The 72,089-nt window shown below is 36.4% G+C and overlaps 1 protein-coding gene and 4 long non-coding RNA genes across 6 annotated transcripts in view; 4 read left to right on the top strand and 1 right to left on the bottom strand.

Annotated features, from left to right (window-relative positions):
* LOC112567483 overlaps positions 1-7,099 on the bottom strand; it is a 7,861-nt gene extending 762 nt beyond the window's left edge. The window contains exons 1-14 of the mRNA XM_025244177.1: positions 6,889-7,099; positions 6,241-6,506; positions 5,793-5,895; positions 4,939-4,998; positions 4,457-4,554; positions 3,910-4,089; positions 3,653-3,789; positions 3,412-3,526; positions 2,802-2,891; positions 2,376-2,553; positions 2,073-2,156; positions 1,769-1,837; positions 1,246-1,335; positions 1-876 (exon numbers count right to left, since the gene is read on the bottom strand). The exon at positions 1-876 is cut by the window's left edge and continues 762 nt beyond it. Of these exons, the coding sequence (XP_025099962.1) occupies positions 275-876; positions 1,246-1,335; positions 1,769-1,837; positions 2,073-2,156; positions 2,376-2,553; positions 2,802-2,891; positions 3,412-3,526; positions 3,653-3,789; positions 3,910-4,089; positions 4,457-4,554; positions 4,939-4,998; positions 5,793-5,895; positions 6,241-6,506; positions 6,889-7,099 (2,283 nt within the window). The 3' untranslated portion in view covers positions 1-274. The remainder of the gene's footprint in view (positions 877-1,245; positions 1,336-1,768; positions 1,838-2,072; positions 2,157-2,375; positions 2,554-2,801; positions 2,892-3,411; positions 3,527-3,652; positions 3,790-3,909; positions 4,090-4,456; positions 4,555-4,938; positions 4,999-5,792; positions 5,896-6,240; positions 6,507-6,888) is intronic.
* A 6,148-nt stretch (positions 7,100-13,247) lies between these two features.
* Positions 13,248-15,373, top strand: LOC112568506. Its single transcript, XR_003100113.1, has 3 exons — positions 13,248-13,263; positions 14,166-14,299; positions 15,100-15,373. It is a non-coding gene; the product is annotated as an uncharacterized LOC112568506 (long non-coding RNA).
* Positions 15,374-25,355: 9,982 nt separating this feature from the next.
* LOC112568505 lies at positions 25,356-26,885 on the top strand. Of its 2 annotated transcripts, none has more exons than XR_003100111.1 (3): positions 25,356-25,405; positions 25,552-25,660; positions 26,609-26,885. It is a non-coding gene; the product is annotated as an uncharacterized LOC112568505 (long non-coding RNA). The 2 variants fall into 2 exon arrangements; XR_003100112.1 differs by having other exon boundaries at positions 25,392-25,413.
* Positions 26,886-33,281: 6,396 nt separating this feature from the next.
* Positions 33,282-34,289, top strand: LOC112569273. Its single transcript, XR_003100358.1, has 2 exons — positions 33,282-33,413; positions 34,196-34,289. It is a non-coding gene; the product is annotated as an uncharacterized LOC112569273 (long non-coding RNA).
* A 6,068-nt stretch (positions 34,290-40,357) lies between these two features.
* On the top strand, positions 40,358-55,740 carry LOC112569171. Its single transcript, XR_003100322.1, has 3 exons — positions 40,358-40,379; positions 55,169-55,280; positions 55,488-55,740. It is a non-coding gene; the product is annotated as an uncharacterized LOC112569171 (long non-coding RNA).
* Positions 55,741-72,089: the final 16,349 nt, after the last annotated feature.

The following is a 72,089-nucleotide window of genomic DNA, read 5'->3' as shown; positions in this document are numbered from 1 at the left end:
CTGGCTTGCTTCTGTGGGTTAAAGTAACTGGATGCAAGGTGTGAATGTGGCTTGTATGTATGCTACAAAAAAAAGAGTACATTGCTAAAAAAAGAATTACATTACACCATTATTGGTTCAAAAATGTAGCAATGAATTCATAAAGACATCATGGAGGTTGGTTGTAGCAATGCTTTGAAACAAAATAAACATGGTATCATCCCTTAAATACCTCTATGCTATCAATAAATATATCAATTGTCCACTTTAGTAAACTAAGTAAAAGGTCAAACACTTATGGCAAAAAGTGTTCTTCCTCCTCCTCCTCCTCCTCCTCCTCGTCTTCATCAGATTCTGATTCGATATCTGAGTTAAATTCCCTAATCACATCTATTAATTCCTCGTTGTCATCAGAATCTGGCTGGCAAGTGAAGGCTGAAGATGACAGTCGGTTGGAGACTGAGTAGTCAATGCTGACTTTCGAAAATCCTGGCTGCTCGTTAAATTTCGCATGCAGATCCCTTAGCTGGCATTCCACTTTATGTTTACTTACAGACTTAACATGGTTTAGGGCACATTCATATCGACTGACTAAGTCTGATGGCTGACATAATAACACATTTTGCTCCAGCAGCCACTGCTGTAAAAGGCAAATGTCATAAATTATTCGCTGTTCCTCTTCTTTCCCACGATCGTAGTCTGCTGCACAATTGGCTGCCCTCACTTGCTCTGAGTTCAGTTCTGGTGCTATATGAGTGTACAGAGCTGACTCTGGGTCTCTAAATTCAGCTGGTGAAATGTTTGGAAATGCATTTTTTAAAGACCCAATGACAGACTGCAGCTGAGTGTTTGTTGTCCGCAGCTTCTTCGCAATTTTCTGGGCAATTTTTTGTCCATCTGTAACATGAAAGATATTGGATTTTTAATTTCAAATGTGACAATTACCATTAAATATTAATGGAACCAAATTGTGAATCCACAGGCACTGCTTGAAAAGCAGAAAAGTATTTTGCAAAATGACACTTGTATTCCAACCTAATATTCACTTGGGATTTTGATAATGTTAGAGATGAAACAAATGCCTTTTCATAGTAATCCAGTGAAAAGTGGCATACACAGAGGACAGGCATCAGTCAGACATGAGATATTAACCTCTCATACCTAATCCTCTCAAAGTGAAGGCAAGCACTGTACCATGGGACTGTCTTTTCCCAAAATACTAACCCAACACAGTAACCATTTCAAGGAAAGGAATAAATTACACACCAGCATAGCGTCTCTTTAGTCCCAGCAGTTGCTGCCGCTCAGCTGACAGCTTCCTCGCTTTCTCAAGCAGAGAATCAGAGGTAGAGCTTTCTGCAAAAATGACAAATAATGTCGACTTATATTCAGCTTTTAACTTATCATATTTTACTTAACACAAAAACAACTAAGAAGTGTTATTGTACAATACTCGTAGGAATGCTGGTTATAATCTTGCTAATAAAACTTCAGCACTGCACATGGTAGGCTCTAACTACAAATCAACAGGTGCATCCATCTATTTACAAACCTTACGACAAAAGCACCCACCTTTAATTATATGAAGACAAGCTTTATATATTTTTAAACTACTAAAAACATTCATCTATTATAAGTCAACAATGCATTAGCTGCCTGTAACACCTTTCCATACTATGACTGTGTTGCACATGAACATATAGGGCTCATTTTGCTAAGATTTACCGTGCAACATAACACAGTATTATACTTTTTTAAAGTTTCTTCACAGTGAGTGGTGATATAATACCTCTATGACCACTGGTTGTTGATATAGTATCCTTCAGCTTGTGCAGCCATTCTGCAGCAGTTCCTCTATCTGAAAACAAATGTCTGATGCATTACCACCACTCTTGGAAAGACTACTACAAATATTACTTCTGAGTGTTGATTAACTTTGTCCAGAGATTATATCCAACAAACTCATCTTTACAAGAAGTGGGCTTGGAACCAACATGAAATGAATAAAACAGCACAGGCATATAGACATGGAGAGGGTTTTGCATATTCTCTTTGATGCTTTGTGGAACTAGAAATATAAACTACACCCTTACACTTGCTTTCAACCTCATGGATAATCTCTTTGGCTTTTGCCTGCGTGTCCCTTGCCTTTTTGAGTCTTACAGACAGTGTGTCAGCTACAGAAGACACAAAAGTAAAAAGGTTCTCATTACGGTAATTTGGACAACATGTCAAAAACTTCCCCAAAAGCACTCAAAATACATGGTAAATATATACGATTCAAAAAATTAAAAGGAGATCTAGCAAAAGGAAAATTTATTGCATGCGCTTATTTTCTGTACTTCAAGTTTTCGCATTAGTTTCTTTTGAGATACTTAGCAGTTATACAGAATTACCTAATGACACAAAAATCCTCCTGGCATAGTGTAGCAGAGCACTGCTTAGTAGATCTTGCCTGTTGGGCAAAGTCATTTCTTTACTCCACGCAAATCTGCGGAGGAAAGACCATAAGCGTTCCATAGCTTCACCATCTATTAATCCTGTGCCCTCGCAAAAGCGCTGTCCTTTTGTCATCTACAACAGCAAGAAACATATGACATTCATCATACAAAGCACTGCAAGTGATACTGCAAGCTACATGTATCAGTAATATTCTAAAAAAATATATAAGATTAACCAAAAAAAGTCTTCAGTCTTTTCGTCTGGAAAGAAACTTGCAATGTAGTTACTTTAAAGCAAGACAAGATTATGCACAAGCCTTGTCTTAACGTGAAAAGGAAGAGTCTAACACAGCTTGATAATGTTAACTTCATAAGGCTTACCTGACACTGTGTTATATGTGCAAAGCTGTGAAACACAGGAACAACAAATCTAAATTTTTCAGACAGCTGTCCAAATAGTTGAGAATGCTTCTGTTGAAGACAAATGAAACAGAGAAAATTACCTTTGAGAGTTAGTTTTATGTAGAGTCACAAATCAGACTGATTCCACTGTCACAATCATACTCTTTTAACTATAAAGAAATACGGCATATCCAATAAAGTACTGATTGAAATTTCACTCAGAGATTAATGCAGAGTATGTCATTCTTCAATTGTCTAGACTCATAGGCACTCATCTAATGTAATCCTTGTTTTGACAGTTGACAATAAAACTTTTGCCAAAAAATATAAGCCCATCACACCTATCCACTGCACAACCACAGCTACATGAACATAAAAAGAAAAGAACAATGTATGTACTCTTAACTTACATATGGCACAATGTTTTGTCGCTTAATTATTGGATAACCTTCACTCTAGTACTTATAGGAGCCACCCAGCTACTGTAGTACCTAGATTATTTCACACAATAAGTAGCCTGTTTACATTAGAATGCATGCAAAAATTAGACATTTAGTGCAGTCTCACATCATACAGGTGGATCACTTACTGTTATATGAGCCTGCAGTGAGCAGGCAACATCATACATCACAATTTGCTTTGTACTAGCTGTGCAAAGCTGCTCTGCAGCAATTTGTTGTAAAATATATACAGGATACCCAAATCTGGAATGATTAAAAAAAAAACACTTTTCATCAAATTGATTTCTTGTCTCACATTTAGTAGCAACTCCACATTCGGAGACTAATCAGACTATGATATCTACTAAATTTATTTATTAAGTTTATTACCTCTCTCCATGCTGCATATTCACAAAATGCAGAGGGAAACCATGTTGACACACAGCACCAAACACTCCTCTGATGTCCAGTTTTGCATTTTTGTTTTTTGACCTGACAAGATCACCTGCTTGAAAATTTGAACATTCCTGCAATGAAAGTAGTCACTCATAGTCAATAACTTCCATTTGCATAAAAGCACATATACAAATATATTGCACTAAAGAGTAATTTAAGAAATACAAAGAATATAAGATTATAGTGCACACCGAAGATTTGCTACTTGATTTCGATGTTGCCTCATGATGAGTGTTGACAAAGTTTCTGACATCATCATCTGGACAAAACACACTAAATCTAGCATGTTCAAGTCCAGGTCCAAATCCAGAATTCATCTTGTGCACAAGCCCAAAATTAGCGTCCATCGAGATAACACATCTCTCTGGCTTCTGTGAAAAAACAGACCATAATCTTATTGTTACTGTTAGTATTACACATGTGTACCACATTTTACACGTTTTTTAATGATGTAAACAAAAGTGTATTTGCATCATGAAATAGAAGATATGTTTTTGAAAAATCTTCTCATTATCAGTAGGCATTAGACAATGTTAATAAATTTTCTTTATATCAAAACATCAAGAAACTGATGTGCATAGATTAGGCATATCTTAAACAGCTTAAATTGCCACCATGTGAAAATATTATGTACAAATAAAGTGTAAATATACTTTTGTGGGTGTTTTTGTTTGCAGAATACAGCAACTGTGTTTAAATATTTCTTAAAATGCCAAATCATTAACCCTTACAACATACCAGGCTACATATTGGGCACTTCTTGCCCAGTAATTCGTGGGCATGAGCTGTTTCAAGGCACAACACCTGATGATGGTGAAATTCTATAATTGTGTTACCTGCAATAAACCATTAAACAAACATATAAAATATCATTTTCACAATCCACTTATTCTGTCCATACTTTCCAAATAATGTAAACTGAAATTATTGGCTTATAACTCTTATAATTAAACTATATTTACATCCATAAAATGAAACTGTCGCACTTCTTGACTACAGGTCTAGTGGCACTGATACAGTTCTCTATGGAGTCAGTAAGCAATATGCCATGAGTAGTTTCTTGCAAGTTAGACTTGTTGGACAACGTATGATGATATGTTTACCAAATGTCTTGTGCATGTTTCTGTAATCCCTGCTGTGACAACATATGATGATGTGTTTACCAAGTCTTGTACATGTTGCTGTTGTCATGCTGTGACAAAATATGATAGCATGTTTACCCAGTGCCTTATACAGGTTTCTGTAGTCCTGCTGTGACTGTGCAGAAATGTTGTCCTCCGCTGCAATGCATTACAAAATTTCTGCAGAGACATTTGCCCTTCTAGTTGTAGCATTCTGCATAGCTCCATTAGTTTCATGCAGAATGCTGTCTCTGGCTTCTTCGGAGTTGATGGCCATAACCCATTTCTAACTAACGTTACAGCTTCCGGCTCACACTCACAAAACTGCATTTTGATTGTGTGATCTCTGCCTATAATAATAAAGGGAAAAACATAAAAAAGTGCTTTTCGTATTTGATACTGTTCTACCCTTACAGAAATATTATGCAACATATTCTCATTGTTCAAAAATACTGCCTACTTCCTCACTACATGTTAAACTACAGCATAAGGTAATTCAGTAAAGTAAATATTCTTACCTTTCAGAATTGTAAGTTAAAGCTGGTTAGAGCTTTCATTTATAAAATAAAAATAAAAGTAAACATAGGAAAAAAAATTTATAAATCTTTACACCAAAAAGTGACAATAGGTTATACATAATAATATAAAGTCTGGCAAAGCAGACAGCCCTGTAAGCAGATGTCACATGCGAAGAAAAAGAATTGCATGCTCAAGATGAAAGCAAAACCCAGGGCAGCTAGCCGTCACTGGTGACAGTGTTGAAGTGTGAACATTTATTCACATTTAACATCTATTAAGTAACATTTATTCACAATCTTGTTTGTTTTGGTGAAGCAAGGTTCGTCCATAATGTGATATTTTGAATGCATGACAATAAAATGTGAAAAAAATTTAAGAGAAATGCATGGGTAAACTCTGTTTTTCTAGAAAACATAATAATCTTGCATATGTACCTTGTGCATCAAAAACTGTAATCTGACGGTAGTAGAGCTTGTCACACTGGTGCTCAGACAAAATGGTTGTTTCTCTTAACACAGGTGCAAACAATGATGCATCCTGACAATACAATAGCAAATTTTAATGTAAGCTTGCAGCATTTAAGTCTATAAATATGCCATAATCAAATTATGGAATTCATTTCAGTTTCAAACCTCATCAAAAGTGCATTCCATGAGACTGTAATGCATAATGGTGTATCAGTTATTACATTAACTAAGTCTTACCACATTTCAGATTCCTTTCAGTTGATTTTCTGAACCACGTGCTTATATAAATAGAGAATATATATTGAGAGAGAATATATTTTCAAATTGCCAGTCCCATGGTGTATATTTACATTTACATAACAATCTAAAACATTATAAAAAATATCTATCCACAAATGTTGTGAACTGTACTTACTTCTTTCCAACTGTATGTCTGATGATACAGCACCAAACAATGGATCTTCTCATCACAAGCCTTGCAATAAAGGCTTCTAGGTCCACAGTCAGGACACCAGATAATCTCTGGGACCTGTGTACAGCCACAGAAGCTGCACTTTTTTGTGGCAGGACTGAATCCTTCAATGTGGACACGAACAAGACCTGCTCGCAGATCTTTCCAGCCCTCAGCCTCAGACACTTTTTTCTTCTTGTGATTGCTGACTCCAGCTACATCTGATGAATCTATCCATGGTACATGTAATGCTTAAGAGTCTGACTTTCAATCAATATTAGAAACTAAGATAGTTAACTACATCTGATAACAAAGTTTATCATTCTAATGTTCCATGCACTTTAATCTCCTTTTCTATATTAAAAAGCATGTATTTTTACAGAAACGTTCATGTAGGTTATCCAGCATCTCTCTTTCTATATATAAATACATATGTCTTTATATTTTAACACACAAAAAAAACAAGGGGTATAAATAAAAACATACATCATCATACTTTTCAAACATGAAATGCATATATTTACACTGTGTCCAGTTGAAAACTAATTTCACATTTTCTGTAGTCATGTCAAAAGGTCTTGTAAGAATTGGATAGAATTTTCCAATACATACTGCTATCTAGAAGAATATCCTGGAAGGTGGCACATTCCTCCCGTTGATGGGTGCTTAAACGTCCACTTTGCCCCTGTTGAAGAGTTCTATTTTCCTCCGTACAAGCCCTAACAGCCTGCGATGAAAATCGTACCCTACGCTGACGAACATGCCCGCGTTTATCCATATAGGAAATATATCCACCTGGATACCACTTTCTTGGCCGTGGCATAGTTGATTCACTGCAAGCGTCTTCATAAAATAGTAAAAGAGAGAAAAACGAGATCAATACCACAAAGTAAACAATTTGAGTGGCAAGACACGGCCTAATACAAATCACATTTGCTTATTTATGAAATGTATTGTAGCATGACCACCACATTAATTTCAGTTATAATGTATAGCTATCAACTCTTTATAAACGCTTACTATTCCTATTTCATGTACGATACTCAATACAGACGTTATGAACGCTTCTATGTACATGTGGGAGATATACAATCTTAATGACAACAGTTCTAAGAACGAAGTGCATTTCCATCAAGCTGATGTAACATTGCTGGAATCGAAACTGCTCTCTGACAATACATAAGCATTAAAAAAAAAAATACCTACAAAGTAAGAAAGCAACTGCTTATGACGAAGTTAATAATCGAGTACACACACGTGGACGCACCGAGACTAATGGAAGAGCTCCCAACAGGGAGACACGTATTAGTGGGGTTCTCGTTTTCATTAGCTTTGACATTAATTCTTCTTGGTGATATTATACATGTTTTATCTATTTGTATGATTTTATTTCTTAATTTTACTTTTCTAAATAACCAGTTTTTGGTTTTGTTTCTTTTTCTTTTGTTTTAAGGAGAGAACATCGAAATGACTCCTCCCTTACAGAAAAAATACTTCCTAACTTTGTACCAGAAGAAAATCGAACCTTAAAAGACTAAGGATAACAATATAATATTATAGTGCATACAATATATAATTTCCCCACGTTTCCTTCTGCTTTTGTGATCCGCCTCTATACTTTTTAGAAAGCATTCTGGACGTGTTTTGGAACTCTTTGGAAAAGGAAATCAAATGACACTGACTGACGTCCCCCCACCTCTACTCCTCATCAAAATAAAAACAACACAGACTTTCACATATTAAAAAACTCCACAAAGCTCTTTAGACATTTTTTTTCTCTTTATTATAAATATAAGCACTTCTCCCAGTGCTATAGCCTGTGTTGTTGACCCTTCGTTACACGATGCAAGCACGTATAGGAATTCTGTCAATTTCGTGTTTGCCGATGTGTTTAATCCTTTTGCTGATTAATTCTGCTTTTGTAAAACGTCTGCTGCATTTTTAAAAAGAATTAAAAATCAAATATTCTGTCGTTCGATCCTTGATTCGACCTTTACTAGTCGGGTTTTCGAAAAGGAAAACAAATCGACAGGGAATGACGCCCTGGCATTAATTCGCTATACGGTACATCGTCACCGAAGCAACCTTTCCATACCAACAAATCCACAAAGCTTTGTGTGCACATTTTCCTATTTCATTATTTACAAAAATAATTGACAAAAATAAAAGATTTTCTCAATGCTATAGGCTGTGAGTTGACCCTTCAGTAATCGACAGTAAGCAAATATACGTATGGTCGATTCGATCGATCGTGTTTCCCTAATTTTCTTCCCTGTTCCTTCTGCTTTCATACTACATCTGTTAACTTTATAAAAGGCATTTTAAAATCGTATTTACTGTCGTTCTATCTTGAATTCGGCGTTTTTCATCGTACTCTAAATGACTAAATATTGTAGTCATTCGTGAGACGATGCGGCTGAGTAGGTGGGTTGCCGGCATCCGTTGCCCATTGCGCGCAATGGAGTTCGGCTCAGCCGAGGTCGCGAGAACGAAAACTGTTTGGACTGAGTCAGGGTCGCATCGGGTGCATCATCATCATCATCATCATCATCATCATCATCATCATTCATCATCATCATCATCATCATCATCATCATCATACATGTTTGTAGTTCATTATTTACGACACTGTTCTTGCATGAAGTCATTAAAAAAGCCCAGTAAAGATATAGGTTATGTATTATTTATTCTAACATTCTTTTTTCAGCTTGTTCCTTGCGTGCATAAAAAAAAATGTTGTTCTTGTGCACGACCGTCGCTTCCACCGCGAAATCCAAGTAGAAGAGTAAAGCACTATGACTACAGAGAGTAGCTCGCTGCGTTTGTCTCATGTCGTTGCCATGTATCAAGACATGAACATTCCAGAAGAATTGTGACCATTTTAATGCTTATACCGATCGTGTCAGACATTGTCTACTCTTCTTGATGAGTAAAGGATGCAGAAATGGTTTACCTTTGTCAACTGATTTTAATTGTGGCGAGAGCGAGTTTTCCATTGCTTAAAGCTTACTGTTTAGTGTAGTGATTCATCTACCTTCTGCTGACGACTCCAAGCAGACCTTATGGTTGTGGTCTCAAAGAAAGTCTCTCTACACACGGCTAATGGCAGCCTGGGATGTACGATTGCCGACATTTTGTGTTGTATTTCATCCACAACAAACAAAACTCTGCTCCTCAGCACAAGAAGACTTTGATATATGCAAGTTAGAATCATTATTGTTTTAAAAAGTATGAAACCTTGACACCTGATACACTTTTAGCCTACACAAAATCACTAAACAATCACAAACCTGTGCGATTGCGCTGTAAAACACACGGCGACGATAATCCTAAGCTAATACTTGCATAAACCACTTCCTCTTTTTATCCTCCTGGCATTAAAGATTAGCAAGTAGAAAGCATACAGGTAAATAGTGTTGCGCAAAGATTTAATGACATCACACACTAAAAACATTTTTCTTTAGAACACGCAGCTAGAGAAATAGAAAGGAACAAGGAACCCTTTCACACAGGTACTCATTGACAGAAAACACCTTTTACACAGGTACCATGAACTTGTATTACAGGACTTCCGGCAGACGATCATCGTCGTCGTCGTCGTCGTCGTCGTCGTCAATCAATTCATAATCAATCAATCAGCAGTCAATTATTGTCAACAGCATTCATATTGATCTTGGGTAGTCGATGAATATTTTGTATCCACAGGTTTGAACTGTCCTTAAATCAAATAAAATCAAATCAGACTTTATTGTCTGTAGAGAAGACCCAAGACAGAAATACGCAAATACGCAAGAGAGCGTGTGAGTGTGTGTGTGTGCGAGCTTGTCCGCTTGTAAGTTTGAGAGAAAAAAAGATAGATAAGGAGAATAATTATCGAATGAAAAGAGAATATTACGTTCGGAATCTTATATGATGCTTCAAATGAAATTAACCCTTATTAAAATATGCTATTAGAAGATTGTAAAATAATAGGTGTCGCCATCTGCTGGACGAATATACTCATTTTACTTAATTCAACAGTGATGACGTCTGCCAGACATTTTCTCTTTAATTGAATAATAAGTTCAATCTGAAGTACATTTTGCTATCCAGTAATAAAAGGAAATCAAAGAAGACATTAACTTTTAGTTGCTGCCATTTCGTTTGATGAAAAATAATCAGACGATACATGAGCTATGTCGAGCAATTTTCAGGTAACTGACAGCAAAGCCGACCATCCATGGTTTTGGTGAATAGAAGATTGGCCACGTAGTATAATGTTTTCTTTGCCTTAAAACTCATTACAATATTCTAACTTTCTCTCTCTATGTCTTTAAGAATTTAACAAGCAGCACGAGCTGCTGTTCTGACAAAACACATTTGTAAGAGACGAAGGTAATCGGGTAGTTTTGCATTGAATGAAATTTGTTAATTTTGTATCATAAATTAATTTTCATTCACTTGAACTTACTAATTACAATTGCCTCTCTTGTATTTATTGGATTAAGAGTTTCAGTTCACTTCGAAATCACCAGATCGTCATTTTGATTACGAAGCTGATAATAACAATAATTATCAACGTGGCTTTGGTGTGGCTGCTAAATTACTATAAACGACTTTCTTTTTTCATACACACATTAAAAAATAGTCATCATCCAAACCGTATGTGAAAATTTTGGAACTCTTAAAGCAACATTGTATATGATATAGAAGACAAACTCATGTTAGTTTCAAAGGTCTGGGCTGCTTTCCATGTCCCTGCACTGAAGTAATGCTGTAATTACTATAATTATTATAGTATAATATGACTTGTCGAAAGAGCTTAATCTTTTTTTCGAACATCTATTACAAGATTGTAAAATAAATTTTATTTCATTAAACAGCAATAAAATCTGGCAGACATTTTATGCTAAATTGAATGAGAAGTTTGATCTACCATGAATTTTTCTATCCAGTATTGAAAGGAAACCATAGATTACATAAACTCTTAGTTGCTGAAAATTTGGTTTAATGGACAATGGTCAGACGATACATGTCGAGCAATTTTCAGGTGACTGACAGCAACACCGACCTTCTGAGGTTATGGCGAACATAAATCTGACCACGCAGAATTTAATTTTTTAATTGGCTGTGTAACCAGAAGTGTGTCCAGAACAAGGGAAGAAAAAGGCAAACAGGGTCACTTGCTGTTTAAAGTTCATAGACTATTAAAGATAAAATAAAGAGGTTTGCTTTCCGTGATTTTTGCATCTACTTTCCATTGTTCGGCCAGTACATTAAGAGCGTTAATCAAGGTGCGGGCAGCAGTTGTCTCGCATTGCCCCGCCTTGCTTCGTACTTTGGGAAATCCACTCTGATCATTAGGGTTGAATCTTTAATCGGTACAATAAATCAGAGAGCTAAATGCCTTATATAATTAAACTGATGATGTTTTAATTATTAAAATCTACATCAACAACATCAACAACTTTATAGTAAACAACTGTTAATTAATGAAAACATTTTTTTCTTATTAGCTTTGTTGGGAATAGAACAACATGGGTGATCCAACAATTTTGTTCGTTGTGACTACTAACAGTAAAGCGAACAAGCAGAAGGTTGGGGCGGGTGCGTCCGTGATTACATCTGTACAAGATTGATATCGTTAATAGTAAGAGGTTTGCTCATTTGTACAAATTCTCCGCTTGTTATATTTATATACTGCTATATTTATTAGCAGGTACACCATTGTGCGTAGAAGTTAGGACACGTAAGCAAATCCACGGACGAAATATCGATACGTTTCTTTAAAATGTCGACAGCCGGCATCGTCCACGTGACCACACACGTGATCTCAACGTCAAGCTAAAAGGACCACGCAGGTGTCACAGGTTAACTTGGGGCTAGATGGCAATAAGATATGTGTATAATTACTACCTGTATTAAACTTCAAGGCGCACTTTGTATCTTGATAACCGTGATGTCTCTCGATTTAATTATCAAGAGAAGAGAATATACTTTTTCCGCCATAACCGACCCAGCATTCTCGGTTCTTAATTTTTGCTGACTAAAGTCAGTAAGTGTCTAAGAATATAAACATGTACAAATCTTTTTAGTACATTATAAACATACCTAAGGGTTTGTGAAATGTGTGAAGGGAGTCGAATTGCATGCGTACTCGACACAAGGCGAGGTAAGCAACCTTCACATGTGGTCTTGACATCGAGATAGCAGACTGAGAAGGTTCACAAACAAATCAATTGTGTTTTAATCCTCAATTTTAATAGCTAGGTATTTATTTATTTTAAAAAGTTAGAAAACCTTTCAGCTTGTTTTTTTGAAATGGAGAGCAGTTAATCACATCTTCCGCGTTACAAATGTGTTTGTCAGCGTGATAGTTCAAATTGCAGCATAAGGTTGAGCTTTTAATACCACACTAGTCTCTGCCGTCTGAGCCATGTTTATGAAATAAAAAGGTCAACGAAGGTTTCTCGAGTTCCTTTGACTTTCTTTTCTATGGAATTTTTCTTATAAAAACAGAATATTGCCAGGACATACAATATGCTTTGTCTTAAAACCAGTCGTGCTTAATAACTGAGGACAAAGGTTCTCTCAGCAATGACTGGCATAAGAAGTCAATTCAAAGTCTCAAACCTTGAAGATTATTTTTAGGTCATTAAATTTCACGTTGACATTGATGACGACATGATGATGATATACAAACACACAAAAACACACACACCCTACAACTAATACTAATATGATGTCCTCACAATCTATTTCTACATTCTAAATAACCTTTCGTCAGCATATTGAATTTTAAACCTTTTTTATTACAGTATCTACATTACATTGACTACAAAGAACATCAACCCAGTCGTGTAGCCGGCGTGACTCACAGCCAGCCAATCGTATTCAAGCACTAGTGACGTGTGCACGCTTTCTGGCTGGGCAACGTGGCAGGCGCCCTCTATAAAAGCCATTTACCTGCTACAGCTGGGTACCTGTCTTCTGCTGCTATCTACACAGGTAAGTATACATCACTGTTACCTGAAATCATTAGATGAACAGCAGTCTGTTTCAGGTGATGTCATGACAACATTTTTAGTTAAAATACTCGTTGTACCTTCTGTCCGCGGAATGGTATCTAGTTCTACGAGTTACCGCCAGGTGTTATAAAGTGATCGGCCAGTTTTGCTTGGCTTACTCAGTTACTGAAACTCTGTCTTGAGAACACATTTTATTTAATGTTTGATCATTTGACTGATGGCTGTGAATTTCAGTTTTCTGAAACTGGTCGTTTACTTGGATAGACTCATCAGCCGACAGGGGTCCCACCTAAGCTCATCTTCAAAATTTAAAATATAGACTTTAGTACAGTCAGGATTATTTCCTTGTGAAGAAGCTAGAGTCCTCCAAGGATCATCACTATATGTGTTGATTGGTGTCTAAGGTATCATAAAAAACGGTGCTATACAGAGTAACCTTTCTTCACTATTAACTAAACTTCTTCTTGCTAGTCGACTATGGGCCGTAGTTGTGAGGCTAGGTTAAGCCAGTACTATAAGTAAGTAATTACAATGGGTAAGTCATGTTTTTGCCGTGGAACTCAAAGACAAGGCTCTTGTTTCCTTCTAACCTAAAAATCGAAGAATGTTTCTTCGGACATTTTCACCTCTGTGATTAAGGTAATAACCTTCTGTCTGACAACTCCTAAAAATAGTCCCACTCTTTTTTTCTCTTTGTCCTCGGGAATATAAGCAGCAGCACGAGTTCTTCTTCTGGACAGACACACAGAATAGGCGAAGGTAGTCAGGTTGCTTTTGTATTAATGTTTGTTAATGTTTTTATCACAAAGTCATTTTTCATTCAGGGAAAATTACGATTGCAATTTGCTTTTCTTGTATTTTTTACTTTTGTTGCATTATAAGAACTTCCAACTTCTTGGATTGACAGTTGCAGTTCTTCTCGAAATCAGCAGATCGTCATTTTGATCATGAAGCTGATAATAACCATAATGATCATCGTGGCTCTGGTGTCGCTGCAAGCAGCATTAGTTGATGGGGTGGGTAGCAAACTCTTTTTCGTAAAACATTTTGTTGTAGTGGTGCTAAACTTTAGTCCATGTCAATATTCATTTGGGACACCGTGATAAAGAACAACTAATTTTGTTGCACATCTATTATATCTCTAAGCATTTTGTAATTTATTAATATTTAACTCTTTCCTCGCATGGTGTCATTTTGAAAACCAATAGAGATTTAATTTTTTTTAATTTATTGTAATATACTCTTTGCATCTCGTATTTAACTCCATGTCAGATCTTAAGCCCTAAAATATTTAATATTAACATGTATAATTCCTTCAACTCTTACCTCACTAAAATAATATCATGAATGATAACTAAATATAATAATGAGAAACTGATGTATGTGAGAGAATTTTTTAATTGTTTGCTTGTGTTTCTCTGTATTATTCCACGTATCCCAGGACTAACACCTGAAGTTAAAGACACGTAGCTGTTATCCTGTTATTCAATACCGCCTATTTAATCATAATTAAAGTTTTAGTGATAAGAAGAATTAGCTGTCTAGAGGTAGCAGGGATTTTTTTGATTCTCAGAGATTTCTATGACCAAAGAGAGATTACTTGACCTTAAACAAGTCACATCCATCATACTTTTTGTTCAAATTTAACATTTTAAACAAATGTACAAAGTGCATATTTATTATAGTAGGCGAGATGGGCATAACCTGATTGATCACCAATATTATTTCTGTATACTGTATCACTAACTCAGTTCTTTCTTTGCCCAGAGTTAGCAGCTAGTGGTGTGAGAGAAAGAACTCCTTTTGTCTGTTGCAGTGCAAAACACTTGGTGATGATTGTAGTTATGAAAGATGTTGCCCGGGGCTCAAATGTACTTGGGTTATCGGCACAGGGATAAGAAAGTGCTGGTCAAAACCCTAGCACAGAAACCGACAAACATCCTTTGACTTCAGCAGACAGTAACTCTCTACTTGTGTCTCCTGTCGTAGCCATGTAACAAGACATCAACATTCCCAGAGTATTTTGTCTGTTTTGATTCTTTTAATGATCATGTCAGACATTATCTACTCTGCTTTATGAATAAAGGATACTAAAAAGTTTACCTGTGTCAACTGATTTGAACTGTCTACAGAACGAGTTTCCATTGCTTAAAACTTACTTTTTAGTTTGAAAAAACTTCAGAACTTTACTGTTGATGAACTTTTACTTTACACAAATCTCTAAACGCTCCTAAACCTGTGTAATTGCACTCTTACACACACGGCAACGATTGTCACAAAGATAAACATCGGCATTATCAACATTATCGTCGTCATCGTCATCTTCAATAAACCAATTGATTCCATTACATTAATGTATATTAATCTGTTTCATTTTATTTATTCAAATTTTCTCGCTCGCCTGTCTGTGTGTGTGCGATATCATCCGCGTGTGAGTTTGCGAGAAAAAAAGATCGATACTGACATTAGTCTTAAAAAGATAAAAAATTTATTGCTTTACTTTCTTATTAGAGGCTACCAATTAGTTTAATATTTTTTGCAAACAATGCTATTAGCCGATTGTAAACAAATAGTGTGCACAATCAGCTTGAAGAATGTACGAATATATTTATTTCACTATCATTAATCTGCTGGACATTTTATCTCCAATGGAATGATTAGTCTTATCTTTAGAACATTTTTCTATCCAGTAATTAAAGGAAACAATAGATGACATTAACTTGTAGTTACTGCCATTTCGTTTAATGGACAATAATTAGACGATACATAAGCTGTGTCGAGCAATTTTCGGGTGACTGACAGAAATGCCGACTATCTGTTGTTATGGCGAACAGAAGGTTGGCCACGCAATTAATTGTTTTCTATAATTGCATCGCAGATAATAAGCTTCTGTCTGAAAACTCATAAAAATAACTAGAATCCAATACCAACACTCTCTATCTCTCTTTGTCTTCGGGAATGTCACTACCAGCACGAGTTTCTCTATCGGCCAGACACATATAAGAGGCGAAGTTTTCATCTGCTTAAAACCTACATTTTAGTGTAGTGGATTCATCTACCTTCTACTGACGACTCCAAGCAGACCTCATGGTTGTGGGCTCAGAGAAAGTCTTGCTACACACGGCTAATGGAGACTGTGATGCACGATCACCGACTTTTTGTGTTGTTGTTCATCGACAACAAACAAAACTCTTCTCCTTTGCAAAGCTAGATTTTGGTATACGCAGATTACGAATATATTAGCATTGAAAAACTTTCAAAGCTTTACTGTCTGTGAACTCTCACACTCCACAAATCTCTAAACCCTCCCAAACCTTTTCCATTGTGCGATCCCACACACAGAGAGGAACAGTAAACCTGAAGATAATACTACTATAAACTACTTTCTTTTTTCATACACACATTAAAAAATAGTCAGTAGAAAGCATGCAGGTAAAGAGTTTTACCGAAAGCTTAAATCAACTTACACTTTCCTATGAACACGCATTCAGAGAAAGTGTAAGGAACCTTCTACACAGGTACTCATTGACAGAAGACACCTTTTACACAGGTACCACACACTTGTATTACTAAAGTGCTTTGTATAGGTACCAGCCGGTATTTCTCTCCAGTCATCACCTGCGGTTCGGAAGTTTACAAATATAGTCGACACCCGATCATCTAGGACAAGGATTTGTTCGACTCCAGTCTGGAGTAATGACCTTGTCAACCCCTATGGCAGAAACGCTTAGGAAATTTCAAGGAATCAAGATTAATAAAGAAAAATGAAGATGTGTGTTTATAATTGTGAACTTCTCTGGACATCATCCAAACCGTATGTGAAAATTTTGGAACTCTTGAAGCAACATTGTAGAAGATGTACAAGACATACTCATGTTAGTTTGAAAGGTCTGGACTGCTTTCCATGTCCCTGCACTGAAGTAATGCTTTAATTACTATAATTAATAGAGTATAATATGACTTGTCAAATGAGTTTAATCTTGTTTTCGAAATTCTATTACAAGATTGTAAAATAATAGGTGTCGCTATCTGCTTTAAAACGTTTTGAATATATTGATTTTATTTAATTATACAGTAATAAAATCTGGTAGACATTTTATGCGAAATTAAATGAGAAGTTTGATCTACCATAAATTTTTCTATCCAGTATGGAAAGGAAACCATAGATTACATAAACTCTTAGTTGCTGAAAATTTGGTTTAATGGACAATAGTCAGACGATACATGAGCTGTGTCGAGCAATTTTCAGGTGACTGACAGCAATGCCGACTATCTGTGGTTATGGTGAACACAATACTGACCACGCAGAATTTCGATTTTCTTTAATTGCATCGATGGTAATTACCTTCTGTCTGAGAACTCATAAAAATAGTCCAGTCTTTTTTAATCTTTGTTCTCGGGAAGATAAGCAGCAGCACGAGTTCGTCTTCTGACGAGACATACAGAAAAGGCGAAGGTATTCAGGTTGCGTTTGTATTAATCTTTGTTGATATTTTTATCACAAAGTCATTTTTCACTCAGTGGAAATTACGATTGCAATTGCCTTTACTGTATTTTTACTTTTGTTGCATTATATGAAGTTTTAACTTATTTAATTAACAGTTGCAGTTCCTCTCGAAATCAGCAGGTCGTCATTTTGATTATGAAGCTGATAATAACCATAATGATCATCGTGGCTTTGGTGTCGCTGCAAGCAGCAGTAGTTGATGGGGTGAGTAGCAAACTCTTCTTCGTAAAACATTTTGTTGTAGTGGTGCTAAAATTCAATCAATGTCAATCATCATGTGGGGCAACGTGATAAAGAACAACTAATTTTGTTGTACATCTATTATATTAAAAGCATTTTGTAGTTTATTCATTTTTGACACTGTCCTTGCATGATGTGATTTTGAAAACCAATAGATATTTAACTTTTGTATTCTTTATTGTAGTATACTTTGTGAATCTCGTATTTAACTTCATGTCAGACCTCTAGCCCTAAAATATTTAATATTAATATGTATAATTTCTTCAACTCTTACCTCACTTAAATAATATCATGAATGAAAATTAAACATAATAATGAGAAACTGATGAGTAGGAGTGACATTTTAAATTGTTTGCTTGTGTTTCTCTTTAATATTCCACGTATCCCAGGACTCACCTGAAGTTGAAGACATGTAGCTGTTATTGTGTTATTCAATATTTAATCATAATTAAAGTTTCAGTTATAAGATGAATTAACTGTCTAAAGGTAGCGGATTTTTATTTTATGCTCAGAGATTTCTATGACCAAAGGGACATTACTTGACTGTAAACAAGTCACATCCATCATTCTTTTTGTTCGAAGGTAACATGTGAAATAAATATACAAAGTACAAAGTTAGTACAGTGGTCGGAATGTGCATAACCTGATTGATCACCAATATTATTTCTGTATACTGTATCACTAACTCAGTTCTGTCTTTGCTAAGAGTTAGCAGCTAGTTGTGTGTGTGATAGAACTCCTTCTGTCTGTTGCAGTGCACCATGGAAGGTTTTTCATGTAATCTTGGCAATTGTTGCCCAGGGCTCTGTTGTGCTAAGGTTATTGGCAAGTGGCCCGAGCTTTGTTGGTCGAAAAGCAAGCACGGAAACCGACGAACTTGACTTTTGACTTCAGCAGACAGTAACTCTCTACTTGTGTCTCCTGTCGTAGCCATGTATCAAGGCATCAACATTCCCAGAGTATTTTGTCTCGTTTGATGCTGTTAATGATCATGTCAGACATTGTCTACTCTGCTTGATAAATAAAGGATACTACAAAAGTTTACCTGTGTCAACTAATTTGAACTGTCTCAATAAAGAGTTTTCCATTGCTTAAAACTTACTTTTTTACATTAATGTATATTAATCTGTTTCATTTAATTTATTCAAATTTTCTCGCTCGCCTGTCTGTGTGTGTGTGCGATATCATTTGCGTGTGAGTTTGAGAGAAAAAAAGATAGATACTGACATTAATCTTGAAAGGATAAAAACATCTATTGTTTTACTTTCTTATTAGAGGCTACGAATTAGTTTAATATTTTTTGCAAACAATGCTATTAGCCGATTGTAAACAAATAGTGGGTACAATGAGCTTGAAGATTGTACGAATATATTTATTTCACTATCATTAATCTGCTGGACATTTTATTTAGAATGGAATGATTAGTCTCATCTTTAGAACATTTTTCTATCCAGTAATTAAAGGAAACAACAGATGACATTAACTTTGTGTTGCTGCCCTTTCGTTTAATGGACAATAATCAGACGATACATGAGCTGTGTCGAGCAATTTTCGGGTGACTGACAGCAATGCCGACCATCTGTGGTTATGGCGAACACAATACTGACCACGCAATTAATTGTTTTCCATAATTGCATCGCAGATAATAAGCTTCTGGCTAAAAAACTCATCAAAGTAAATAGAATCCAATACAAACACTCTCTATCTGTCTTTGTCTTGGGGAATTTCACCACCAGCACGAGTTTCTCTATCGGCCAGACACATATAAGAGGCGAAGGTATTCGGGTAGTTTTTGTATTAACTTTTGTTAACTTTTTAATAAAAAATCATTTTGTATTGAGTTGAACTTACGAATTACAATTGCCTTTCTTGTATTTTTTTTGGATTAAGAATTGCAGTGCATTTTGACATCAGCAAATCGTCTTTTTGATCATGAAGTTGATAATAACCATAATGATCATCGTGGCTTTGGTGTGGCTGCAAGCAGCATTAGTTGATGGGGTAAGTAACAAGTTTTTTTTCTCGTAATACATTTTGTTGTAGTGTTGCTAAACTTCAATCAATGTTTAATGACAATGTGTGCATCGGTGATCAAGAACAACTAATTTTTTTAACCTGTATTATATCAATAAACATTTTGTATTATATTCATTTTTGACACGTCTGTTGACACAATTAACACATCTTTCTCTCATGGGGTTACAAGTTTGTCTCTTGCAGTGCAGCCCAGAAGGTTGGAGTTGTAGTCATCGGACATGTTGCCCGGGGCTCACTTGTGATAGACGTGGCCAACCGTTTACCGACTACTGCAAACCGGAAACATAGCACGGAAACCCACGAACTTTGACTACATCACAAAGTACTTCGCTACTTTTCTCTCCTGTCGTACCCATGTATTCCGATATGAACATTCCCAGAGTATTTTGTGCGGTTTGATGCTAATAATGATTGTGTCAGACATTGTCTACTCTGCTTGATGAGTAAAGGATAGAGAAATGATTTACTTGTGTCAATTTATTTTCACTGTCACAAGACCGAGTTTTCCTGTATTTAAAACCTAGATTTTAGTGTAGTGGATTCATCTACCTTCTGCTGACCACTCCATGTGGACCTCATGGTCTCAAGAAAAGTCTAGATATACACGGCTAATGGCAGCCTGTTATATACGATCGCCGAATTTTTTGTGTTTATCGACAACAAACAAAACTCTGATCCTTTGCAAAGCTAGGTTTTGGTATATACAGATTACGACAATATTACCTTTGAAAAACTTTCAAAGCTTTACTGTCGGTGAACTGTCACACTCCACAAAATCTCTAACCATTTCAACCCTGTCCCAATGTGCGATCCCACACACATACACAGGAACAGTAAACATTAAGATAGTACTTCTATAAACTACTTTCTTTTTTTTCATACACACTTTCAAGAATAGCATTCTCTCCAGTCAGCACCTGCGGTTAGGAAGTTTGAAAGTGTAGTTGACACCCGATCCTCTAGGACAAGGATTTGTTCGACTCCAGTCTGGAGTAATGACCTCGTTAACCCCAGTGGCAGAAAAGCTTAGAAAATTTCAAGGAATCAAGATTAATAAAGAAAAATGTAGATGTGTGTGTATAATTGTGAATTTCTCTGTACATCATCCAAACCGTATGTGAACATTTAGGAACTCTTGAAGCAACATTGTAGAAGATGTACAAGACATACTCATGTTAGTTTGTAAGGTCTGGACTGCTTTCCATGTCCCTGCACTGAAGTAATGCTGTAATTACTATAATTATTATAGTATAATATGACTTGTCGAATGAGTATAATCTTGTTTTCGAAATTCTATTACAAGATTGTAAAATAATAGGTGTCACAATCTGCTTTAAAACCTTTTGAATATATTGATTTTATTTAATTATACAGTAATAAAATCTGGTAGACATTTTATGCGAAATTGAATGAGAAGTTTGATCTACCATAAATTTTTCTATCCAGTATGGAAAGGAAACCATAGATTACATAAACTCTTAGTTGCTGAAAATTTGGTTTAATGGACAATAGTCAGACGATACATGAGCTATGTCGAGCAATTTTCAGGTGACTGACAGCAATGCCGACCATCTGTTGTTATGACAAACACAATACTGACCACGCGGAATTTCTATTTTCTTTAATTGCATCGAAGGTAATAACCTTCTGTCTGAGAACTCATAAAAATAGTTCGAGTTTTTTTAAATCTCTGTTCTCGGGAAGATAAGCAGCACAAGTTCATCTTCTGTCGAGACATACAGAAAAGGCGAAGGTATTCAGGTTGCGTTTGTATTAACCTTTGTGAATATTTTTATCACAAAGTCATTTTTCATTCAGTGGAAATTACGATTGCAATTGCCTTTACTGTATTTTTACTTTTGTTGCATTATATGAAGTTTTAACTTATTTAATTAACAGTTGCAGTTCCTCTCGAAATCAGCAGGTCGTCATTTTGATTATGAAGCTGATAATAACCATAATGATCATCGTGGCTTTGGTGTGGCTGCAAATAGCTTTAGTTGATGGGGTAAGTAGCAAACTCTTTCTAGTAAAACATTTTGTTGTTGTGGTGCTAAAATTCAATCAATGTCAATCATCATGTGGGGTACCATGATAAAGAACAACTAATTTTGTTGTACATCTATTATATTTAAAGCATTTTGTAGTTTATTCATTTTTGACACTGTCCTTGCATGATGTGATTTTGAAAACCAATAGAGATTTAATATTTGTATTATTTACTGTAATATACTCTTTGAATCTTGTATTTAACGTCATGTCAGACCTCTAGCCCTAAAATATTTAATATTAACATGTATAATTCCTTCAACTCTTACCTCACTAAAATAATATCACGAATGATAACTAAATATAATAATGAGAAACTGATGTGTATGAGTGAATTTTTAAATTGTTTGTTTGTGTTTCTCTGTATTCATCCACGTATCCCAGGACTAACACCTGAAGTTGACGAGTCGTAGCTGTTATCATGTTATTCAATACCGGCTATTTAATCATAATTAAAGTTTCAGTGATAAGACTAAATAACTGTCTGAAGGTAGCGGTGATTTATTTTATTCTCAGAGATTTCTATGACCAAAGGGACATTACTTGATTGTAAACAAGTCACATCTATCATTCTTTTTGTTCGAAGGTAACATGTGAAACAAATGTACAAAGTACAAAGTTATTATAGTAGGCGGGATGGGCATAACCTGATTGATCACCAATATTATTTCTGTATACTGTATCACTAACTCAGTTCTTTCTTTGCCCAGAGTTAGCAGCTAGTGGTGTGAGAGAGAGAACTCGTTCTGTCTGTTGCAGTGCAAAACACTCGGTGAGAATTGTGATCCTGAAAGATGTTGCCCGGGGCTCAAATGTACTACGGTTTTCGGCACAAGGCTAACGATTTGCTGGTCAAAACCCTAGCACAGAAACCGACGAAATTGACCTTTGACTTCAGCAGACAGTAACTCGCTACTTGTGTCTCCTGTCGTAGCCATGTATCAAGGCATCAACATTCCCAGTGTATTTTATCTGTTTTGATTCTTTTAATGATCATGTCAGACATTATCTACTCTGCTTGATGAATAAAGCATACTAAAAACATTACCTGTGTCAACTGATTTGAACTGTCTCAAGAACGAGTTTTCCATTGCCAAAGTTACTTATTAGTTTTAAAAAACTTCAGAACTTTACTGTTGATGAACTTTTACTTTACACAAATCTCTAAACGCTCCTAAACCTGTGTAATTGCACTTTTACACACACAGGACAACGATTGTCACAAAGATAAACATCGGCATTATCAACATTATCGTCGTCATCGTCATCTTCAATAAACCAATTATCACACATAATGAAACATTATCATTTTTAGATATTGGGTAGGCGGGAAAGTTTTGTATCCGCAGGTTTAAACAACTGATCACAGTTTTCAGATGGGATTAGCCACCACAATATTTAAACCACCCGTGAAGCAATGTTTCATTTCTTTTTGATTCCATTACATTAATGTATATTAATCTGTTTCATTTTATTTATTCAAATTTTTTGCTCGCCTGTCTGTGTGTGTGCGATATCATCCGCGTGTGTGTTTGAGAGAAAAAAAGATAATGACATTAATCTTGAAAGGATAAAAAAATCTATTGCTTTACTTTCTTATTAGAGGCTAGTTTAATATTTTTTGCAAACAATGCTATTAGCCGATTGTAAACAAATAGTGGGCACAATCAGCTTGAAGAATGTACGAATATATTTATTTCACTATCATTAATCTGCTGGACTTTTTATCTCCAATGGAATGATTAGTCTCATCTTTAGAACATTTTTCTATTCAGTAATTAAAGGAAACAATAGATGACATAAACTTTTAGTTGCTGCCACTTCGCTTAATGACAATGATTAGACGATACATGAGCTATGTCAGACAATTTTCGGGTGACTGACAGAAATTCCGACCATCTGTGGTAATGGTGAACAGAAGGTTGGCCACGCAGTGTTTTGTTTTCTGTAATTGCATCGCAGATAATAAGCTTCTGTCTGAAAACTCATAAAAATAACTAGAATCCAATACCAACACTCTTTATCTCTCTTTGTCTTCGGAAATGTCACTACCAGCACCAGTATCTCTATCGGCAAGACACAAATAAGAGGCGAAGTTTTCATCTGCTTAAAACCTACATTTTAGTGTAGTGGATTCGTCTACCTTCTACTTACGACTCCAAGCAGACCTCATGGTTGTGGGCTCAGGAACAGTCTTGCTATACACGGCTAATGGAGACTGTGATGCACACTTTAAAAAATAGTCAGTTGAAAGCGTGCAGGTAAAGAGTTTTACCAAAAGCTTAAATCAACTTACACTTTCCTATGAACACGCTGCCAGAGAAAGTGTAAGGAACCTTCTACACAGGTACTCATTGACAGAAGACACCTTTTACACAGGTACCATGAACTTGTATTACTGGAGTGCTTTGTATCGGTACCAGCCGGTATTTCTCTCCAGTCAGTACCTGAGGTTCGGAAGTTTGAAAGTGTAGTCGACACCCGATCATCTAGGACAAGGATACGTTCGAATCCAGTCTGGAGTTATGACCTCGTCAACCCCTATGGCAGAAGAAACGCTTAGGAAATTTCAAGGAATCAAGATTAATAAAGAAAAATGAAGATGTGTGTTTATAATTGTGAACTTCTCTGTACATCATCCAAACCGTATGTGAAAATTTTGGGACTCTTGAAGCAACATTGTAGAAGATGTACAAGACATACTCCTGTTAGTCTGTAAGGTCTGGACTGCTTTCCATGTCCCTGCATTGAAGTAATGATATAATTACTATAATTAATATAGTATAATATGACTTGTCGAATGAGTATAATCTTGTTTTCGAAATTCTATTACAAGATTGTAAAATAATAGGTGTCGCAATCTGCTTTAAAACGTTTTGAATATATTGATTTTCTTTAATTATACAGTAATAAAATCTGGTAGACATTTTATGCGAAATTGAATGAGAAAATTGATCTACCATAAATTTTTCTATCCAGTATGGAAAGGAAACCATAGATTACATAAACTCTTAGTTGCTGACAATTTGGTTTAATGGACAATAGTCAGACGATACATGAGCTGTGTCGAGCAATTTTCAGGTGACTGACAGCAATGCCGACTATCTGTGGTTATGGTGAACACAATACTGACCACGCAGAATTTCTATTTTCTTTAATTGAATCGCAGGTAATAACCTTCTGTCTGAGGACTCATAAAAATAGTCCGAGTATTTTTCAATCTTGGTCCTCGGGAATATAAACAGCAGCACGAGTTCATCTTCTGACGAGACATACAGAAAAGGCGAAGGTATTCAGGTTGCGTTTGTATTAACTTTTGTTGATATTTTTATCACAAAGTCATTTTTCATTAAGTGGAAATTACGATTGCAATTGCCTTTACTGTATTTTTACTTTTGTTGCATTATATGAAGTTTTTACTTATTTAATTAACAGTTGCAGTTCCTCTCGAAATCAGCAGGTCGTCATCTTGATTATGAAGCTGATAATAACCATAATGATCATCGTGGCTTTGGTGTCGCTGCAAGTAGCTTTAGTTGATGGGGTAAGTAGCAAACTTTTATTCGTAAAACATTTTGTTGTAGTGGTGCTAAACTCCAATCAATGTCAATCATCATGTGGGGCACCGTGATAAAGAACAGCTAATTTTGTTGTAAATCTATTGTATCTATAAGCATTTTGTAGTTTATTAATTTTTGACACAGTCCTTGCATGATGTGATCTGGAAACCAATAGAGATTTAACATTTGTATTATTTACTGTAATATACTCTTTGAATCTTGTATTTAACTCCATGTCAGACCTCAAGCCCTAAAATATTTAATATTAACATGTATAATTCCTTCAATTCTTCATCACTAAAATAATATCACGAATGATAACTAAATATTATGGGTCGGTGTGCATGTGTGTGGCTGTGTTTGTGTGTGGTTTTTTCCCCCATATACATATATTTTGGAAACAGGGCACAGCTCCCATCTAAATTGTCCGTTGGGATTAATAAATTCGGTTGTTATTGTTATTGTTAAATATAATAATGAGAAACTGATGTATGTGACAGAATTTTTAAATTGTTTGCTTGTGTTTCTCTGTATTATTCCACGTATCCCAGGAGTAACACCTGAAGTTGAAGACTCGTAGCTGTTATCCTGTTACTCAATACCACCTTTTTAATCATAATTAAAGTTTCAGTGATAAGAAGAATTAACTGTCTAAAGGTAGCAGGGATTTATTTTATGCTCAGAGATTTCTATGACCAAAGGGACATTACTTGACTGTAAACAAGTCACATCCATCATTCTTTTTGTTCGAAGGTAACATGTGAAACAAATGTACAAAGTGCAAAGTTTTTATAGTGGGCGGAATGGGCATAACCTGATTGATTACCAATATTATTTCTGTATACTGTATCACTAACTCAGTTCTGTCTTTGCTCAGAGTTAGCAGCTACTAGTGTGTTTTTGAGAGAGAAAACTCCTTTTGTCTGTTGCAGTGCCAAAAACTCGGTGAGAATTGTGGTCCTAAAAGATGTTGTCGGGGGCTCAGATGTGCTAGGGTTGTTGGCACAAAGCTAATAAAGTGCAGGTCAAAAAACTAGCACAGAAACCGACGAACTTGACCTTTGACTTCAGCAGACAGTAACTCGCTACTTGTGTCTCCTGTCGTAGCCATGTATCAAGACATCAACATTCCCAGAGTATTTTATCTGTTTTGTTTCTTTTAATGATCATGTCAGACATTGTCTACTCTGCTTGATGAATAAAGCATACTAAAACACTTTACCTGTGTCAACTGATTTGAACTGTCTCAAGAACGAGTTTTCCATTGCCAAAACTTACTTTTTAGTTTTAAAAAACTTCAGAACTTTACTGTTGATGAACTTCTACTTTACACAAATCTCTAAACGCTCCTAAACCTGTGTAATTGCGCTTTTACACACACGGCAACGATTGTCACAAAGATAAACATCGTCATTATCGACATCATTGTCATCGTCATCATCATTTTAAATAAACCAATTATCAATCATAATGAACATCACCATTTTTAGCTATTGGGTAGGCGCGGAAAGTTTTGTATCCGCAGGTTTCAACTGTCGTTAAACAACAGATCACAGTTATCAGATGGGATTAGCCATCACAATATATAAACTACCCGTGAAGCAATGTTTCATTTCTTTTTGATTCCATTACATTAATGTATATTAATCTGTTTCATTTTATTTATTCAAATTTTTTCGCGCGCCTGTCTGTGTACGTGCGATCTCATTCGCGTGTGTGATTGAGAGAAAAAAAAAAAAGTAATGACATTAATCGTCAAAGGATAAAAAAATCTATTGCTTTACTTTCTTATTAGAGGCTACGAATTAGTTTAATATTTTTTTTAAAACAATGCTATTAGCCGATTGTAAACAAATAGTGGGCACAATCAGCTTGAAGAATGTACGAATATATTTATTTCACTATCATTAATATACTGGACATTTTATCTCCAATATAATTATTAGTCTCATCTTTAGAACATTTTTCTATTCAGTAATTAAAGGAAACAATAGATGACATAAACTTTTAGTTGCTGCCATTTCGTTTAATGGACAGTAGTCAGACGATACATAAGCTGTGTCGAGCAATTTTCGGGTGACTGACAGAAATGTCGACCATCTGTGGTTATGGCGAACAGAAGGTTGGCCACGCAATTAATTGTTTTCTATAATTGCATCGCAGATAATAAGCTTCTGTCTTAAAACACATAAAAATAAATAGAATCCAATACCAAAACTCTTTATCTCTCTTTGTCTTGGGGAATGTCACCACCAGCACGAGTTTCTCTATCGGCCAGACACATATAAGAGGCGAAGGTATTCGGGTAGTTTTTCGTATTAAACTTTGTTAACTTTTCTATCACAAAGTCATTTTGCATTGAGTTGAACTTACGACCTACAATTGGCTTTATTGTATTTTCTTGGGATTAAGTATTGAAGTTTATTTTGAAATCAGCAAATCGCCATTTTGATCATGAAGCTGATAATAACCATAATGATCATCGTGGCTTTGGTGTGGCTGCAAGCAGCATTGGTTGATGGGGTAAGTAGCAAACTTTTTTTCGTAATACATTTTGTTGTAGTGGTGCTAAACTTCAATTAATGTGAATGATCATGTGTGCATCGGTGATCAAGAACAAATACATTTTTTGCACATCTATTAAGAGTTAGCAGCTGCTTGTGTGTGAGAAAGACTTTGTTGTGTCTCTTGCAGTGCAGCCCAGAAAGTTGGAGTTGCAGTCAGCGGAAATGCTGCCCGGGGCTCAATTGTTATAGACGTGCCCAACCGTTTACCGAATCCTGCAAACCAGGAACAGAGAAACTCTCAATCTTCGACCTCAACACAAATTAATTCGCTACTTTTGTCTCCTGTCGTACCAATGTATCACGACATGAACATATCCAGAGTATTTTGTCAGGTTTGATGCTAATAATGATCATGTCAGACATTGTCTACTCTGCTTGATGAGTAAAGTATGAGAAATGATTTACCTGTGTCAACTTATTTTGACTGTCGCAAGACCGAGTTTTCCTCTACTTAAATCCTTCATTTTAGTGTGGTGATTCATCTACCTTCAGCTGACGACTCCAAGCAGACCTCATGGTTGTGGGCTCAGAGAAAGTCTCGCTCCACACGGCTAATGGCAGCCTGGGATGTACGATCACCGACATTTTGTGTTGTTTTTTCATCGACAACAAACAAAACTCTGCTTCTTAGCATAGCTAGATTTTGGTATATGCAGATTACGAGAATATTACCTTTGAAAAACTTTCAAAGCTTTACTGTTGGTAAACTTTCACAATCCACAAAATCTCTATACCCTCTCAACCCTGTCCCATTGTGCGATCCCACACACACATACAGAAGAACAGTAAATCTGAGGATAATACTGCTATAAACTACTTTCTTTTTTTCATACACACATTCAAGAATAGCAAGTAGAAAGCTTACAGGTAAAGAGTCTTACGGAAAGCTTAAATCACATTACACACTAGGAAACTTTTTTCCAATGAACACGCACTCAGAGAAAGGGTGAGGAACCTTCTACACAGGTACTCATTGACAGAAGACACCTTTACACAGGTACAACCATGTCCATGTCACTGCATTGAAATAATGCTATAATTACTATAATTATTAAAGTATAATATGACTTGTCGAATGAGTTTAATCTTGTTTTCGAAATTCTTTTACTTGATTGTAAAATAATAGATGTCACAATCTGTTTTAAAACGTTTTGAATATATTGATTTTATTTAATTATACACTCATAAAATCTGGTCGACATTTCATCCGAAATTGAATAAGAAGCTTAATTTAACACGAATCTTATTATCCAGCATTGAAAGGAAACCTTAGATTACATAAACTCTTAGTTGCTGAAAATTTGGTTTAATGGACAATAGTCAGACGACACATGAGCTGTGTCGAGCAATTTTCAGGTGACTGACAGCAATGACGACCATCTGTTGTTATGGCGAACACAATACTGACCACGCAGAATTTCTATTTTCTTTAATTGCATCGCAGGTAATAACCTTCTGTCTGAGAACTCATAAATATAGTTCAGTCTTTTTCAATCTTGGTCCTCGGGAATATAAACAGCAGCACGAGTTCATCTTCTTACGGGACATACAGAAAAGGTGAAGGTATTCAGTTTGCTTTTGTATTAACCTTTGTTAATGTTTTTATCACAAATTTTTTTTTCATTCACTGAAATTACGGTTGCAATTGACTTTCCTGTTTTTTTGCTTTCGTTGCATTATATGAAGTTTTAACTTATTGGATTAGTACTTGCAGTTCCTCTCGAAATCAGCAGATCGTCTTTTTGATCATGAAGCTGATAATAACCATAATGATCATCGTGGCTTTGGTGTGGCTGCAAGCAGCATTGGTTGATGGGGTGAGTAGCGAATTCTTATCAAAACCATTTGTTGTAATAGTGCTACAATGTCCATAAGTGTTAAAGAACTACTAATAATGTTACACATATATTATTAATATTGTTACTAAAATTATTTAATCATCATCATAGTCGTCATCATCATCATCGATCGCAAAACATTTTCTACCTTTTGAGGAAAGAAAGATAATGAAACCATCTGAAGTCTAAGTCATTATCACAGCATTTTACATCACCATTACAAAGTATTGTAACACCACCCAACAACCTCAATTTAGAGGCACGTATATATAACTGATGTTTCACTTATTAAAAAGAATTACTATCTAAAGGTAGCGAGGTTTATTTTAAGCTCAGAGATTTCAGTGACCAAAGCGGCATTACTTGACCTTAGACAGGTCACATGCATCAGTCGTCTTCTTGTCCAAAGTTGATTTTTCAAATAAATGTACAAAGTATAGTAGCGTGAATGAATCTGAAGTGCATGTTCATTAACTCAGTTCTGTCCTCGCCAAGAGTTAGCAGCAAGTTGTATCTGTGTGTGACTTTGCTTCGTCTGTTGCAGTGCGTTGGAGAAAATGAAGAATGTTTACTTATCTTATGTTGCCCGAATCTCAAATGTGATTCTCCGGAGCCACCCGCGGTCAAGAGATGCAAACCGTTGGATTGGAAACCATGAACTTTCTTTGACTTATTCAGACAGTATTTCGCTATTTTTTTCTCATTTCGTAGCCATCAAGACATGAACATTCCAAGAGTATTTTGTCTGGCTTAATGCTAATAATGATCATGTCAGACATCGTCTACTCTGCTTGATGAGTAAAGGATAGAGAAATGCTTTACCTGTGTCAACTGATTTTAACTGTCGCAAGACCGAGTTTTCTATTGCTTATGACTTCAAACCCTGGCACTTGGTAAATGTTTTCCCTACACAAATATTTCAAACATTCACAAACATTTTTGATTGAGTGTTCACACACACAACAACGATAATCCTAAAGATAATACAACTATAAAAGACTACCTCTTTATCATACACACATTAAATAATAGCACGTAGAAAGCTTACAGGTAATAAGAGTTACCAAAACCTTAAATAATATTAAACACTAAAATTTTTTTCCTACAAACGCGCAGCCAGAGAATGGGGGGAGGGGACCTTCTACACAGGTACTCATTGACAAAAGACATCTTTTACACAGGTACCACGAACTAGTATTACTCGAATTTCGGCAGTTGATTTTTTCCAGTTAAATGCTAAGAAGAGGCAGTAGGCTACAAAGCTTCCGGTTTAGTCTCATTCTTTCTTTAGGCTCGCCGAGACTTCCAGCGGATCACTTTGCAAGAGTATATGCGTTCGTCTTTGCAGACAGACAACATGCCATCCACCCAGGTACTCACTAATAGGAGTCAGCTTCAATTTCATGAATTTCAATTTCATTTCTTCACTCAGCAATCGTTGTCCCCACGAATAACATCAAGCTTTAAGGTTTGTGTGAGACAGGATGGTCGCAATAGTCAGACCAGAAATGTGTCAGGGGAGGCTATCATTTACTCGGGACATAAAGACCTTCACCATGACCAAACACGAGGAGTAGCAGTACTGATGACACCAGAGGCTGCAAGAGCTCTAATAGCATGGGAACCAGTTTACCCACGACTCACGTCAGAAAGGTTCCAAAGGAAGAAAGATCATCGTCATCCTGTGCTATTCACCTACCAACACAGATAAAGTAGAGGAAAAACAAGACTTTTACATTTGCCTTCAAGCACTAGTTGATCATATTCCAAAACGAGACCTAACGATCATTATGGGCGAAATTAATGCTAAAGTTGGAAATGACAATGCTTGTTGAATGACATTGTAGTCGGAGGCACAGTTCTTCCACACAAAACCATCCACAAGACCACCTGGACTTCTCCAGATGGACATACTGAAAACCAAATCGACCACATCACCATTAATCGCCAGTTCAAAAGGAGTCTGCTGGATGTGAGAGTAAAGCGAGGTGCAGATGCAGCCACAGACCACCACCTGCTAGTGGCAACCATGAAGATAAAGCTGAGGTCTGTCCATGACAAATCTGACAGACCGCACTATAAATTCAAAGTGAACTTTCTTAGAGACCTTAGAAAGCAAAAAGAGTTCAACTGCGAAGTTAAAAACAGGTTTGTGACACCAGAATAACTCCTGGAAGAAACAGTGGCCAACCACTGGACAGGATTACAAGAGACGTGGAATACTTCTTGCACACACGTTCTGGGGATAAAAGGAAAACAGCACAAGGATTAACTGAGTCTAAGGACCTGGCGAAAGATAGAGAAAAGGAAAGAGCTGAAGCAGAAGACCAACCAATGTCAGGACATGCAGGAAATGATGATATCACCCATCTACGTGCATCAGTCATGGTTCAGACCCGAATACCATCTACAGTCAGTTGGTCTTTTACCTGAGGGTACTGCACGGTGTACCTGTGACTAAGAAACAATATTGTTTGTCCTGCTATTTTGATGACGATGTACAAGACATGTTATTTTGAAAGGTCTGATTTGCTTTCCATGTCCCTGCATTGAAGTAATGCACCTGTTATAATATGACTTGTCCAATGAGTTTAATCTTGTTTTCAAAATTCTATTACAGGATTGTAAAATAATAGGTGTCGCAACCTGCTTTAAAACTTTTTGACTATAATAATTTTATTTAATTAAACAATAATAAAATCTGGTCGACATTTAATCTTAAATGGAATGAGAAGTTCGATCTAACAAACACTTTTCTATTCAGTATTGAAAGGAAACCATAGATTACATGAACTCTTAGTTGCTGCCATTTGGTTTAATGGAAAATAATCAGACGATACATGAGCTGTGTCGAGCAATTTTCAGGTGACTGACAGCAAAGCCGACCATCTGTGGTCATGGCGAACAGAATACTGACCACGCAGAATTTCTATTTTCTTTAATTGCATCGCAGGTAATAACCTTCTGTCTGATAACTCATAAAAATATTCCCACTATTCCTCTCTCTGTTTCTTTGGCAATATAAACAGCAGCACGAGTTCCCCCTCTGGACAGACACATAGAGCAGGCGAAAATATTCCGGTAGGTTTGTATTAACTTTTGTTATATTTTTATTACAATATCATTTTCTTTTAGTGGTACTTACCATTGCATTTTCCTTGTTTGTAATTTTTGTTTTTACTTTCCTTGCATTCGAAAAAGTCTTAACTTCTTGGATTAACAGTCGCAGTTCTTCTCGAAATCATCAAATCGTCTTTTTGATCATGAAGCTGATAATAACCATAATGACCATCGTGGCTTTGGTGTGGCTGCAAGCAGGAATAGTTGATGGGGTAAGTAGCGAATTGTTATTCTTAAAACATTTTGTTGTAATAGTGATACCATGATATCAATGTCTATAAGTGTTAAAGAACTAATAATAATGTTACACATTTATTATTATTATTATTATTATTATTATTATTATTATTATTATTATTATTATTATTATTATTATTATATTATTATTATTATTATTATTATTATTATTATTATTATTATTATTATTATTATTATTATTATATTATTATTATTATAATGAAAGGATAACAAGTCAGCAGCGAGAGATGATTATTAAAAAGGAAGCAGGAGAATAGCATAAACAATTTATGTGTATAAATTTGTATTTAGTTTTAACTTTTAACTTTTAAAGTGTGTGAATCGATTACAAAACCATTTTCTTCTTTTTTAGTAAAGACACAATGAAACCATCCAAAGTCTCAACTATCATTTTACAGTATATCACATCATTATTAAACAGTATAGTAACACCACAGTCGGACATCCCGTATGTGATATGTTGTCATTTTTTCTCAGTGCTGGCTACTTAATCATTATTAAAGTTTCAGTGATAAAAAAATAACTGTCTAATGGTAGCGGGGATTTATTTTATGCTCAGAGATTTCAGTCACGAAAGCGACATTACAGGTCACATCCATCAGTCGTCTTCTTGTTCAAAGTTGTCATTTCAAATAAATGTACAAAGTTAGTATAGTAGTGTGTGTGTGTGTGTGTGTGTGTGTGGTGTGTGTGTGTGTGTGTGTGTGTGTGTGTGACTTTGTTTTATCTGTTGCAGTGCGTTGGAGAAGGACAGGGTTGTGGACTTGTGTTTTGTTGCCCGAAGTTAAAATGTGTTTCTCCTCCAGGTGCAACCCCGGTCAAGACTTGCAGACTGTTGGATTGGAAACCGTGAACATCCTTTCACTTCTTCAGGAAGTGATTGGCTACTTTTGTCTCCTGTCGTAGCCATGTATCAAAACATGAACATTCCAAGAGTATTTTGCCCGACTTAATGCTTATAATGATCATGTCAGACATTGTCTACTCTGCTTGATGAGTAAAGGATAGAGAAATGCTTTACCTGTGTCAACTGATTTTGAATGTCGCGAGAGAGAGCGAGGTTTCCATTGTGTAATTCTTACTGTTTAATGTAGTGATTCATCTACCTTCAGCTGACGACTCCAAGCAGACCTCATGGTTGTTGTCTCAGGGAAGTCTCGCTACACACGGCTAAGGTCACCCTGGGAATCACGATCACCGACATTTTGTTTAGTTTTTACATCCACAACAAACAAAACTGCTCCTCAGCACTAGTAGACTTTGTTTTATGCAGATTACAGACTAGTAGTTTGAAAAACTTTCAAATCTTGACACTGGAAGAACTTTTACCCGACACAAAAATTTCTAAACTTTCACAAACATGTGTAATCGCGTGTTCACACACATCATCGTCGTCATCATCAGAAGCAGCTACACCACGTGTCGCCTTTAATCGTAAGTGTAGACTACATTCTGACAAGAATCTCCTACCACAGGCTCCCTGTCAGGTGCAGGACCTGGAACGGTTGTCCAAGGTTCCACCTCCAAAGCCGACTTTGATATTTTAGTTTCCATTTCATCTTGTAACAATGTCTTATGTCGCCTTTCCTTTGCCGACAGACAGATGACTGCACTGATAGAAACAATCAGCTTTACAATAAATCTCTTTCTGTCTCTTACACACACACTCGGAGAGAAGGAGAGAAGGAGAGAAGGAGAGAAGGAGAGAAAGACAAACATTTAGACAGTGCTACAAAATCGTGTAAAGTGACAAAAGATAAAAGTAATCACGAGTCAGTCATTGCCTGTATTCCAAACAAGTTCTCGCCCCCGTGACAAGTGAAAACACGAAGATATCAAGAAACCTGAAGATGGTTGCGGCTTTGACAACTTGCTTTGAAAGTTCGTTATCAGTTTTAAACATACATGAAGTGAAGAAAGTCTTTACAAGTTGAAAAATGTCACAATAAGCAAATAAAGCAACCTTCTGTTAAAGTTAAACATCGAAAATTTATCGATGACCAAAACAACGCTGACACGTGGTGTTATTAGATGAGTCTACCTTCATTGCTGGAGAACCAATGTTTAGCAATTAATCGGACTTTAAAGGTTTTGATGACGATGTACAAGACATGTAATTCTGTAAGGTCTGGTTTCCATGTTCCTGCATCGAAATAATGAACATGCTATAATATGTCTTGTCGAATAATATTTTACTTAATTTAACAGTGATGAACTGTGGTAGACATTTTATCTTGAATTGAGAGATAAGTTCCATTTAAGCACATTTTTAACCAGTAATTAAAAGGAAACTATAGATGACATGAACTTTCAGTTGCTGCCATTTCTTTTAATAGAAAATAATTAGACGATACATGAGCTAGGTGGAGCAATTTTCAGGTGACTGTCAGAAATGAAGACCATCTGTGGTTATGGCGAACTACAGGCCACGCAGATGTTTGTTTTCTATAATTGCATCGCAGATAATAAGCATCTTTCTAAAAACTCGAAAAAAATAATCCAACACTCTCTCTCTCACTCTTTGTCTTCGGGAATATATCCAGCAGAAGAAGCTTTGTTCTGACCAGACACACATAAGGCATGAAGGTACTGGGTAATGTTTTTAGAATAATCTTTGCTAATTTTTTTAATCACAAAGATATTTTTCATTCAGTCAAACTCAATAATTGCAATTGGCTTTCGAGTACTGTCGTTGCCTTCGATAAAAAGTTTAAATTTAAATCATGTTTTTACTTTTAAATTGGTTTTTCTACTTACAAATACTTTTTTCTTACTTACTGGAGGCAAGTTGCTATTTCTGCATAAAAGAAATTGTAAGTCTTCTAACCACCTGATAATGTGTTAAAATAAGAAAGCACTTGTCCACATTTTATTTTCGTTGTTTATACAGATGTATATCTTAGAGCATGAAAGGTACAATGTTTGTTTTTATCAGTAAAAACTCTCATTAAACAAGGCGTGAATAAGATAGAATTGAAGATGTGGTAGCATCATTATACTCAAACTTTGAAAAATGGAAAGTCTCATTATTATTTCTCTTTTTTGTCTTTTTGTCCGATTATCGACTGCATTTCGTCTCAAAATCAGCAGACCGCTGTTTCCTTTATGAAGATCATAATAACCATAATGATCATCTTGGCTTTTGTGTATCTACAAGCAGCACTTGTTGCAGGGGTAAGTAGCAAACTCTTATTCTGAAAATATTTTGTGGAAAACTAACCAACAATAAAAACTGTGTAACGGGATAACAGGTCTGTAGTGAGAAATGATGAATACAAAGGTTGCAGGAGAGTAACAAACGGTTTTTGTGCTAGAAAGTCTATTTAATTGCAAATATTCTCTTCCCTCACTTTTTAAACAAAACTGAGATATGATAATAACTGATGATAAATATGTACTTTGTACACAGCCTCTCCACTTACAGTAATCTCTGTCATGACCAGGTGGTGTTGGTTGTCTCAGCTACAATATCACAACACGGACTTTCAGGTTGAAATATCTGACAATGAGCATTAATGCCATGTATCTCAGCGATTTTCTGTAGGCATAGACATTTTATACACCATTTCAAATACTAGCTTAAAACTTAGATTGTTTAGTTTGTTTGCTTGCGTGTGTGTGTGTGTGCGCGCGCGCTACTTCGTTTTGTCTGTTGCAGTGCATTGTTGAAGGATTGGAATGTAGCTCTGGATCGTGTTGCCCGGGGTACAAATGTGTTGTTGATAAAGGAGGGTTATTCATGTTTTGCGAAAGCTAATAATCATGGACGTGTGTAGGTGGATTGCTGTGTGCAAAGACCAGTGCTCAGTCTTTTGCAAAGTTCTCACCTGTTAGTCTCTGCGAGCTTAAAGAAAAAAATAAAACCTAAACCGAAAGCTTTGTAGTAGCATGTCTCGTTTTTGAAAATTTACCGATAAAAAAACTTGCTGTTTGCCAAACAGTCAAGTCATACAAGGTTTCGTGATGAAACTGCACGGAAACCAACGGATATCGTTTTATTTCAGCGAAAGTATTCACCTAATCTGTTTTGTCTTATGTCATTACCATGTACCAAGACATGGACATTGCAAGATTTTTATCTGGTTTTGAAGCTAATAATGATCGTAGTCAGCATTGTCTATTCTAATGAGTAAGGATGAGGAATGCTTTATTGTGTCATTTTTGAGTGTTTGTTCAAGTTTTCAATTGTTAAACTCACTTTTTCCTTTCCTAGATTCTGTCGTGTAAATAGGAAAATTTCTGGTTTTAAACACTAAACAACCTTCACGTGTCCTGTAGTCGTGCGTCATCTACCTGTCGTACCTGGATTCACCTCTGCTATACAAAATCAGCCATAGAAAAAGCGAAAAAAACAATCCAAATTAAATGAAAGTAATAAAAACAAGTAAAAACAGAGTTTCCAGAACCACGTGCCCTGTGTTTGTATACAACAGAGAATGGAAGTAGATAAGGTAAGGGTCAGTTAAAGTAAAGGAAGGGTTGAGACAGATTAAGTGGGATAAATTAACACGACATAATTCATAACCGCCAACTGTTCCTTCAAAAAAAAATCAGTTCTACTGAATTTTAACACAGTTTGGTACACATCTTAACTAATACCTGCTTCTGCCTAGTTAAAGTTAAATTTCTACCTCAGAAGCTGAATCCTCCTTCAGTCTCACATCTGACTGTGAAATTCAGTTTTATGTCATCACATTAGATTAAGTGAATAATAACTGCTACGCAAATTTTTACCAAACGTGTCGCTACTGACATCGTTAATTTTTTAGTCCTATCATGCAAAATTGATTTGAAAATGAGGTGAAACTATCGTGACGGTCATATAAGTAGATGGCTTACAGAACAATGCTAGAGAATACTCTACGCAACAACCTGTATGTAGGTGTGGTATTGTGGCTGTGTTCTGTGTTTACATCATGTTGTTTTGCTTAGTTTAACCTACCCGTCATTCATGTTACTTTTGTTTCGGTATGCCCCGTAATACTTCACTTCAAAGAAATTCAAGATATTAAAATGTCTTTATTTAACCCAAGACACTACTCCTAACTTTAGACAGTTATTTTTTTCTATATCACTAAAACTTTAATTTAGCCGTATTGAGTAAACAATGAAACAAGATAAGGTACGGGTGGTTCGACTTCTCTGTTGTGAGTAAATTGGGAAACGTGGAATAATATGGAGAAACGTTAGCAAACAAAAAAAATTCATTACACAGAACAATTAACAATTAAGTGTTATACAAGTTGTTGAATGTCGCCACAGCCATAGTCAATAGATGATAGACCAATCATTCATCATAGTAAAAACTGGTATTTAAATAATAAAATTGAATATTGTTTATTTCCTTTTTCAGTTATTTCCGACACCTTTCCTGTTGGTTTTGTGTGGTGAACGTACCTTTCAAGATTAAAATACTAATAGCATGTCGTCAATATACTCAAAACATATATTATCGTTAGCAGGTCTCTCGGAAACGTTTTCAGAAAAATCAATAAGAACAATATTTTATGAAGTAATCTTTAAGGGACCTGGTGTCAACATTGGATAGACAAACTCTCCTCTCTTCTCTCTCTCTCACAACACACACCCACACACAAACACACACACACACATGAACACGCAAACAAACCCTCTTCCTTCACCAGATTCTAAATGATGTGCTCGCAAACAGTTGAACTTTGTCAACTTCTAACCATCATAAAGGGAAAGCGACAAGCGAACTGGGGGCGGGTGCGTCGGTGATTTAATTCTTACATTGATATCGTAATAGTAAGAGGTTTGCTCGTTTGGTAAAAATTCTCTGTTTTGTTATATTTATATAGTGCTATATTTATTAGCAGTACACAATTACTACATTCTAAATACTTTTCGTCAGCACGTTGAATTTTCACCTTTTAATTACAGTATCTACAATTACCGCTGACTACAAAGAATTCCACGTCACATGCGTGGCGTGACTCACAGCCAGCAATCGTGTTGAAGCACTAAGTGACTGTGCACGCTGTCTGACTGGGCCAAACGTGAGGCGCCCTCTAAATAAAAGCCATTCTGCTAAGCTGGGTCTGTCTTCTGCTGTATCTACACAGGTAAGTATACATCATGCTATGAAATATCAGATGAACAGCAGTCTGTTTCGTTGAAGTAGTAACACGTCGCCGCTTGAAAACGAAGCTGGACATTTTGGTTCATGATAACTTTAGTAAAAATAAACTATCCGTTGTACCTTATGTCCGCGGAATCCGTATCTAGTTCTAGGAGTTTTGCCGCAGGTGAGTGTTATACAGTGGGGGATCAGTGTTGCTTGCTTACTCTTAGTTTTTTTTTCTACTGGAAATACTCTGTCTTGAGAACATCTTATTGTATTTAATGTTTGATGTTATTTGATCTGTTTGCCATCTGATATCGGCCATGAAAGTCGAAAAGGCTCATCTGCCGAAGGCGGTCCCACCTAAGCTCATCTTAAACTTAAATATAGACTTTAGTACAGTCAGGTTTTATTTTCCTTGTGAAAGAAGCTAGAGTCCCCAAGGATCATCACATAAATGTGTCGATTGGTGTCTAAGGTAACCATAAAAGAACGGTGCTATACACAGTAACTTTCTTGCACTATTAACTAACTATCTTCTTTGCTAGTCGACTATGGACCGAGTTGTGAGGCTAGGTTAAGCCATTACTATGGGTAAGTATTTAATGGGTAGTCATCTTTTTTGCCGTGGAACTCAAAGAACTAGGCTCTTGTTCCTTCTAACCTAAAAATCGAAGAATCTTTCTTCGGACATTTTCACCTCTGTGATTTAAGGTAATAACATTCTGTCTGAACACTACTAAAATAGTTCCCACTCTTTTTTTCTCTTTTGTCCTCGGAATATAAACAGCAGCACGAGTTCTTCTTCTGCGACAGACACACAGAAGAGGCGAAGGTAGTCAGGTTACTTTTGTATTAATCGTTTGTACGTTTTATCGCAAAGTCATTTTTCATTCAGGGAAAATTACGATTTGCAATTTGCTTTTCTTTGTATTTTGATTTTGTTGTATTATATGAACTTTTAACTTCTGATTGGAAACAGTTGCAGTTTCTTCTCGAAATCACCAGATCGTCCTTTTGATTATGAAGCTGATTACAATAATCATAATGATCATCGTGGCTTTGATGTTGCTACAAGCAGTATTAGGTAAAGTAAGTAGCGAATTCTAATTCTTAAAACAGTTTTTATAGTGCTAAAGGGAAATCATTCACGATAAGTGTTAAGAACTATTAATAATTCTTCATATTTTTCTTCTTCTTCTACTTCTTCTTCTAATTATTCGCGTTATAATTGTTATTATTGTTATTATTGTATATTATTATTATTATTACACACTTTTAAAAAATAGTCAAGATAATAGTTTTTGTACATTATTTAATTTGTAACATACTCTTTGCATCTTCTCTTTAATTCTATGTTAGACCTAAAGCCATAAATTATTTCATGTTTATATGTATAATTCTAACCGCATCACTTCACTAAAATAAAATCTGAAATAAATATAAATATTGTGTCGAGAAATTGATAAACCATATTAAATATCAAGCGACAAGAAAAATGACATAACATGCAAGAAAAGATAACATCATCAAAGATAGAACCAAGTATAACCAATCAACAAGTGTAAGTGTATGGCGGGATAACAATTCTACAGTTATAAATGAATATAACAAGGAAACAGAAAAAATAGTATAAACAATTTATGTGTAGATTTGTAGTTAGTTTTTAACTTTTAAACTCTTTGAATCGATTGCAAAACGTTTTTCTTCCTTCTTAGGAAAGACACAATGAAACCTTCCAAATTATTTTACAGTATTAGACATCACTATTGCACAGTATAGTAACAACCACCCTCCAACCTCTCATTTTAGTGACACGTTTATTAAGTGTTTTTCTTACATTGCAAATTTTGTACATTGTCTTTTATTGCTATCCAACCTCTGTTGACTTGGATTAATTCTGTTTACTACTACTACTCTACCTAAATGTTTTCTTTTTTCCACTTTTGATCATTTCAAGATGTATACAGAAAAAATAACATTCTTTTCTTTCCTTTTTCGTTTCGACAACACATGAATAATGTAAAATAAATGTGGATAACTCTGACACAATCTGCACTTAGTGTAATCTCTGTACACTCTTGTCACGACCACTGCTGTTTGTTGTGCCACCTACAATATCACAACAACAACTTTCAGTCGGAATATTTGACATGAAGTCGACTGTATGATCAAAGCAATCCATTGTAATTATTTTATAGATACATTTTTTTACAGCGAAATTTCCGCAAGTAGCTTAGCAACTAAATTGTTTACTTGTTGTGTGAGTGTGTGTGGTTTTTTTAATAGTTTGTTTTTTGCGATGTTTCTCTAAATTATTCGATGTCTTTTAGGTCTTACAATAGAAGTCGGACATCCCGTATCTCCTATATAATCATTTGTTCTCAATGCCGGCTACTTAATCATAATTAAAAGTTACGGATAAAAAAACAACTGTCTAAAGGTAGCGGGGATTTATTTTAATGCTCAGAGATTTCAGTCACCAAATGAGACATTACTTGACCTCTAGACAGTCACATCCATCAGTCGTTTCTTGGTTCAAAGTGACATTTCAATAAATGGTACAAAGTACAAAGTTAGTATAGTAGGCTGAATGAACTAACTGCTTGGATCGCCAAACTTTGTTTCTGTGTACTATATTAATAACTCAGTTTCTTTCTTTGCAAAAGAGTTAGCAGACAGTTGTTGTGTGTGTGTGGACTTTGTTTTTGTCTGTTGCAGTGCCTCTAGAAGAGGGAGAACATGTGGAGGTATAGCGTGTTGTCGGGGCTCTATTGTAAGTATTCTGAATCAACATCGTCTATGACTTGCAGTAGTCAGCTTGGAACCATGAACATCCTTTGACTTCTTCAGAATGTGATTGGCTACTTTTGTCTCCTGTCGTAGCCATGTATCAAGACATGAACATTCCAAAAGTATTTGTGCGGTTTGAATGCTAATAATGATCATGTCAGACATTGTCTACTCTGCTGGATGAGTAAAGGATAGAGAAATGCTTTACCTGTGTCAAATCATTTTGACTGTCTGGAGAGCGAGTTTTCCATTGTATAAACAAAACTGCTCCTCAGCACTAGTAGACTTTGTATATGCAGATTCAAAAAATAGTAGTTTGAAAAAAATACCTTGACACTGGATGAACTTTTACCCTGCACAAAAACTTCCAAACTTACACAAACAAGTGTAATCGCGTGTTCACACTCACACACACACACATCAACAATAATCTGAAGATAATACTACTAAAAAAGACTAAATCTTTATCATACACACATTAAAGAATAACAAGTAGAAAGCTTATTGGTAATTAGTGTTACCAAAAGCTTAAGTTACATTACATACTAGAAAATATTGTTTCCTACAAACACGCAGCATAAGAAAGGGAAAGGAACCTTCTACACAGGTACTCATTGACAGACGACACCTTTACACAGGTACCACACACTTGTATTGGTCGACGTTTGGCAGGTGCTTTTTCCCATCATACATATGATAATCTGGCATTTAAATACGCAAACATTGATATTGTTTATTTGTTTTTAGTTATTTCTGACACGCGTACTCACTCCTCACCATTATCCATGTGTGTTTGTGTTAGTGTGAACGCCATTTCAAGATATAAAATTACTAATAGAATGTCGTTCAATATACTCAATGTTAGAGCTTACATAATATTATCGTTAGCAGGTCTCTCGGAATATTTTCCAGCAAAATCAATGACATATTTTATGTAAGTAAATCTTTAAGGGAACTGGTAGGTGCAACATCTGGTTAGACAACACTCCCTCTCTCTCTCTCACACACACACACAAACACATGAACACACAAACAAACCCTCTTCCCCTTCACCTGATTCCTAATGACTGTGCTGCAAAGCAGTTGAACTTTCTACCTCCAACATCGGCTTCCTCCCCACTTTGACTGTTTTCGTGGCGCACGAAGACACACCTGTTGCCTGAACATTATTACACATGTGAATATAACTGTCAATAGTTTGTGGTTATAGTCGATTGATTAGTCTGCCTGCTCGTTCTCCTCTCTAAGTTTATGACACTTTCCATCTTTAATGTTTACCCTGATGGGTTTTTATTATTTGTCTTTATTTTCCGTCTGCACAGTTTGTTCTCCTTCTGTCCTTCTTATTCTAGCCATGTCTCCTATTTGTCTGAAGCGCTGAAAGCATAATTTTTCGTGAGGGATTATTATAATATATATGAGTCACACGTTAATTATCATTATTATTATTTTTACCGCAAAGTATACATTTAAATACTGAGTACGTCTTCGAGAGACAAGTGTAGGGATGGGGAGGCTGCTACAGTCAAGTATGAACAGTAAACATGAGCCGACTATAAATTATATTCTTAGTTAAACAATCAGCCATAAAAAGGAACTCTCTATTGAGAATGTGTTTACAACTAGAGATATTATTATGCAATGATAAGAGATGAGTGATGCATGTATACTGATAACTCATTTGATTTTAGAGTGATGTCCCTTTGCCTAACTGGATGAAGGGGATCAGCTCTCTGTTGTTTTATTTTGTCTGTGGATTACATCGCGTTTTGGTTTCTCCTACTCGTCTGTGATGTTTGTTGTCTCCTAGAAATCTGTGATGTTTGTTGTCTCCTAATCTGTGATGTTTGTTTCTGTCTGGAGCTCTGATCTGTCTCTCTCTCTCTCCCTTTAGTTTTGTTCGTGGGTGAGAAGGTCACACGGTCACTGTACTTTATCCTCTCAACTTTGTGACGATGTAGGTTCTAGCAATCGACGATGATTCGATGTCGGGGAGAAGAACTATTTTTTCTGTCGCATTGGTACTGTTACAGGTCACCGATGATCGGTAGATCTAATCGCGAGGTGTAGATGAGAAACTCTGACACATCCTAAACCGTTACACGTGGGAATGACTGAGTGTTGCTTGTATTCAGTTAATGTGGTGATGTTGCCTTTACTTACATTTGTTATGATACAGAGGATATAAACTACATAAATGAAGTAATTAAGCATCATAGAAAATATTGTAGAAAACAACAAGAAGGGTGGATATCTACAAGGTGATGGTTAAGAAGAAATAGGCATATATTTACAAGTTTACCTGTAGTTGGAAGGAATCTCTAGAGGCCTCATCTATATGTCTTGAAAGTGTTGAGACAGAAGGCGTCCGAAGCAGTTCAGGGAGTGCAATAGCTTGAGATTGAGAGGGAGGCTGTTCCATAGCACCCTTCCTGAGTATTTCAGACTGGATTTGAAGAGGTCTAGTGTAGGAAAGGGGATATTCAGTTTTTGGAAGGTTCTAGAGTTATTGGAGGAAAATAGTAGAGAGAGTCTTGGCGATAGTTTGCCCGTCAGTATTTTATACATGAAAATGCATTTGTAAAATTTAAGTCTGGTTTTTAGCGGAAGGACGCCAAGAGGTGAAGTCACGTGGGTCTAATTTCTGTTTTAGAAGAAAGCACATTTTTACATCCAATATTAAAAGGAAACCATAAATGACATTAATTCTTAGTTGCTGCCATTTCGTTTAATGGACAATAATCAGACGATACATGTCGAGGAATTTTCAGGTGACGGACATCAACACCGACCTTCTGAGGTTATGGCGAACATAAATCTGACCACGCAGAATTTTATTTTCTTTATTTGGCTGTGTAACCGGAAGTGTGTCCAGAAGAAGGGAAGGAAAAGGCAAACAGGGTCACGTGGTGTTTGAAGTTGATAGACTATTGAAGATAAGATAAAGAGGTTTGCTTTCTATGATTTTTGCATCTACTTTCCGTTGTTCGGCCAGTACTTCAACATCAAGAGCGTTAATCAAGGTGCGGGCAGCAGTTGTCTCGCATAGCACCGCCATGCTTCGTAGTTTGGGAAATCCACTCTGATCATTGCGGTGTAATCTTCACTCGCTGCAATAAATCAGAGAGCTAAATGTGTTATATAATTAAACTGATGATGTTTTAATTATTTAAATCTACATCATCAACATCAACAACTTTATAGCAAACAACTGTTAATTAATGAAAACATTTTTCTTCTTATTAGCTTTGTTGTAAATAGAACAACATGGGTGATCCATCAATTTTGTTTGTTGTGAATAACAAGAACAAGAGTCAAGCTACAAATTCTGTAATACCTTTAATTGTACCAGTTCCCGCATGAATTGTTTGATATGTCGGATAGTGGTCATAACCTCCCATAAAATGTCCCCCATGAACCCTTTGATTTTGTAGATGTTTCTCTGTGTCAGGATGAAGCGTGACGATGTCTCCAACCACAAAGGGCTTCATCTCTGCTGTTTCTACACAAGATCACACACACATATATATATATACACACACAGGGTTTCTGTAGACTGCTATGCTTTTCATCAGCTTTATCGGCATTCTACCTTCTGATCATCTGTAAGTTCATTTCATGCTATTCATATTTTACAATAAAATTCGAACGCTTTGGTATGTGTGTGGATAGGGAGGAGCGAGTGCAAATACCGTTGTTTTCTGCTTCTTAAGCTAAAATGATTTCCACAATAAATTATATTGCTGAATTCTTGTTTATGAATAGGTATCATCGTTGACGACATTATTTTACTCATATCTTCTTAGAGTAAAGACTACATTTCAGGACCTTGCTAATGTCTCTTTATGGCATCTTTTCTGGTACTCGATTTTCTCATGGCACTCGAGACGTGTTCATAAAACAGCATTTCTGAGACGGTTTTTATTGTCCCCTCGATTTCTGCAGAATGCGATCCTGAAGTATGCAATCGTGATAGTTAAGGTCAACGTCCCGTGACCATTGCCAAAGTCTTCGTCATAGGGTCCTGCTGTCAGGTTGGCTGCTGTCGGAAGAAGTCGGAGGACATTAGAGTTCTTGTCAAACTTCTAACCATCACTAACAGAAAAGCGGACAAGCAGAAGCTGGGGGCGGGTGCGTTAGTGATTACATCTGTACAAGATTGATATCATTAATACTAAGAGGTTTGCTCGTTTGTCCAAATTCTCCGCTTGTTATATTTATATAAAGAGCTATATTTATTAGCAGGTACACCATTGCACGTAGAAGTTAGGACACGTAAACAAATCCACGGACGAAATATCGATACGTTTCTTTAAAATGTCGACAGCCGGCATCGTCCACGTGACCACACACGTGATCTCAACGTGAAGCTAAAAGGACCATGCAGGTGTCACAGGTTAACTTGGGGCTAGATGGCAATAAGATATGTGTATAATTACTACCTGCCTTTAACTTCTAGGCGCACTTTGTATCTTGATAACCGTGATGTCTCTCGAGATCCTTATCAAGAGAAGAGAATATATTTTTTCTGCAATAACCGACCCAGCATTCTCGGTTATAAATATTTGCTCACTACAGTGAGTAAGCACTAAAGTACATAATCATTTTTGTACAAATCTTTTTTAGTACATTATAAACATACCTTATGGTTTGTGAAATGTGTGAAGGGAGTCGAATTGCATGCGTACTCGACACAAGGCGAGGTAAACAACCTTCACATGTGGTCTTGACATCGAGATAGCAGACTGAGAAGGTTCACAAACAAATTAATTGTTTGTGTTTTAATCCACAACTTGAACAGCTGGGTATTTATTTATTTTAAAAAGTTAGAAAACATTTCAGCTTGTTTAAAATGGAGAGCAGTTAATCACATCCTCCTCGTTACAGATGTGTTTGTAAGCGTGATAGTTCAAATTGCAGCAGAAAGTTGAGCTTTTAATACCACACTAGTCTCTGCCGTCTGCGCCATGTTTATGAAATAAAAATGTGAACGAGGGTTTCTTGTGGTCCTTTGTCTTTCTTTTCTATTGAATATTGCTAGGACATACAATATGCTTTGTCTTAAAACCAGCCGTGCTTAATAACTGAGGACAAAGGTTCTCTCAGCAATGACTAGCATAAGATGTCACTACAAAGTCTCAAACCTTGAAGATTATTTTTAGGTCAGTAAATGTACCGTTGACATTGATTATTACATGATGATGATATACAAACACACAAACACACATGCACACCTACAACTAATACTAATATGATGTCCTCACAATCTATTCCTACATTCTAAATAACCTTTCGTCAGCATGTTGAATTGTCAAACTTTTTTAGTACAGTATCTACATTACGCTGACTACAAAGAATTCCACGTACAGCTTCGGCGTGACTCACAGCCAGCCAATCGTGTTGAAGCACTAGTGACGTGTGCACGCTGTCTGGCTGGGCAACGTGGCAGGCGCCCTCTATAAAAGCCATTTACCTGCTACAGCTGGGTACCTGTCTTCTGCTGCTATCTACACAGGTAAGTATACATCACTGTTACCTGAAATCATTAGATGAACAGCAGTCTGTTTCAGTTGAAGTAGTAAACAGTCGCCGCTTGGAAACGAAGCTGGACATTTTGTTCAGGATAACTTTTTTAGTAAAAATACGCGTTGTACCTTATGTCCGCGGAATGATATCTAGTTCTACGAGTTGCCGCCAGGTGTTATACAGTGGTCGGTCAGTGTTGCTTGGCTTACTCAGCTACTGAAACTCTGTCTTGAGAACACATTGTATTTAATATTTTATCATTTGACTGATGCCAGCTGATGGCCATGAAACGTGGAAAGACTCATCGGCCAACAGGGGTCCCACCTAAGCTCATCTTCAAAATTTCAAATATAGACTTTAGTACAGTCAGTTTTTTTTCCCCTTGTGAAGAAGCTAGAGTCCCCCAAGGATCATCACAATATGTGTCGATTGGTGTCTAAGGTACCATAAAGAACGGTGTTATACACAGTAACCTTTCTTCACTATTAACTAAACTTCTTCTTGCTAGTCGACTAAGGACAGTAGTTTTGAGGCTAGGTTAAGCCATTACTATGGGTAAGTAATTACAATGGGTAAGTCACTTTTTTGCCGTGGAACTCAAACGCAAGGCTTTTGTTTCCTTCTAACCTAAAAATCTTTGGACATTTTCACCTCTGTGATTTAGGTAATAACCTTCTCTCTGACAACTCCTAAAAATAGTCCCACACTTTTTTTCCTCTTTGTCCTCGGGAATATAAACAGCAGCACGAGTTTTTCTTCTGGACAGACACATACAAGAGGCGAAAGTATTCCGGTTACTTTTGTATTAACCTTTGTTAATATTTTAATCGCAGTCATTTGTGATTCCGTGGAAATTACGATTGGAATTTGCTTTTCTTGTATTTTTTACTTTTGCTGCATTATATCAACTTTTAACTTTTTGGATTAACAGTTCTTCTCGAAATCACCAGATCGTCCATTTGATTATGAAGCTGATTACAATAATCATAATGATCATCGTGGCTTTGGTGTGGCTGCAAGCAGCAGTAGTTGATGGGGTGAGTAGCGAACTCTTATTCTTAAAACTGTTGTTATAGTGCTAAAATAAAATCATTCACCATAAGAACTATCAAAAATGTTACATACTTCTTCCTTTTCTTCTTCTTCTAATAATAATAATAATAATAATAATAATAATAATAATAATAATAATAATAATAATAATAATAATAATAATAATAATAATAATAATAATAATAATAATAATAATAATTGTTTTTTTATTATTATTGCACCTGTTTGAAAGACAATAAAGATGTAGGTTTTGCATTATTTGTTGTAACATACTCTTTGCATCTCTTCTTTAACTCTATGTAATACCTAAAGCCTGAACTATTTCATGTTTATATGTCTAACTCTAGACCGCATAACTTCACTAAAATAAAATCTTAAATAATATATAAATATTGTGTTGAGAAATTGATGAGGAATATTACATATCAAGCGACAAGAAAATGAAATAAAAATTCAAGAAAAGATAGCACAATCAGAGATTATTTTATCGATACATTTTTTAAAGCTAAATTTCCCCAAATATCTTCACAACTAGATTGTTTAATTGTTGTGTGTGTGTGTGTGTGGTATTTCAATAGTTTGTTATGCGATGTTTCTCTAAATTATTCGATGTATTTTTGGTCTTATAATAGAGGTCGGACATCCCGTATCTCATATAATGTCCTCAATGCCGGCTACATAATTATAATTAAAGTTACAGTGATAAAAAAAAAAATAACTGTCTAAAGGTAGCGGTGAATTTTTTTATGCTCAGAGATTTCTATGACCAAAGAGACAATAACTAACCGTCGACAGGTCACATCCACCAGTCATCTTCTTGCTCAAAGTTGACATTTCAAATAAATGTACAAAGTACAAAGTTAGTTTAGTTGGCTGAATGAGACTAAACTGCTTGATCGCCAAACTTAGTTCTGTGTACTTCATTAATAACTCAGTTCTTTCTTTGCAAAAGAGTTAGCAGACAGTTGTATGTGTGTGACTTTGTTTTGTCTGTTGCAGTCCATTAGACCAGGACGCGGTTGTAGCTGGTGGTTTTGTTGGAGAAGGAGTGTCGTGTCGCGTTAATTGGTGTTGTCAGGGGCTGACTTGTTTGAGGTTTGGAACATCAGTTTTTCCGACTTGCTACTAGTCAGCTTGGAAACCATGAAAATCCTTTGACTTCTTCAGAATGTGATTGGTTACTTTTGTCTCATGTCGTAGTCATGTATCAAGACATGATCATGTCAGACATTGTCTACTCAGCTTGATGAGTAAAGGATAGAGAAATGCTGTACCTGTGTCAACTGATTTTTACTGTCTCGAGAGCGAGTTTTCGATTGTATAATACTTGTCGATTGTATAATACTTGTATATATCAGGTAGAGGACAGGCGTCTCGCTGGCCTCCACAACTCTCTCTCTACAGTCGTAGGAGGCCAGCGCCTGTGAACAGTCTATGACTACTCCAACATGCTGATGGCTGCCTACAGTACTTCAGTGTGAAAATTGTTGAACATGCTCTGGCTATTTCTCAGTGATTGTACAACCAACCTGATGAATGATCTTACTGCTAGAATTCTTCTATTTTTCTATGACTGTTTACGACACCAACATCCATTATTTTGTTTGTGTTTTTCTTTTTATTAAATGGTTTTGAGCCCACTTTTGATAGTGGGAATGTAAAATAAACATTATTATTGCTATTATTACCTACATGTATCGTGTATTTTTATTAGTGACTTTAGATTTAATTTAATTAAATGCATACAGGGTTGCAACAGGCAGAGAGAGTCGCTCTGTTTTTTTCTGAAGTAACAACGCACAGATAACCAGGCGTCTACGTGTACGTGAGTGTGACATAAGTATTTACTAGAATAGTCACTGCCATGGAATATTCACGAGAGACTGAAAAATGAAATGTGGGAGTGATGTCCCTTGGCTAAACCGAAGCGAAATTCTGTCTCGTGCTCTGATCTCTCTCTCTCTGTCTCTCTGTCTCTCTGTCTCTCCCTTTAGTTTTGTTCGTGGATGAGAAGGTCACACGGTCACTGTACTTTATCCTCTCAACTTTGTGACGATGTAGGTCCTAGCAATCGACGATGATTCCATGTCTGGACAAGAACTATTTTTTCTGTCGCATTGGTTTTGTTACAGATCACCGATGATCGGTAGATCTAATCGCGAGGTGTAGATGAGAAACTCTGACACATCCTAAACTGTTACACGTGGCAACTACGGAATGTGGCTTGTATTCCTGTGTATATCAGACTGGATTTGAAGAGGTCTAGTGTAGGAAAGGGGATATTCAGTTTTTGGAAGGTTCTAGAGTTATTGGAGGAAAATAGTAGAGAGAGTCTTGGCGATAGTTTGCCCGTCAGTATTTTATACATGAAAATGCATTTGTAAAATTTAAGTCTGGTTTTTAGCGGAAGGACGCCAAGAGGTGAAGTCACGTGGGTCTAATTTCAGTTTTAGCAGAAAGCACATTTTCCGTCCAATATTAAAAGGAAACCATAAATGACATTAATTCTTAGTTGCTGCCATTTCGTTTAATGGACAATAATCAGACGATACATGTCGAGGAATTTTCAGGTGACGGACATCAACACCGACCTTCTGAGGTTATGGCGAACATAAATCTGACCACGCAGAATTTTATTTTCTTTATTTGGCTGTGTAACCGGAAGTGTGTCCAGAAGAAGGGAAGGAAAAGGCAAACAGGCTCACGTGCTGTTTGAAGTTCATAGACTATTGAAGATAAGATAAAGAGGTTTTCTTTCCGTGATTTTCCCATCTACTTTCCGTTGTTCGGACAGTACTTCAACATCAAGAGCGTTAATCAAGGTGCGGGCAGCAGTTGTCTCGCATTGCCCCGCCTTGCTTCGTAGTTTGGGAAATCCACTCTGATCATTAGGGAGTAATCGTCAATCGGTACAATAAATCAGAGAGCTAAATGTGTTATATAATTAAATTGATGATGTTTTAATTATTTAAATCTACATCATCAACATCAACAACTTTATAGCAAACATCTGTTAATTATTGAAAACATTTTTTCTTATTAGCTTTGTTGTAAATAGAACAACATGGGTGATCCATCAATTTTGTTTGTTGTGAATAACAAGAGTCAAGCTACAAAGTCTGTAATACCTTTAATTGTTCCAGTTCCCGCATGAATTGTTTGATATGTCGGATAGTGGTCATAACCTCCCATAAAATGTCCCACATGAACCCTTTGATTTTGTAGATGTTTCTCTTTGTGTGGATGAAGCGTGACGATGTCTCCAACCACAGAGGGCTTCATCTCTGCTGTTGCTACACAAGATCACATATATATATATATGTGTATAAACACACACATATGTACACACACGGTTTTGGCTATGCTGTTCATCAGCTTTGTCGGCATTCTACCTTCTGATCATCTGTAAGTTCATTTCATGCTATTCATATTTTACAATAAAATTCGAACGCTTTGGTGTGTGTGTGGATAGTGAGGAGCGAGTTCAAATACCGTTATTTTCTGCTTCTCAAGCTAAAAAGATTTCCAAAATAAATTAAATTGCTGAATTCTTGTTTATGAATAGGTATCATCGTTGACGACATTATTTTACTCAGATCTTCTTAGAGTAAAGACTTTGACTACATTTCAGGACCTTGCTAATGCTTCTTCATTGGCATCTTTTCTGATACACGATTTTCTGATGACACCCGAGTCGTGTTCATAAAGCAACATTTTTGAGATGGTTTTTATTGTCCCCTCGATTTCTGCAGGATGCGATCCTAAAGTATGCAATTGTGATAGTTAATGTCAACGTCCCGTGACCATTGCCAAAGTCTTGCTCAAAGGGTCCGGCTGTCAGGTTGGCTGCTGTCGGAAGATGTCGGAGGATATTAGATTTCTTGTCAAACTTCTAACCATCACTAACAGGAAAGCGAACAAGCAGAAGCTTGGGGCGGGTGCGTTAGTGATTACATCTGTACAAGATTAATATCGTTAATAGTAAGAGGTTTGCTCATTTGTAAAAATTCTCCGCTTGTTATATTTATATAAAGCTATATTTATTAACAGGTACACTATTGCACGTAGAAGTTAGGACACGTAAGCAAATCCACGAACGAAATATCGATACGTTTCTTTAAAATGTCGACAGCCGACATCGTCCACGTCACCACACACGTGATCTCAACGTGAAGCTAAAAGGACCACGCAGGTGTCACATGTTAACTTGGGGGTAGATGGCAATAAGATATGTGTATAATTACTACCTGCCTTTAACTTCAAGGCGCACTTTGTATCTTGATAACCGTGATGTCTCTCGAGATCCTTATCAAGAGAAGAGAATATATGTTTTCTGCCATAACCGACCCAGCATTCTTGGTTCTTAATTTTTGCTCACTAAAGTCAGTAAGCACTAAAGGACATATTCATTTTTGTACAAATCTTTTTAGTACATTATAAACATACCTAAGGGTTTGTGAAATGTGTGAAGGGAGTCGAATTGCATGCGTACTCGACACAAGGCGAGGTAAACCTTCACATGTGGTCTTGACATCGAGATAACAGACTGAGAAGGTTCACAAACAAATTAATTGTTTGTGTTTTAATCCTCAACTTGAACAGCTGGGTATTTATTTATTTTAAAACGTTAGAAAACATTTTAGCTTGTTGTTTGAAATGGAGAGCAGCTAATCACATCTTCCGCGTTACAGATGTGTTTGTCAGCGTGATAGTTCAAATTGCAGCAGAAGGTTGAGCTTTTAATACCACACTAGTCTCTGCCGTCTGCTTGAAGTTTATGAAATAAAAAGGTGAACGAGGGTTTCTAGTGGTCCTTTGTCTTTCTTTTCTATGGAATTTTGTTTTATAAAAACAGAAGATTGAAAGGACATACAATATGCTTTGTCTTAAAACCAGTCGTGCTTAATAACTGAGGACAAAGGTTCTCTCAGCAATGACTGGCATAAGATGTCACTACAAAGTCTCAAGACTTCAAGATTATTTTTAGGTCATTAAATGTCACGTTGACATTGATGACGACATGATGATGATATACAAACACACAAACACACACACACCCTACAACTAATACTAATATGATGTCCTCACATGTTGAATTTTCAACCTTTTTTATTATCCACATTACATTGACTACAAAGAACAGCAACCCGGTCGTGTAGGCGGCGTGACTCACAGCCAGCCAATCGTGTTGAAGCACTAGTGACGTGTGCACGCTGTCTGACTGGGCAACGTGGCAGGCGCCCTCTATAAAAGCCATTTACCTGCTACAGCTGGGTACCTGTCTTCTGCTGCTATCTACACAGGTAAGTATACATCACTGTTACCTGAAATCATTAGATGAACAGCAGTCTGTTGAAGTAGTAAACGGTTGCCGCTTGGAAACGAAGCTGGACATTTTTTCATGACAACTTTTTTAGTTAAAATACGCGTTGTACCTTATGTCCGTGGAATGGTATCTAGTTCTACGAGTTGCCGCCAGGTGTTATACAGTGGCCTGTCAGTGTTGCTTGGCTTACTCAGCTACTGAAACTCTGTCTTGAGAACACATTGTATTTAATGTTTGATGATTTGACTGATGCCAGCTGACGGCCATGAAACGTGGAAAGACTCATCTGCCGACAGGGTTTCCCACCTAAGCTCATCTTCAAAATTTAAAATATAGACTTTAGTACAGTCAGGTTTTTTTTTTCCCTTGTGAAGAAGCTAAAGTCCCCTAAGGATCATCACCATATGTGTCGATTGGTGTCTAAGGTACCATAGAGAACGGTGTTATACACAGTAACCTTTCTGCACTATTAACTAAACTTCTTTTTGCTAGTCGACTATGGACAGTAGTTGTGAGGCTAGGTTAAGCCATTACTATGGGTAAGAAATTACAATGGGTAAGTCTTTTTTGCGGTGGAATTCAAAGGCAAGGCTTTTGTTTCCTTCTAACCTAGAAATCGAAGAATGTTTCTTCGGACATTTTCACCTCTTTGATTTAGGTAATAACCTTCTGTCTGACAACTCCTAAAAATAGTCCACTCCTTTTTTTCTCTTTGTCCTCGGGAATATAAACAGCAGCACGAGTTCTTCTTCTGGACAGACACACAGAATAGGCGAAGGTACTCCAGTTGCTTTGGTATTAACGTTTTTTAATTTTTTTATCACAATGTCATTTTTCATTCAGGGAAAATTACGATTGCAATTTGTTTTTCTTGTATTTTTTACTTTTGTTGCATTATAAGAACTTCTAACTTCTTGGATTAACAGTTGCAGTTCTTCTCGAAATCAGCAGATCGTCTTTTTCATTATGAAGCTGATTATAATAACCATAATGATCATCGTGGCTTTGATGTGTCTGCAAGCAGTATTAGGTGTTTATGTAAGTAGCGAATTCTTATTCTTAAAACAGTTGTTATAGTGCTAAAATGAAATCATTCACCATAAGTGTTAAAGAACTATTAGGCTGAATGAGACTAAACTGCTTGATCGCCAAACTTAGTTCTGTGTACTATATTAGTAACTCAGTTCTTTCTTTGCAAAAGAGTAGCAGACAGTTGTATGTGTGTGACTGTTTTATCTGTTGCAGTGCATTGGAAGAGGACAGAGATGTGGAATTTTTAATAATTGCTGCAAGGGGCTCATATGTGATTTTCCCAAAAATCTTTGGAACAAATATTGTTACGAACCGTCATATTTCAAACAATAAACATCCTTTGACTTCTTCAGAATGTGATTGGCTACTTTTGTCCCAAGTAGTAGCCATGTATCAAGACATGAACATTCCAAAAGTATTTTGTGCGGTTTGATGCTGATAATGATCATGTCAGACATTGTCTACTCTGCTTGATGAGTAAAGGATAGAGAAATACTTTACCTGTGTCAACTGATGTTGACTGTCGTGAGAGCGAGTTTTCCATTTTGTAATATTTACTGTTTAGTGTAGTGATTCATCTACCTTCTGCTGACGACTCCAAGCAGACCTCATGGTTGTGGTCTCAGGGAAAGTCTCGCTACACACGGCTAAGGTCACCCTGGGAATCACGATCGACGACATTTTGTGTTGTATTTTTCATCCACAACAAACAAAACTGCTCCTCAGCACTAGTAGACTTTGTATATGAAGATTACAAACTAGTAGTTTGAAAAACATTCAAACCTTGACACCACGAACTTTTACCCTACACAAAACTTCCAAACTTTCACAAACATGTGTAATCGCGTGTTCACACACACACACACAGCAACAATAATCTCAAGATAATACTGCTATGAAAGACTATCTCTTTATCATACACACATTAAAGAATAACAAGTAGAAATCTTACAGGTAATTAATGTTACCAAAAGTTTAAGTTACATTACATACTAGAAAATATTGTCTCCTACAAACACGCAGCATAAGAAAGGGAAAGGAACCTTCTACACAGGTACTCATTGACAGACGACACCTTTACACAGGTACCACACACTTGTATTGGTCGACGTTTGCCAGGTGCTTTTTCCCATCATACATACGATAAGCTGGTATTTAAATACGCAAACATTTATATTGTTTATTTGTTTTTTGCTATTTCCGACACGCGTACTCACTCTTCACCATTATCCCTGTGTGTGTTTGTGTGTTTGTGTTTGTGTGTGTGTAAATCTTTATGGGAACTTGTAGGTGTAACATCTGGTTAGACAACACTCCCTCTCTCTCACACACAAACACACAAACACACAAACACATGAACAAACACACACACACAAACACACACACACAAACACACACACAAACACACTGGTAAACACACTCTTGCTCAAGCAGCTAATGGCAGCACAATATTATTAATCAATAGAATAATCACATATAAAGAAAAGAGGAGGAGGAGAATTTATGAAGCAAATAATTGCGTGGCTGTATATTATAAGCATGTGCTCTACGCTTGATGCGACATGAAAGAACGGAAGGACGAATACCGCTATAGCTTGGGAAACTGGCAAAACACAGAGAAATCACCTGTACCATGGCAACGGGGTATTGATCCCCCGACTGCTGGTAGTGGAACAGCGACACGTACATCACATTCTCGAGAACTGTTCTTGTGTGGCGCTGATTAAATGCAGGTGTAAACGATGAAGTAGGTGTAAAAAGTTGAAGTTAACTCGGGGTAAGTTCTGACCGTTTGGCTGTTCGCCCAGTACACGAGTCGATTCAACCACTGTCCAAAGCCATAGTCCATAGATGATAAGACAAAATCATCATTCCTGTGAAAAGCTGGCATTTAAATAAGCAAACATTGATATTGTTTATTTCGTTTTTCGTTATTTCTGACACGCGTACTCACTCTTCACCATTATCCCTGTGTGTGTGTGTGTGTGTGAACGCCCTCTCAAGATATTAAAATACTAATAGAATGTCGTTTAATATACTCAATGTTCGAGCTAAAATAATATTATCGTTAGAAAGTTCTCTCGGAACATTTTCCAGCAAAATCAATGAGACATATTATGTAAGTAAATCTTTTAGTCTTTAAGGAGACCTGGTAGGTGGACATCTGGTTAGCAAAACTCCCTCTCTCTCATACACACAAAAACACACGAACACACAAACACACAAACACACAAACACACGAAAACACAAACACACAAACCCACAAGCACACAAACACACGAACACACAAACACACAAACACACAAACACACAAACACATGAGCACACAAACAAACCCTCTTCCCCTCACCAAATTTCTAATGACAGTGCTTCAAAGCAGTTGAACTTTCTACCTCCAACATCCGCCTCCTCCCCACTTTCACTGCTTTCATGGCGCACGAAGACACACCTGTTGCCTGAATATTATTACACCTGTGAATATGACTGTCAATAGTTTGTGGTTATAGTCGATTGATTAGTCTGCCTGCTCGTTCTCCTCTCTAAGTTTATGACACTTTCCATCTTTACTGTTTACACTGATGGGTTTTTATTATTTGTCTTTATTTTCCGTCTGCACAGTTGTTTCTCCTTCTGTCTTTCTTATTCTATCCATGTCTTCTGAAGTGCTGAAAGCATGATTTTTCGTGAAAGTGGTTATAAGCTAACGGCCACACATATCTGTGTGTACAGCTAGCGGTCACATATATCTTGCAGGGGTTCTACATGCTCTAGAATACTTACATAGTAAAGGTGTCATACATAGGAGTGAGAAGACAGCCATGTTTTAATATCAGGTAGAGGACAGGTGTCTCGCTGGCCTCTACATCTCTCTCTCTACAGTCGTAGTAGGCCAGCGCCTGTGAACAGACTATGACTACTCCAACATGCTGATGGTTGCCTACAGTACTTCAGTGTGAAAACTGTTGAACATGCTCTGGCTATTTCTCAGTGATTGTACAACGAACCTGATGAATGATCTGACTGCTAGAATTCTTCTATTTTTCTATGACTGTTTTTGAGAGCAACATCCATTATTTTGTTTGTGTTTTTCTTTTTAGTAAATCGTTTTGAGCCCACTTTTGATGGTGGGAATGTAAAATAAACATTATTATTGCTATTATTACCTACATGTATCGTGTATTTTTATTAGTGACTGTAGATTTAATTTAATTAAATGCATACAGGCCTGCAACAGGCAGAGAGAGTCGCTCTGTTTTTTTCTGAAGTTACAACGCACAGATAACCAGTCGTCTACGTGTACGTGAGTGTGACATAAGTATTTACTAGAAGAGTATAGTAACTGCTATGGAATATTCACGAGAGACTGAAAAACGGTATGTGGGAGTGATGTCCCTTGGCTAAACCGCAGCGAAATTCTGTCTCGCGCTCTGATTCTTTCTCTCTCTGTCTCTCCCTTTAGTTTCGTTCGTGGGTGAGAAGGTCACACGGTCACTGTACTTTATCCTCTCAACTCTGTGACGATGTAGGTCCTAGCAATCGACGATGATTCCATGTCTGGACAAGAACTATTTTTTCTGTCGCATTGGTTTCGTTACAGATCACCACAGATCTAACCGCGAGGTGTAGATGAGAAACTCTGACACATCCTAAACTGTTACACGTGGCAACTACGGAGTGTGGCTTGTATTCAGTTACTGTGGTGATGTTGCCTTTACTTACATTTTTATGATACAGATTATCGCAGTGCTTCGACAATATTTTTATTTTCGCTGGGACTAAAGCGATGGGTTTGTGGTTCACGAAGGATGAAAATCCAAAATTAGTTCGCGAGCCGCCGGAAGAGAGGCAGTGGACATCCAGTCCTGGATTACAGGTTACACGAGATCTGGGAGCAGCTTCTGGATACATGTCTCTCATCTTATATGTATTCTATGCTTATTGCGTCTATCCGTGTGTTTGTGTGTGTGTGTGTGTGTGTTTCATTTTCTGTAAAGTGCCTTGGGCCTGTTCATACGACTGTTTCAGTTTACTCGATGATGATCACAATGATGATGATGATGGATGATGAGGAGGGATAATGAGAAAAAGGAGGGATGGATGAAGATAAGGAGGGACGATGACAATGACAATTCTTTATTTACGAGGGGTAAAATAAGCAACAGAGAGCTTTTTTCCATTTAGCCCTCGCCATTTACAGGGAGGAAATAAACTACATAAATGAAGTAATTAAGCATTATGGAAAAATTGTAGTAAACATAAAGAAGGGTGGATATCTACAAGGTGACGGTTAAGAAGATATATGCAAATATTTACAAGTTTACCTAGAGTTGGGAGGAATATCTAGAGGCCTCATCTATATGTCTTGAAAGTGTTCAGATAGAAGGCGTCGGAAGCAGTTCGGGGAGTGCAATAGCTTGAGATGGAGAGGGAGCTGTTCAATTGCACGATTCCTGAGAATTTCAGACATGATTTGAAGAGGTTTAGTCTAGGAAAGGGGATATTCAGTTTTGGGAAGGTTCTAGGAGGAAATAGTAGAGAGAGACTTGGCGATAGTTAATTCTTTGTTGCTGCCATTTGGTTTAATGGACAATAATTAGACGATTCATGAGCTGTGTCAAGCAATTTTAAGGTGACTGACAGCAATGCCGACCATCTGAGGTTATGGCGAACATAAATCTGACCACGCAGAATTTTCTTTTCTTTAATTGCATCGAAGGTAAAAACCTTCTGTCTGACAACTCCTAAAAATAGTCCCACTCTTTTTTTCTCTTTGTCATCGGGAATATAAACAGCAGCACGAGTTCTTCTTCTGCACTGTCACACAGAAGAGGCGAAGGTACTCCAGTTGCTTTTGTATTAATGTTTTTTAATGTTTTTATCACAAAGTCATTTTTCATCCACTGGAAATTTCGATTGCAATTTGCTTTTCTTGTATTTTTTACTTTTGTTGTATTACATGAAGTTTTAACTTCTTGGATTAACAGTTGCAGTTCTTCTCGAAATACGCAGATCGTCCTTTTCATTATGAAGCTGATTACAATAATCATAATGATCATCGTGGCTTTGATGGTGCTGCAAGTAGCATTAGTTGATGGGGTCAGTAGCGAATTCTTATTCTTAAAACAGTTGTTATAGTGCTAAATTGAAATCATTCACTATAAGAGTCCAAGAACTATTAATACTGTTACATACTTCTTCTTCTTATAATTGTTTGTTTTTGTTATTATTATTATTATTATTATTATTATTATTATTATTATTATTATTACTACTACTACTACTACTACTACTACATATTTTTAAAAAATGGTCAAGATGTAGGTTTTGTATTATTTATTGTAACATACTCTTTGCATCTCTTCTTTAACTCTATGTTAGACCTAAAGCCTTGAGCTATTCCATCTCTCATTTTACAACTAGACTGTCTGCTTGTTGTGTGTGTGTGTGTGGTTTTTTAATAGTTTGTTTGGTGATGTTTCTCTAAATTATTCGACATCTTTTAGGTCTTACAATAGAAGTCAGACATCCCGTATCTCAAATGCAGTTTATTTTTTCTCAATGCCTGCTACTTAATCATAATTAAAGTTTCAGTGATAAAAAAATAACTGTTTAATGGTAGCGGAAATTTATTTTATGCTCAGAGATTTCAGTCACCAAAGAGACATTACTTGACCGTCGACAAGTCACATCCATCAGTCGTCTTCTTGCTCAAAGTTGACATTTCAAATAAATGTACAAAGTACAAAGTTAGTATAGTAGGCTGAATGAGACTAAACTGCTTGATCGCCAAACTTTGTTCTGTGTACTATATTAATAACTAAGTTCTTTCTTTGCAAAAGAGTTAGCAGACAGTTGTATGTGTGTGACTTTGTTTTGTTTGTTGCAGTGCGTTGGACTAGCACAGTCATGTCGAGAAAATGTTTGTTGTCCGGGGCTCACTTGTATGAGTCTTGCACCACGATGGACCCCGCTTTGCGACTCGCCAGCTTGGAAACGATGAGCATCCATTGACTTCTTCAGAATGTTATTGGTTACTTTTGTCTCCTGTCGTAGCCATGTATCAAGACATGAAGAGTATTTGTGCGGTTTGATGCTGATAATGATCATGTCATTGTCTACACTGCTTGATGAGTAAAGGATAGAGAAATGCTTTACCTGTGTCAACTGATTTTGACTGTCTGGAGAACGAGTTTTGCATTGTGTAATATTTACTGTTTAGTGTAGTGGATTTGCGTGGCTATATGTAATAAGCATGTGTTCTACGCTTGATGCGACATGAAAGAACGGAAGGATGAATACCGCTATAGCTTGGGAAACTGGCAAAACACAGAGAAATCACCTGTACCATGGCAACGGGGTATTGATCCCCCGACTGCTGGTAGTGGAACAGCGACACGTACATCACATTCTCGAGAACCGTTCTTGTGTGGCGCTGATTAAATGCAGGTGTAAACGATGAAGTAGGTGTAAAAAGTTGATGTTAACTCGGGGTAAGTTCTGACCGTTTGGCTGTTCGCCCAGTACACGAGTCGATTCAACCACTGTCCACAGCCATAGTCCATAGATGATAAGACAAAATCATCATACCTATGATAAGCTGGTATTTTGTCACTTGAACTCTACAGTGCCTTCCAGACGAGACAATTAATAAAATCAAAACACAGACAACAATTTAAATTTTAGAAATGTAATATAATTTAAAAATCAAAAAGAAAAAATAAACACAACACAAAAACAATTCCTAATTTCCCAACCCCACCATTCGTACACACGTTTCTTCCAACAGTTTCAAAAGTATTCAATCTTCTTGTCCAGTTCCTCTCAAAGTCTCCACTTGAAACGGCACAATGCTTTCGCTTCTAACATGCACCATATATCCACGTGAAAAGTACACAAAGTTTTCACTTCTTCTTGTAGTTATATCCAAAAGAAAAATCCAAAAGAAAAATCCAAAAGAAAAATCCAAAAGTAAATCCAAAAGTAAATCCAAAAGTAAAACCTGGAGAGAAAAACAAAACCATGTTCATGAAGTATACACAAATATATCACACTCATCAGAAATACACACTCACTCAAAAATCAACAGATTCACACTCACCTCAACAGGTTCAATGCTAACAAAAATACAAACAAATCTGATAACTTCAAGTCGGTTCAGGACTTGTACACACAATACAAATCTGGTCAGGATTTGTACAACAACACACAATCCGTCAAGGCTGGTCACAAACAAAAACCGTCCGCTCCGGACGCACTGACAACACCATAAAGACTGTCCCTTCTCCCCGCTCCCGTCAAGAAAAAACCCCAATCAAACCACACACATCCAAAACACTACCACACTCTTTCCTTTGTTCAAAGTAACCACCAAACAACCTATCAACAGAACTTAATTAACACAAAGACCGGCCGGTCATCCCTGTATGGCGCGGCACGCCTCAGGCTGTTGACACTAACAGCCCACTAATAGGTGTTTTACCACCTTCCCTTTCCAATTACTTCTCCCTATCCCCTCCCTAACTAAATACAAAAAAATATTTAAACAAAATACACAGCAGGTTTGTAACATATTTAAATAAGAAAACATTGATATTGTGTATTTGTTTTTCGTTATTTCTGACACACGTACTCACTCCTCACCATTAGTCCTCTGTGTGTGTGTGTGTTTGTTTGTGTGTGTGTGTGTGTGTGAACGCCCTTTCAAGATATTAAAATACTAATAGAATGTCGTTCAATATACTCAATGTTACAGCTTACATGATATTATCGTTAGAAAGTTCTCCCAGAACATTTTCCAGCAAAATCAATGAGACATATTATGTAAGTAAATCGTTAAGGGGACCTGGTAGGTGCAACATCTTGTTAGACAACTCTCCCTCTCTCTCACATGCACAAAAACACACAAACACACAAACACACAAACACATGAACACACAAACACATGAACACATGAACAGACAAACAAACCCTCTTCCCCTCACCAAATTTCTAATGACTGTGCTTCAAAGCAGTTGAACTTTTTACCTCCAACATCCGCCTCCTCCCCACTTTGACTGCTTTCATCGCGCACGAAGACACACCTGTTGCCCGAACATCATTACACTTGTGAATATAACTGTCAATAGTTTGTGGTTATAGTCGATTGATTAGTCCGGCTGCTCGTTCTCCTCTCTAAGTTTATGACACTTTCCATCCTCACTGTTTACCCTGATGGGTTTTTAATATTTGTCTTTATTTTCCGTCTGGGCAGTTGTTTCTCCTTCTGTCCTTCTTATTCTAGCCATGTCTCCTATTTGTCTGAAGCGCTGAAAGCATAATTTTTCGTGAGGGTGATTATAATATATATGAGTCACACGTTAATTATCATTATTATTATTTTTACCTCAAAGTATACATTTAAATACTGAGTACAGCTTCAAGAGACAAGGAGTTGTAATTAATTAGCAGCCACTTTTTAAAATTAATGTAAACACGGGATGTTCGACTGAAACAAGACTACCACTCCAGACTTGATAATGGCAAACACACAGGTGTTCCTCCGGCTCCCATGTCAATAATAACTAGAGGCAGGTAAGAGGGAATGGAGAAGTCAAGAAAACATAAGCTCGTTTCAAATAAGTTTTCACAGGTGACATAAGGTGTAAAAAGCTTGCACAGCTCGGGTGGCTGAGGAACACCTTTTAGAGTGAGTTATTGTTTTCTTTTCAAATTGAAGAGAAGGAGAGAAAACAATGTAATTAACTGTCACCGACCAGCGCTTGATTTCCCAAGAAGACGGAGGCTGCTACAGTCCAGTATGAACAGTAAAAATGAGCCGACTATAAATTATATTCTTAGTTAAACAATCAGCCATAAAAAGGATCTATCTACTGACAATGTGTTTACAAATAAAGATATTATTATGCAATGATAAGAGATGAGTAATGCATGTATACTGATAACTCATTTGATTTGAGAGTGACGTCCCTTTGCCTAACTGAATGGAGGGGATCAGCTCTCTGTTGTTTTATTTCGTCTGTCGATTACATCGCTTTTTAAATTGTAATGAAACAAATGCGGCAATTTAAATTTGAAATTCATAGTAGAGAGTGATTTTTAGGCCTTGGTGGTCCGTAATATTTTTTACCTAAGTAAAGTGGTCCGCGGTCTGAAATACTTTGAGAACCACTGGCCTAGAGAGGTGAAGTCACGTGGTCTAATTTCTGTTTTAGCAGACAACCTTTGACAGCTCGCCTGTGAACACTAGTTACAGGTTAGATGGCAGCTCTACTAGCGGAGTCCCAGTAGTGGAGGTATAGTCAACGACTGACTGTAAGTAGGTGGTAGAGAAATGTTTTGTTGTGTGAGTGTCTAGGAAATGTTGAATTCTTGACAGCAGGTCACGGTCCATGCAGGTACTCACTACTAGGAGGCAGCTTCAAGTCGAAAAATGTCACAACAAGCAAATAAAGCAACCTTCTGTAAAAGTTAAACATCGAACATTTATCGATGACCCAAACAACGTTGACACGTGGTGTCATTAGATGAGTCTACCTTCATTGCTGGAGAACCAATGTTTAGCAATTAATCGGAATTTACATGTTTTGATGACGATGTACAATACATACTCATGTTATTTTGTAAGGTCTGGGCTGCTTTCCATGTCCCTGCATCGAATTAATACCACTGCTATAATATGACTCGTCGAATGATTTTAATCTTGTTTTCGCAATTCTGTTAAAACATTGTAAAATAATAGGTGCTGTAATCTGCTTTATAACTTCTTGAATTTAATGATTTAATTTAATTAAACAGCGATAAATCTGTTAGACATTTTATCTGAATTTGAATTAGAAGTATGATCTAACGCACATTTTGTTCAAATTGCAGCAGAAGGTTGAGCTTTTAATACCACACTAGTCTCTGCCGTCTGCGCTTTGTTTATGAAATAAAAAGGTGAACGAGGGTTTATCGTGTTCCTTTGTCTTTCTTTTCTATGGAATTTTGTTTTATAAAAACAGAAGATTGCCAGGACATACAATATGCTTTGTCTTAAAACCAGTCGTGCTTAATAACTGAGGACAAAGGTTCTCTCAGCAATGACTGGCATAAGAAGTCACTTCAAAGTCTCAAGCCTTGAAGATTATTTTTAGGTCAGTAAATTTAACGTTGACATTGATGATGACATGATGATGATATACAAACACACAAACACACATGCACACCTACAACTAATACTAATATGATGTCCTTACAATCTATTCCTATATTCTAAATAACCTTTCGTCAGCATGTTGAATTTTCAACCTGTTTTATTATCCACATTACATTGACTACAAAGAATTCAACGTACAGCGTCGGCGTGACTCACAGCCAGCCAATCGTCTTGAAGCACTAGTGACGTGTGCACGCTGTCTGGCTGGGCAACGTGGCAGGCGCCCTCTATAAAAGCCATTTATCTGCTACACCTGGGTACCTGTCTTCTGCTGCTATCTACACAGGTAAGTATACATCACTGTTACCTGAAATCATTAGATGAACAGCAGTCTGTTTCAGTTGAAGTAGTCAACGGTCGCCGCTTGGAAACGAAGCTGGACATTTTGTTCAGGACAACTTTTTTAGTTAAAATACGCGTGATAAGTTATGTCCCTGGAATGGTATCTAGTTCTACGAGTTGCCGCCAGGTGTTATACAGTGGTCGGTCAGTGTTGCTTGGCTCACTCAGCTACTGAAACTCTGTCTTGAGAACACATTGTATTTAATATTTTATCATTTGACTGATGCCAGCTGACGGCCATGAAACGTGGAAAGACTCATCGGCCGACAGGGGTCCCACCTTAGCTCATCTTCAAAATTTAAAATATAGACTTTAGTACAGTCAGGTTTTTTTTTCCCTTGTGAATAAGCGAGAGTTGTCTAAATACCATCACTATATGTGTCGATTGGTGTCTAAGGTAACATAAAGAACGGTGCTATACAAAGTAACCTTTCTTCACTATTGACTAAACTTCTTTTTGCTAGTCGACTATGGACCGTACTTGTGAGACTAGGTTAAGTCATTACTATTGGTAAGTAATTACATCGGGTAGGTCATTTTCTTTGCCGTGGAACTCAAAGACAAGGCTTTTATTTCCTTCTAACCTAAAAATTGAAGAATGTTTCTTCGGACATTTTCACCTCTCTGATTAAGGTAATAACCTTATGTCTGACAACTCCTAAAAATAGTCCCACTCTTTTTTTCTCTTTGTCCTCGGGAATATAAACAGCAGCACGAGTTCTTCTTCTTGACAGACAAACAGGAGAGGCGAAGGTATTCCGGTTACTTTTGTATTAATGTTTGTTAATGTTTTTTCACAAAGTCATTTTTCATTCAGTGGAAATTACTATTCCAATTTGCTTTTCTTGTATTTTTTACTGTTGTTGCATTATATGAACTTTTAAATGGATACTAAAGGGTTGTGATAAGGCAGTGGCGACGGTCAAACGTTTCAAGACTATATTTAGTTACAATGACACAGCACGAGACCAACACAGGAGAAATAAAGGATTCGTTTCTCACTTAATTACCACTTATTAGCACTATTTCGGTTGCCGATGTTTATAAAAATAAAAAAAAAATCCAGTGAAATCGACCTTTGTGTCCTTCCGCCGAGTAACCACGATAGCTTCCCGAGATGGTCAAGCAGACGAATCCTCTTGTGACGTCACAAGCGGACAGGAAGTGTCTGTGGTCATTGCTATGATTGTGATCGGTGGTGTCTCGTTAGTTGGATTTGTGATATCCAAAATCCTTAACAATCGAGATTGCCATGAGTAATGTTCAATTTTACCAATTTGAACCACTTTTATCAGCTCACAATCGACTGAACATCCTCGGAGGACGAGGAAAACGTTGCAGCAGTCGAAGCACAAAGCAGGTACGTAGGACCAGCTCTGGTAGGACTATAGAAGTAAGTCATACTGTGTGCACGGGAACAGAAAGTGAATGCATGCTTTACCTTGAAGAACTTTAAATAAACATATTGCACTCGAACTCTTTACACTGGGCATTGTTGTTGATGAATTCACTTTTAAAAAATATAAAATTACATTTGGAGTGCTAATTATTTCCTCACACACACACACACCGGAATATTCACATTGTATGTGCTAATGTGGGTTTTAAAGTGAACTTTCCTAAGGATAGTTTCAAAAATTAATATTTCGAAATATCTGTATTTAAATATTTTAAGCAGACAATATTCGCAGCCTTTTTGGGGGTATAGTTTGAATAATTACACTAATGACTTACTTTATAACAACGATGCATAGAATTCAAGCAGAAACGTTTGCTTTATATGTTATTATGCCTGTGCTTTTAACTTATATGTTTGTTGTTTAAATGTGTGTTTACATAGATTCATTTATCAGAGTTTCAGACTGGTGCATTTGTGAGCATTTTGAGGAATGGCCATAACAAAAAGATGAAGAAAAAAAAAATGTGCCCATTTCAATGCAGAAATTGAAAATAATTTAGAGGAGGACCAGATGTGCATTACCAGCCATGAAGGGTATTTCTTATTTTTTACTGGTGTTTTAGCCACTTTGCAGGCAAACCATATATAAATGATTATATTACAGATTTTTGAGAGAAATGCTCTGAATACATAATGACTTTATAAGTGTTTTTTTTCAGGTTTGTTATGAATTCCACCATAATGCTAATAAAGTAGATTAATATAAAAAGATGGCGAGAAGACTATATGCAAACAGAACCACACAAGTGATATTTCAATCAAGGTACCAGCATTTTTTTATTTATAGGCGACTTTTAGTCTGAGCAATGGCAAATTAAAAGAATGAATGCAAGAAAAGCACTATAAAGAAAAATGTTATACAAAATGTTGAAGCTTAACAAAATTTAGAGTAAAAGCTTAAAAGTGAACACAGCATGAAAATTGTTACATTCATCCAAATCCAGTTATTGGAGACACTTCATATCAGATGTCTAAAAATACTTTCATGTATCTGACATAAATTGTAAAATAAAATCTTTCCTTTATTAACATTATTTTTTTTTTATTTGCTCAAACTCAGGTATGGGACACACTTCATCTTTATGTCCAAAACAAATCTTGCATGCATCTGGCATTTTTATTTTACAAACATTATTTCTGAAATACTTGGTGCTGAATGTACCTCTCATTCTTTATTTTCTTACAAACTAATAATAATGCAAGGAAAACTGTGTGACAACTGATTTTTTTCTTTCACATAATATACAGACATGTGGCTTAATCTTTTTAATTCCTCAAGTTTCACTGCATGTGAATTTTTCATTTGATTGCTCTGTAAGCATTTAAAAATAGTTTCAACAATGTATATTGTTATAATTTTCTTAATTCTTGCACAGTTATGTTTTCCAATAAACCAAGTGGACAATTTGAGATACATGTGTGTTTGTGTACTTGTCAAAGGTTGAACATTTAGGAAGCCTAAAAGAGTGTGGCTGTGATGTCCAGGAGTAATGATGGCCACAGGAGCTGTCTTGGCATATGGTTATAAATTTGACTTCTATGCGACACTCGTCTATAGTTGTGATAGTAGAGGGGTTGCTACACTGCCTGCAGACACTCAGCAGCTCCTCCAACTTCTTTTCGTGAATTTTCTTTCCAGGAAGGGATTTGTGTGCAGTTCGTCTTTCTGAGAATTCCTATAGACAAATATGAAGACTAAAATCATAGTTAAAACCATAAATCATTTTTATAGCTAAATATCAGCTTAAATTCTTGTGCTAGCATGTTTCTGATATAAACTATCAAGTTTACTGACTGTTTGTTAGTAACTGCAATATAAACTTTGTTTACTGGTGCTCCTTGACTCTGAGATGTCATTTTCATTTTCTGACTCCCCATATCAATATCAGGATCACACCTAGCAAACATTTATAGACACAATTTCCTTCTTTTTCATTTCATTATGAAAAACAAATATCCACATGAATATTTTACAAAGCCATATAAAATTATTTTTTTTATCTAAGTGTTTAAAACTGCACATATTTTTGGCCTTGAATATCCTTATAAGAAGAAAATATCTGGCACAGTTTATGGAATTAATGCCAATTGTAGATAAAAGAGATGTGTAATAGAAAAAAGAACTGAAAAGTCGCCATTACCTTTCAGGATTGGAGCTGAGGTCTCGGTCTGGACCTATTTAAGCACAGTTGAACTGTTTGTTTTGACTGACTCGTCATAGTCTGAACATAAAATTTTTATAAAGTAATCATTCCACAAAACATTAAAACATGTATGATTATACCATGTGATCAAGCTATTATTATTTTTAATTCTTTACAGTATCCAACATAAAACACAATCATTAATATTACTCTAATTTTCAAATGTTGAAATATCAATTCTAACTTCCGCAGTGTACTGCACATCGATTTCACTACTATTGTTGATAATCTCATTATGTAGGAAATACCTTTCACATGAATTTTATTGTTTTTAGATTTCATAAACAAATAGGCTGTCTTTTCAAAAATATGAATTTAAAATATTTCATTTTATAAAATCAAACAATGATTTTAAAAAATAATGTAACAAGTGACATGATTTCAACAATCATTTCTTTTACACTTGCAGTTTGATGTTGACATTTTTCATTTATTATGCATGTACTATGAATTTTTACCTATTGAAACCCGCTTATTATAAGAACCACATAACTCGTTTATTGTTATGTCTATACAGTCTTTGACAGACAACTCTCGCTTCTTCACAAGAGAAAAAATACCTGACTGTACTAAAGTCTATATTTTATATGTATATTGTAATGTTATCTACCAATAATGAATAGTGCATTTTGTAAACACAGTAACAGTAGCACTGACACTGACCTGTTTATGCTGTAGTCGTTTGGCAAGTGAAATTCGTCTGTAAGATATATACTTCTTTCTTTTTTCGAGCAATTTCATTGTGTTGAAAAATTGTCGGAACTGCATCTGGCAGGTGTGCCTTGAAGGCCAAACCTAACTGTTCGGACATTCAGGTCCAACTAGCAAAGCACTCGTCAACAAAATGCTTGCATAACATGTCCCACTCTCTGGGCTCCCAAACGTGTGGGATCGAGCCTTGTTATTGTATGACCCACTCTTTTTGTAAGGCTCGATCTGTCTTTCGGAAAATGACGACAATGTCGAATCTTTTCCCCCCTTTTCGTGGCAATCGGGTGCAGGCATGGCTCGGTCTCACAGGTAAACAATCCTACTGAAACGTCATAAGGGCACGTGACCGAGAACGAGAGTTCGGCCAAGCAGAGGAAAGAGTCCGTATAATTTCTCTTATTAAACACAACATTGTACTAAAAACCTTCAACTTTTTCCACATGAACAGACATAAAAATAGACGAGATTTAAATTGATCATACTCTTTACGAGTTTCTAAGCAGTTTAAATTTCCCTTTAGTATCCCTTTAACTTCTTGGATTAACAGTTGCAGTTCTTCTCGAAATCAGCAGATCGTCCTTTTCATTATGAAGCTGATTATAATAACCATAATGATCATCGTGGCTTTGATGTTGCTACAAGCAGCATCAGGTGCGGTAAGTAGCGAATTCTTATTCTTAAAACAGTTGTTATAGTGCTAAAATTAAATCATTCACCATAAGTGTTAAAGAACTATTAATAATGTTACATATTTCTTCTTCTTCTATTTCTTCTTATTAATATTATTGTTATAATTGTTATAATTGTTTTTTGTTATTATTGTTATTATTATTATTATTACACATTTTTAAAAAATAGTCAAGATGTAGTTTTTGTATTATTTGTTGTAACATACTCTTTGCATCTCTTCTTTAACTCTATGTTAGACCTAAAGCCTGAACTATTTCATGTTTATATGTATAATTTTAGACCGCATCACTTCACTAAAATAATATCTTAAATAACATATAAATATTGTGTTGAGAAAGTGATAAGGAATATTAAATATCAAGCGACAAGAAAATGACATAAACATGCAAGAAAAGATAGCATCATCAAAGATAGAACCAAGTATAACCAATCAACAATGTAAGTGTATGTCAGGATAACATTTCTACAGTTATAAATGAATAATAACAAGGAAACAGAAAAAAAGTATAAACAATTTATGTGTAAGAATTTGTATTTAGTCTTAACTTTTAAACTCTTTGAATCGATTTTAAAACTATTTCATTATATCATTTTACAGTATTAGACATCATTATTATACAGTGTAGTAACAACACCCTCCAACCTCTCATTTTAGTGACACGTTTATTATGTTACATTTTGTTTGATCACCAAACTTAGTTGATGATGATGATGATGAGTATGGGGTTTTGTAACGAGCAAAATCCGTATCATGGAGAAACGCTCAATGCGCCGAAATGTTACAGAAAAGTACACCAATATAATCCACATTATCAGCTGCAGAAAACCAAAAGGAAAGTTAAAATCAAACGATCGGACGGCTAAAAAAGGACCACAGTTGTGAGCGAACGATCTGCTGCTGCAAAGCGCATGACCACTACTCACAAACACAGGTCCACAAATCAGGAGAAGGTAAAACAGGTGATCACATGAGCATTGTAGGAAAAATGAAGGATTAGATCATCAGGTGCTTGGCCCTGCAGTACAGTCCACAGTCCTCTTGACGAGTGCTGAGCTACATGCACTGTGGTCGTATCTCTGTGACCTGTATATAGCTGATCACAGGCCACACTGTCAAACTGCACGATGACCCCCTCTGATGACGATAACTCATTCATGTTGACAGTACAATGTTACAATGATAGTACAGCGGTAGTGGATAAACAATGAGACAG

This window comes from Pomacea canaliculata, linkage group LG7, assembly GCF_003073045.1.
Source record: "Pomacea canaliculata isolate SZHN2017 linkage group LG7, ASM307304v1, whole genome shotgun sequence".
In the NCBI taxonomy this organism is placed as follows: Eukaryota; Metazoa; Mollusca; class Gastropoda; order Architaenioglossa; family Ampullariidae; genus Pomacea; species Pomacea canaliculata.
Note: the sequence above shows the minus strand (reverse complement) of the source record. Positions and strands in the feature narration are given on the sequence as shown.